At 45.9% G+C, this 60,948-nt stretch overlaps 1 protein-coding gene and 2 long non-coding RNA genes across 3 annotated transcripts; 2 read left to right on the top strand and 1 right to left on the bottom strand.

The window, feature by feature from the left end:
• The first annotated feature begins 10,993 nt into the window (after positions 1-10,993).
• On the top strand, positions 10,994-17,992 carry LOC129484214 (uncharacterized). Its single transcript, XR_008658372.2, has 4 exons — positions 10,994-11,239; positions 14,949-15,119; positions 15,524-15,627; positions 15,762-17,992. It is a non-coding gene; the product is annotated as an uncharacterized lncRNA (long non-coding RNA).
• Positions 17,993-32,008: 14,016 nt separating this feature from the next.
• Positions 32,009-33,198, top strand: LOC134736983 (uncharacterized). Its single transcript, XR_010121486.1, has 2 exons — positions 32,009-32,376; positions 32,570-33,198. It is a non-coding gene; the product is annotated as an uncharacterized lncRNA (long non-coding RNA).
• Positions 33,199-39,420: 6,222 nt separating this feature from the next.
• Positions 39,421-44,339, bottom strand: LOC129484121 (proline-rich protein 36). Its single transcript, XM_055281511.2, has 3 exons — positions 43,794-44,339; positions 42,174-42,802; positions 39,421-40,051 (listed from the first exon to the last, which is right to left on the bottom strand). Exons 1-3 carry the CDS (start codon positions 44,337-44,339, stop codon positions 39,421-39,423), a joined length of 1,806 nt encoding a protein of 601 aa, XP_055137486.1.
• Positions 44,340-60,948: the final 16,609 nt, after the last annotated feature.

Genomic DNA, 60,948 nt, shown 5'->3' with positions numbered 1-60,948 from the left:
CTCCATTCCCCAGGCATCTCCCTAGGGCCCAAACTACGCAATCCCATGGGATCCTGCCTCTCAGGGAAGTAGGCCCACACAATTCTTGCTCTTGCTTTGAGGAGCAGGCCCCCTCATGCAGGAAAGGATACCCTCATGCATTTCTCCATCTCTGGGATTCTGAGGTTCAATTAGCTCTGTCTCCTTATCTCCATCTCATTTACCTGGCTCCCTGATACCATACTCAGGCACCACCTCACCTTTCTCTCACATGACCTTAATGCTCAGTGCTTTTTGCTTCAGACCAACCACTTTGATGTGGAGCCTACTGGCTATGGTACATTCTGACCCATATGGCCATAGGCTGAATGTGCCCGCTCTCTCCAAGTTCTAATATATATAATTTCTTGTTATAAATATCTTATAAACAGCTGTCTAAGAAGTTCTCAATTGTTGCTGAATACCCCATACTACTTCTTCCCTCATTTCTCAAACCCGATCTCCTCTGCCTTCCTCAGCGGCAGCTCCACGTCCTTTTTCTCACTTTCAGAGAGACTGTGTCCTCCTCCTTCGTGCCCTTCCCCAGTGGGTCAGCAGGGGAGGGAGGGATGCAGGGACTGGGATCTCCTTGCCTCCCAGCCCAGCAGATGCTCAGACTGTTGTACAGGAGAATGGTGCATCTTAAGGGAGCACCCATGGGTGATGGTCCCCATCACAGACTAGTGGGTGAGAACAGGTCTCCAAAGCAGGAAGCCCCATTGCCCAGGCTGCAGTGTTCAGGGCTCAGGAGAATGTAGGATGGGAGGGGGTCAGGTAAGGGTGGTTGCCCTGCTCTTCAGCTGAACAAGGGACGCTCAGGGCCCCTTTCCAGCACCCCTCCTTCAGGCCTGCTTGGTTTCCTGTGCTTTCACTAGGATGGATTTTTTTCTCCCCTCTAAATATATTAAACATTAAAAAGAACAAGCCAAATCCTGAAATCCAAACACAATAAAAAGCAAAGACATCAGGAAAAATAACAAGGGATAAAAGCTCTCAATCCAAGCCACAGACAAGAACCAGCTCTGACGTCCTTGGGTGCCCGAGGGGTTAACCCTCTGCTGCCCGCAGGAAGCCACCTCCTGCGCTCTGCCTCTCTCCTCGTCCTCTTCCCCTGCTCACTTTCAGAGGAGAGAGGGATGGTTGTTTGCCTTCAGTCGGGCTATAGATAGATGGATTTAGTTCTCTATTTTTGCCAGACCTGCATACGCTCACCTCCACCCCACCTCACCACCCTCAAACCTTTTGTCTCAGCGCTTCCTTCCTAAACCAGAGTCAAAGACATTTCCCTGGTGAAGCTGAACCACAAGCCAGACTGCTCTGGGGGCAGAATGAGATGGACGCCTTGGGTGTGTTTCTCACCACCACCTGCCTTCTTTCTTACACAGACTCTCCCCATGAGACAGTCACAATGTCTTCTGCGTTCCATCTTTGTGCCATTATTGACAGCTTTTGTTGTTATGTAGACACGAAGCAGTGGACAAAGGACCCCAGATGATGTAAGCCACACCTCCTTACCTCCTCTGAGAGCCGAAGCAAGGCTCCTCCAAGGAAAAGAGGGCAGGGACTCCTTTTAGAGCCCCCATTTTCTAAACCAGATGCTAAGGCAGGAGTGCAGCTTACCAAAGGCAGTATTTTCACCACTCCATTAAAATTTCATTTGTCTCCATTTTGAAACAAGAGGGAATTTGGGTTGAGGCTCCCAATCCCCCACACCACAGCACCGTGGGATAAGGGGGGCAGCAATCAAGCAGCACACTAGACGCTTCTGGACAAAATCTGGATAAAGACACTCAAATCCCCTCCATGCCAGAGGCACCCCCAGTAGATTTGTTACACCAGCCAGGAGCCAGGTGATCCCTGAATTTCTGTGAGTTCCGGGATGAAGCCTGAATGAAACCATACACTAGATGGAGAATAAGACGTCACTCCTGGGACCGTGAACAGAAGCACTTTGAAAAGAGACTTTTCTCAGGCCTGAAGTGGTTATCACTGAAGATATGGTTCAGGATCAGCTTGTCTGCCCAAGTCCCATGGGTGGGGGTGTCTCATAAATAGAGAAAGCGGATGTGAAAAAGGAGAGGAATACAGACACCAGTAGTTTCTTCAAAAGCCTCTGTTAGAATGTAAAGCACAAAAAACATTCATTTATGCTTTTAAAACATATCAACTGCATTCTAGTCACTTGTCCTTGGAGATGCATCAGTGACAGCAACAGACACAACCCTTGTCCGTAGGGATGTTACAGCCTGGTCTGAAAGACCATGCACCAAGGACCTAGCTTCCAGCTCGTTTCCTTCGCAGAACTGCTAACTTAGTTTCTGCATCTATAAAATGGAAGTGCCAGGTCCTCTTTATTGCCTTATAGAGCTTTGAGAAGAAAAAAAGATGGAAATTTATTGGTTAATTTGAATTAAAATATAACAGGAGATATATACCCCCAAAGAATTGAAGGCAGGACTCAAATAAATACTGGTACACATGTTCATAGCAGTATTTTTCACAATAGCTAAACAGTGGAAACAACTTAAGTGTTCATGGAAAAATGGATGGATAAGCTAAAACATGGTATATCCATTCAGTGAAACATTAGTCAGCCTTAAACAGGAAGGAAATTCTGACATATACTAGGACATGGATGAGTCTTGAAGAAATCATGCTAAACAAAATAAGTCAGACACGAAAGGACAAATATTGTATGATTCTTCTTAGATGAGGTTCCTAGAATAGGCAAATTCATAGAAACAAAAAATAGAATGGGGGTTACCAGGAGTAGAGGGGAAGGGGAAACAGAGAATTATTGTTTAATGGGTAGAGTTTGTTTGGGATGAAGAGTTCTGGAAATGATAGTGGTGATGGCTGTACAATATTGTGAATGTGCTTAATACCACTGGATTGTACATTTTAAAATGATAGATATTGTTATGTATATTTTACACACACATTGTATTTATGTACATACATATATACATATATATAACCACTTAAAGCCCAGCTTAGTATTCTAGAGTTTCTAGTATGAATAACAAGGCTTAGCAAGGAGTAGGTGTGCAGGGACTGTTTAGTGAATGGCTCTGTACCAGGAGTCAGATCTCTATCCCAGAACACAAGTCCAGGCTCTCAGAATAAGGAAGGACCAGATTGGATCAGATTATCCTAGAAATAATGTCATCTGATCAAGCCTCCCAGCCACTGTTCAAATCTTAGGCAGTGCTACAAATTTAAAACCACAGAGGCGCCACTTGAGTCCTATAAGAGAGAGAAGAGACCCTAGAAGAGGGCATAAGACATAGCTCCATGTAAAATGAGTTCTATCTTCAAAGAGTGGCCACAGCTGAGCTCCATTATTGATATAATGTAGGTTCAGTGTGGCCAGATCTTCAAATTCTGCAAAAACAAACAAACCCCAAATCTAGAATTTTAAAGCAAAAAATCTAATCTGTTGGTGACTTTAAAAAATACATTGCAGTCCAACCGGCCAGGCGCAGTGGCTCACACCTGTAATCCCAGCACTTTGGGAGGCCTAGGCGGGCGGATCACCAGGTCAAGAGATCAAGACCAGCCTGGCTAACATGGTGAAACTCCATCTCTACTAAAAATACAAAAAAAAAAAAAAAAAATAGCTGGGTGTGGTGGCACGCGCCTGTAGTCCCAGCTACTCGGGAAGCTGAAGCAGGAAAATCGTTTGAACCCGGGAGGTGGAGGTTGCAGTGAGTCAAGATTGAGCCACTGCACTCCAGCCCAGGCAACACAGCGAGACTCTGCCTCAAAACAAATTAAAAAAATATATATATATTGCAGTCCAAACCAAACACCTTCGCAGGGGACAACCAATCCATAGACCACCTCTTTATAAACTCTGTTCTTCTAGATATGTGAGTGTTCAGGGTTTGCCTGAATGCTTCTGATGACAGAGGAACTCATTACTTACTAATATTTTGATAAATGCTACTTCTTTTTTTTTTTGAGACAGTGTCTCGTAGAGTCTTACTCTGTCGCCCAGGCTGGAGTGCAGTGGTATGATCACAGCTCACTACAGCCTTGACCTCCTGCTGGGCTCAAGCGATCCTCTCACCTCAGCCTCCAAAATAGCTGGGACCACAGGCAGATGCCACCACACCCAGCTAATTTTTGAGTTTTTTGTAGAGACAAGGTTTCACCATGTTGCCCACGCTGGTCTCAAACTCCTGAGCTCAAATGATCTGCCAGCTTTGGCCTCCCAAAGGGCTGAGATTACAGGCATTAGCCACCACACCTGGCCAATAAACACTAATTCATAGGAAGATCTTGTCGTAAATAAAAAATCTACCTTCTTGCAACTTCCTCTCACTGTGTTCCTTTACCCCCCAACATCCACTTGTCATCCTAAACAAGACAGCAGTTACATCCCTGTGTGGTAAGTGCCATTTTCCTCCCTGGAGTCTGAGTTATTTGAGGAAAGTGGTTAGTCTTTCATCTCAAAGTAAGGATAATAATAGCCAACATTTATTGAGCACCTATGTGCCAGACACTATTCTAAGCACTTTATAAGCATTAACTCATTTACCCCTTATGAGAGCCCTATGAGAGAGGTCCTATTATAACATATTCATAGACAAGAGGATGATGGACAAGAGATGCTAAATAGGTTGTTCAAGGTCACACACCTAGTAAGCAGCAGAGCCAGAATTGGAACATAGACAGCCTGGCTCAATGGTGATGCTCATAACACTGCAGTACTTATGGCGACTGTCACACTCATTCAGTAATTGTCTGTTGATGTGAAATTGAGGAAACAATACCAGTTCTTTCTGCTGGAACCACAAAATGAACAGGTTTTCACACCGCCAACATTAGAGATGGATTCCACCATACGAAAAGATATAAAAATGAGAAAGGAGAAAGGATGGCCTTTAACAGTAGTCATGAAGCATCAAGTTAGACACTAAGCAGAGTGTCCTGATGTTGACGGCTTTGAGCCACTGGAATAGAGAATATAAAGTTGTTCTTTCTTACTTTGGAGATCCATTTACCTGAAGCTGTCCAGAGGCACGCATTACAAAGAAATGTGGGGCTGGGCATGGTGGCTCCCACTTGTAATCCCAGAGCTTTGGATGGCAGAGGCAGGAAGATCACTTGAGGCCAGAAGTTCAAAAACAGCCTGGGCAACATAACAAGACCCCTGTCTCTACAAAAAAAAATTAAAAATTAGCCAGCTGTGGTGACACATGCCTGCAGGCCTAGCTACTCAGAAGGCTGAGGTAGGAGGATGGCTTCAGCCCAGGAGTTCAAGGCCACAGTGAGCTATGATCACATCACTGCATTCCAGCCTGGGTGAGAGAGCAAGACCCTGTCTCTAAGAAAAAAAAGAAAGAAAAAGAAGAAAAAGAAAAATAAAGCAATGTGACTCCTGAGAAGCTGGCCTTCTAATTCCGTGGTTCCCCCACGGAGCCTAGAACAGTGGTCTTCTGAGCATATGCACTCACTGGTCTCATGCCGTGTTGTATCACAGATCAAGGTAATTGGGGGCAAAGAGACCAGATTCACAGGTAAAACCCTGTATTCTAAAATATAACTACATATGGGCTGGGTATGCTGGCTCATGTCTGCAATCCCAGCACTTTGGGAGACCAAGGCGGGAGGACTGCTTGAGGCCAGGGGTTCAAGGCTGCAGTGAGCTGTGATCATGCCACTGCACTTCAGCCTGAGCGACAAAGAAAGACTCTGCATCAAAAAACAAAACAAAACAAAACAAAAACACTACATATGGTCAGAATTTGACATAGGATATCCAGACTCAGAACATCTTAGAGTGGGAAGGAGCTCAAGAAGTAATCTCATGTTATCCAATCTCCCATATACAGGAAGAATGCCTTCCAATACATTCTAGACAGGTAGACTTTCACTTCTTATCAACACCCACCAACCACAGGTCTTGAACCAGCCTGCACAGCTTCAAAGAGAAGTGAATCACAGAGAGCTGGTGCACAGAGGAAGCCTGAAGGCTGGGGTCAGTGTAGGGGGAAATTAGGGCGGACAAAAGAACTTGATATGCGATTTACTCAGCAGAGCGTTTTTATGCATGTCTACATGGACAATTGTGAATAAAGCCAGAGGCAGGCAGAGTTTGAGAAATTTGTATCAGCCCATTCCAATCATTTGCTGGTCTCACTTTTAGTGACACTGTGATAAACTGGATTATTTTTCAGTACATTTCTCAGCTCCATGGGTGTTGGGTTTGCCCATGCGACTTGTTCGGGCCAAAGGAATGTGGCCAGAGCTAACTGTGTAACAGTTCTGAGTCTAGGCTCTCAGACATCTGGTGTGTTTCTGCTCCCTCCTGTGTGCTCATGCCATTCATGCCATCCCCAGGTGGCCTCATTTTTAAGGAGGATGAGAGAAAATGAACTAGACCTGAACCCGGCCCACATCTTGGGACCAAGTTTACCTAACATGCCTCCTGAAGCAGAGATGCCCAAACCATCCCCACAAACACAGAAGTGAGAAAATAATTGATGCTTATTATTGTAAGCCACTGAGCCTTGGGGCAATTTGTTATGTAGCGTTACTGTAGCAACAGCTGACTAGCGCAGACTTGTCCATGAATTGGACATCTGCTGTTTTTGTCTCTTATCTTCCATGCACCTTTCCTCTCTTCGCCACCACTGGATACCCTCTGGAAACCACCTCCTGTCAATCTCTTGGTCCCTTACTTTGGGTAGGGCTCCACCCCAGGCTCAGGGCCTTAGAACTAAGTTTATGCACCACAGTTCCCTGACCAACATAACTGGTTCAGGAGACACCCATGTCCAAAGAAATTGTTGCCAGGGATGCTGGAAGAGGCAAAGACTCTCCTAGTGGACTTGAATCCAGGAGGGTGTAAGATTGGAAGTTCTGCAACTATCTTACAACCAGACAGAAGGAGTCTACCTGGGAACGGAGCCTGCCAAGAAGAAAGCAGAGCCTAGATATAGAGAGAAAGAGAAAAACCAGGTGTCTATTTTAAGCCCCTATATGAAGCCATGCCTGAAGCTAACTCTGCCCCATCAATTTCACAGTTGTGTGACCTGAAGAAAAAAAAAATTTACCTTAACTTAAGCCAGTTAGACTGGACTTTTAGTCACTTAAGGCTGAAAGATCCACGACTCTCTGAAAATGCTTGCCTTTCAACTAACCAACCCATTAAGAAATATTTCTGGGGCAACTCTGGTACCCAGAGAACCAGGGTATACAAAATGGGCAAAAGTACACACCTGGCCCTTAAAATATAATAGAGGAAAAGCCTAACAACTATAAAAAGGCTTAATAGTCCAGGAATCAATAACATGTATTTGTTCTCACTTAGCAGCACTTGAGGGGATGGTCTGCCACCAAGGTTTCTGATATGGTTTGGCTGTGTCCCCATCCAAATCTCATCTTGAATTGTAGTTCCCATAACCCCCATAGTCGTGGGAGGGACTCACTGAGAGGTAATTGAATCATGGGGGTGATTACCTCCACACTGTTCTCATGATAGTGAGTGAGTTCTCACAAGATCTGATGGCTTTATAAGGGGTTTTCACCGCCTTTGCTCTGAGCTTCTTGTTGCTGCCATGTGAAGAAGGACATGCTTACTTCCCCTTCGGCCACGGTTGTAAATTTCTTGAATCCTCCCTGGGCCTGCAGAACTGTCAGTCAATTTAACCTCTTTTCTTTATAAATTACCCAGTCTTGGATAGTTCTTCATATCAGTGTGAGAATGGACTAATACAACATCTTGGCCAAGCGGTGCCCCTCTTTTGATACCTAAGGCAGGACAAAGTGAAGAGGGTAGGAATGAGGTCTTTCTTGACAAGGCTCACCAGGAGAGACAGGTTGGATTGCTGAGACCCAGGCAGCCATCAGAACCTTCCGGAGACATCCCCTCAAAGTTCCCCATGAAGATGGGTTGACATCTTAGAATATCTGACACCTGCTGCAGTCACTCACATATTCCCCAGTCCCTACACGAAGCCATCCAAACCTTAGAGGCAAGTCTCTAAGGCCTCAAGGATTAGAATATCATGGGAATCTGTTATTTTGTCCTTTAAAAAATTATCTCCACCACAGATATTCCAGTATTCATGGAGGACAAACCTTTTGGGGCAACTTGGGTCCATTTTCTCTGGGAAGAAGTACAACAACCAGCATCCTCTCCCTGTGACAACTCTTGAAACAGGGCCAAAGGCAAGCTCTTAAAAAGGGATTCAAACATGGCAAGGGAGGGTGGATAAAGAACGTTTCCCTACACTATATGGACTTAGGGAGATGACTGGCTTGTCTTGAATGTACCAGGCAGTTTTATGCCTCCATGATGTGGCCCATAAGGTTCCCTCTGCAGGAATATCCTCCCTGCCTCGTCTGCTTTTCTGCTCCAGTTCTAATCCGCTTTTGCAACCAGCCCAAGCATCACTTCCTCTGGGACTCTGGGGCATGCTGTATTATGGGCCAACATATTCGCCACCCCTTCCCACTGGCCTGACCCTGTGGAAGGATTATACTTCTTGCTCCATTTACGGCAGACCTAATCACATGACTTGCTTAGCCAATGAAACCCGAGAGGAGTGACACATGCCACTTTGCAGCAGAAGCCATTGCTTGGCTCTACCATTTTCATTTTCCCTCTGCCAAGAGACCATGGAGGAACTACATCTTTACCCTTGGTTCCAGAATGAAGAGAGTTTAAGGCAGAACCTCAGGAGACATCTGGTGGACATGAATGTCAGAAAGATAAAAGCTTTATTGGTTTTTAGCCACTGAGATGTTAGAGTCATTTGTTACTGCAGCATCCTGTAGCCCACGCTGACTGATAGACTAACCTGGGTGGATTTCAGTAGCTTCTTCCCTTATGTTCTCATTGCACCTCATGTGCAATCCAGTTATACCAATTACCTCACTGTGATGTAATCATTTACTGTCTTCTCCCCCACATCAGAGTCCAGGTCATCTCTGCTATGTTCCCCCAGTGCTTTGCACAAGGCATGGAATACAGGAGGCCCTCAAAAACGGGAATGAATAAATGGCCAGAGAATCCTAAAGCTCTGTCCCGTCCTTTCTTCCCCAAGGAGTGTAGCCCTCTCCTGAGGCTCTTTGCACATAAATCCCTGTCTTCAGGGTGGCATTAGGTGACAAAATCAACTCAAGTCAAAAAACAAGTTGCTAACCTGTATGAAACAGCTGTCCTAACAGGAATTCTGAGATGACAGTGTGGCGTGGAGGGTGCTACAGGGCTTTCTGAAGGACGTCCTGAAATTTCTAATGTTGCAGGCAACCAGATTCAACACATCCATTAGGAGGGACCTGGGGAACGCAGCTATCTGCCCAGACTTCTCCTTAGGGGCTGATGGATCTTGTCTGCAAGGCAGTTTTGAAGCTTCCCCAGGTCATGCTCCTACATAGCCTCTACTGCTGGAGCCTAGCGTTCAGAAGTCCAGCCCTGCAGCCTCTCTCCTGGTGAGACCTCAGCCCAGGCGACTGCCGCCTGGAAGAGGGCCACAGGTCTGTCTCCCAACCCCAGGCTGGAGGAGGGACGAAGTGCCTCTCACCCAGTCCCTCCATCAGAGGAGTGAGAAGATACCCTCTAGGGCAGTGTGGAATCACCACGAGGGCACTCCGTGGCTGAGTAGTCTTGCTTTTCATAATGTTTGTTTTCTCACCCTACCTCTCTCTCCATGTGTGTTCAACACACACTGCCTTATCTCGGACCCTGCGTCAGGAGCACTGCATCCCAGGGGAGGGAGCCCCAGGGCCAAGCCTTGCTGCCCAGTTACCAGGGACAGCGAGTGCGTCTTCTGGGTGCTAAGTGAAAGCAAACCACAATATTTACCCCGGGGGACGGACACGTGCTGGGTGATCTACACGGGAAGGGTGGAAATGAGCTGGTGTTTGGGCTCCATCTCCTCCTGCACAGTTCCTGTTTGTTTTTCCACTGCCCTGTTCCAAGAAGGGGTACAGGATGGGGCCGTGTGGACAGTCTGTCTGCAGCTCCACTAGGGCCCTCCATGTCAGCACCCAGGTGGACTCCGGAGGCGTGGGTGTCAAGGCCCAGGGGAAGATGGGCGCTTTCCATGCCTCGAGAACAACCAGGTGCAGGATGGAGACACAGGACTGAATCGCGGAGCGGAGAGGGGCATCGCAGGGCACAGCGACTGGGCCGGGAGCGACCTGGCTCTCAGAAGCCGGGCAGGGTGGGGGAGGGGGCAGGTAAGTGGGTTGCCTGGCAACCCGGCAGACCCGCGGATGGACAAGCTCAAGGGGCAGCCAGGTGCCACCCGCCCCACCCCCGGGCACACGCTGCGGAATTCTGACGGCACGAAGCAGAGTCACGAGCGCAGCCGGAGCAGTCGAGCGGGCAGGGCACTGTCAGCGCCGGGAGAACACGCGCGCGTGGGTGGATGGCGGGAGGGTCCTCACAGCCAGCCGCACCACACCCCCCCATCCCGCAACCTGGCTTCTCCTCGCTCTAAATCTAGGGGAACAAAAACCCGGGGTGTCTGGGACAGCCTCTAGAGAGACTGGGGAGGGGGCTTCCCCGGGCGGGGGGCATCGCGCAGCCCCGGGCGCCCGCTCCTCTGGCCTAAGGCGGCTTCCTCCCCACCTTCCTTCTCCTTGCCGCCCCCCTTCCCGCGCCCTTCTCTTCCCCCAGCTCGGGCTCCAAGGGCTCCGAGGCTCCGCCCCCGCGCGGGAGCTCTCGGGGCGAGGGCGGCGCGCAGCGGCGCGGGGGCAGCTGCGGAGCTGGGCGGGGTGGGGCGGCGCTGGGCCACACGGGGAGGGAGCGGGTGGGGCGGGGCCGCACGGGGAGGGAGCGGGTGGGGCGGGGCCGCGCTGCTACGTAAGCAGCCGCGAGAGGGGATCCTGGGTGCAGGCCCCGCCCCCTCACGTGCCCTGGGCGCAGGGCCTCGTGCCGCCCGCGTGACCTGCAGGCCCGGCGCTGCCACCGCCTCCGCCTCTGCTCGGCTTCCACGCGTGGGAGGGAGGCCGTGGCGCCGAGGGCGGCTGGCTTGTGGAGGCTGCGGTAAAGTCTTCCTCGGCGGCCGCGTCCCTGTCCCAGGCCTTGGTACCCTGGCCGTTCTCCGCCCGGGACTTGGGGGTGCTGAGCGGGGATGCGGGTGTGCAGAGCTCTGTGTCCGCCTGGATTTGAGAAAAGGAGGTCTCCTTTCCCTACCCCCTCTGCCCCTGCATTCCACGCATGGGAGGAGGAGGCAGAGTAAGGGGGCTCTTCCCCAAGGTATGAGGCGGTTCAAATTTAAACCTAAGCTTGGGAGGGAGGTGCGGAAGAGCTTTTGAAGTTGGAGGGTGGAGTCCCCACAGCGGTCCGGTCCGTTCAGCCTCCATTACTGTGCCTGTGACCTTTGGGTCAGGAGCCCTGTTTTACGGCAACCTGGGCCCAGCTCAGCACCCAGCTGAGGGCATGAGCATGAATCCAGCGTCCTTTGTGGTTCCTTGGTGGGTGCCTTACTGATTCCCTCAGCCATTTCCCCTTCTAGAAATGGCAGGCAGAGCATTTGGAAAGAAGCAGTGAGGGATGGAGACCACGGGACGGGACAAGCACCAAATTGGGTGTCCCCAGCAACAGAATATGAACCCCATTATCTGTGCCTTTGCAATGTGTCCTTAAGCGACCCATTTGCCTGCAAGGTGTCAGGTGCTGAGGTAGTCCACAAAGCCTGTTGCTGTCTGCAAACTTGGGCCTCTGCTAGTTGTTATTTCCAATAGCTGGCGAGATCGAAACCGCCTTTGCAAAAATTATAACAAAATTATTACAGTGAAGGGCATCTGACCTAACTGACTCTATCTTGCTTGTAACCTCCAAGCTGTCCCTTGTTCATTCCTGGGCGTAGGCTGAACTAACTTTGGGAGGAACTTACAGTTTCACTTTGAAACAAAGATGGTAACAGCCCTTTCACAATACAAGCCCCCGTCTTGCCTGGGGACCAGACTGCCTTTGTAGTATTAACAAATTAGTCATAGGATTAGAAATTATGGTTTAGGAGTCATGTAGCTGGAAGCCACAAGATTCTAAGCCTCCCCAGTTGCTCCTAGGGATAACATCACTATTGGAAAACCTGAGATTGGTGCTCAAGATATTTTTCAGACCCTGAAGTTGATGGATCAGCTGGCATGACCCAGATTGAGAAAATGGCTGTCTGGTCCTATGGCCCTTACCCAGGAACCTGCTTAGCGCAAGAGGACAACTTGGAGGCCCTGTGATTTTGTCTCTGACCAAACCTATCAGCACTCTCCATTCCCTGGCCTTCTACCCATCAAATTATCCTTTAAAAACCCTAGTCTGGAATTTTCAGGGAGACTAATTTGAGTAATAATAAAACTCTCTTCTCCCGATCAGCCAGCTCTGCGTGAATTACATTTTCTCTATTGCAATTCCCCCGTTGATAAATCTGTTCTATCTGGGAAGTGGGTAAAATGAAACTATTGGGCAGTTACAAAATGGGGGTGGAGGGCTGCCTGGGGCAAGCACTCCAGAGTAGAAGCCCCTAAAGTAAACCCTCTCCATGAAAAGCCATATATGATGTGGCAGACAGCCTGGATTAGGGAGCTGGGGAAGCCACCCGCCAACCAAATACGGAGCACTGGGGTAGGGGCAAGGTGCGAGGCAGACTGGGGAGGACATGGAATCCGATGGAATCTGACCCAGGCCATTCCCTGTCCCCCTGAGGGAAATCAGAGGCTTGGTGCTTTTACTTTTACAGGGATCCTATTCCCAAGGCAAGGGTTATTCCCCTTAGGATAGTTCTAAGGAAGGCAAAACCTACGTGTGTTCATTGCTGGGATGGCCGGGAAGTGGAGTAATAGGAAGAGAGCTGGAGGCAGGAAGTGGGTCCTTTTTGCCTTTGTGTCTGGATTTCAGTGTATCTGGACAAGTGCCTTTCTACCCTTGGCTTTCCAAACTCACTTATGAGGAATGGGAATGGTCAGTTTAATGGCTATTGAGTGCCTGACACTGGAGAGAACAAAGGGAGTGCCAGGTGATGTCCCTGACCGACAGGAATTTCTGTCTCATGGGAGAAGGCCTATGTTCTGGAAATACTTAACAAAATGTCAGTGGGCCTGTGAGGTTAAGAGCCAACATGAGAAGTGTAGACGTGCTTTGATAGGAGAGAGCAATAGAGGCCAAGGAGCCAAAGAAGGGCGAAGATCTGGATAAATGGAGAGGAGCTTTGGGTGCTGAGAACTGCATGAGCAAAGGCAGAGAGGAAGGAGTGTTTCTGGCCAGCCCACTGGTCAGGAAGAAAGCTGGTTTGGCTGGAACAAAGGGTGCAGGATCGGAGAAGGCCAAAGGTCTGCTTGACGAATGAGTCTACTGAGGCCCAAAGCAGAGGCTTCCAGGTTCCCCTTCAGCCCCAGTTACACAGAACTTTGTAAAGCTCAGCACTGATCACATAAAACCATCCTCAGAAACATGCAGTGGCTCTCCGTTGCCCAAATGCTGTCATGGCACAAGAGGCCCATAATGACTTACCCTAAACCTACCTGGTCAGCTTTATTCCTGTTCTACGCTTTCAGGCCCACCATATCCACCGAATTACCTCTGGGCCCTGAATGTGCCCTCTACTTTCCCTCTTTTTTGCCTTCAATTGCATGCTTTTCCCTTTTATTGGAAAGTTCTCTCCTCCCTCACCATTTCTGCCCACTCATCCTTGAAAACACAGCTCAAGTGCCAGCTCATCCCCCAGCCAGATGTAATTTTCATCTGAGTTTCCACAACATCGTGTACTCTATCTTGGCACCTCACGTTCCACGTTGTATTATAGATATGCAGAGACATCACCCTTCAAAGTAGATACTGCTAATTGGACCACTTCTCACCACCTCCCATCACTGTCAGCCTATTCCAAGCCACCATCATCTCTTGTCTGGACTGCTGGGGTGGCCTCCTGATCAGCCCCATTGCTTCCTTCTCGCCCCCTTTAGTCACTTCTCTCCAGAGCAGCAGAGTGATCCTTTTAAAACATGGATCACGTCACTCTCCTGCTCAAAACTCTACCATGGTTTCTCATCACATTCAGATGTTATTCAAGACTTAAGTATGAAGGTCAAGACCTATGTTATCTGGCCCTGTCTACCTCTCAGACACCTACCACCCTCTGCTTTGCTCACTAAGCTCTGGTCACTCTGTCCTTCTTCCTGTTTCCACACTATTTCTTCCTCAGAGTCTATGCACTTGCTGGTCTCTATAAATGGAGTGCATTTCTTTTAGAATTTACACGGCTCACTCCCTCGCTTCATTCCTGTCTCGGGTCAAATATTTTCTCAGAGAAGCATTCCCTGACTACCTTATCTAGAATATGTCTTCTACCAGACAGTCTCCACTCCCCTTTTCTATAGAGCCATTACCACTGTCTGAACCATATTATGCTTATTTGGTTATTTATTTGCTTATTGCCTGTCGCTACCATAAGAAGTTAAGCTTTGTGATGTCAGGAACTCCTGTCTTGTTCACTGATGTAGAACGTTCCTCACACATACTAGTACTCAGTTTTATAAAGGAGTGAATGAATCTAAGCTCTGCTACTAAACTGTAAGTTCATTGAAGGCAAGCACCATGTTTTATACATTTGAGTCCCCTTCTCCAAGTCCTAGTTTCTTATACCTAAGTCCACTCAAATGCTTGTCTGAATTTCAGATTCTGCAGAGAACACCCCCAGTTGCTTTTCTCCCCTTAATGTAACTATACCTGTTTAAAAGACATCAGGAAATGGTCTTTACCTATCCTGTCACCTCCAGAAATGACTCAGTCTTCATCACATTGATCCCTAGCAAGTGTACCAGATCACAGCTTCTCCAGTTGTGGATCTCAGGCCATTAAGGGGTTGTGACCTACATTTTTTGATGACATAGAACAAATGAGAAAATAGCAGAGTGCATTGCAGGTTTTAAGGATAACTATTACTTTTTTCTGTTGTGTGTATCGTCAGGTCATGATATAAAATGAACATCTGGCGAGGTGCGGTGGCTCACGCCTGTAATCCCAGCATTTTGCGAGGCCGAGGACGGTGGATCACCTGAGGTCAGGAGTTCAAGACCAGCCTGGCCAGCATGGTGAAACTCCATCTCTACTAAAAATACAAAATTAGCCAGGCATCATGGTGAGTACCTGTAATCCCAGCTACTTGGGAGGCTGAGGCAAGAGAATCACTTGAACCCGGGAGGCAGAGGTTGCAGTGAGCCAAGATCGCACCACTGCACTCAGCGTGGGTGATAAGAGTGAGACTCCGTCTCAAAAAACATAATAATAAAAATAAAAAATAAAATGAACATCTTATTGTTGGCCGTTGTCTAAAAACTTTGAAAGTTTTAGATGTCCCATAAATAGTTATTTTATAGAATACATGCTTATACTCTTAATATCAATATTCAAATAGCTAGCATTTATTGCAGGTTATTTTTGTGCTACACTGTTACACTGTTTCACATACATTATCTTATATAGTCCTCATTACAGTTCTGAGAGGAGGGTCTTATTATAATTCTTATTATTTTCATTTTACAGAGGAGAAAACTGAGGCTTAGAGAAATTAAGTAATTTGCCCATGATCACAAAGCTGGTAAACAGCTAAGTGGAAGGCCCACTTCCAGAGCTTTCCTTACCTGCTAGTAAGTAATCTCTCCAGCAGCATCTATTCTTTAATTTCATGGTCTGAACTGAAAAAGCCCCCACAGCCTTGTTTTATGTCAATAAACACTACTTACCCAGCATTCTGATGGGAGATTTTTTTTTTTTTTTTTAGGTTGCCGGTAGGCACCACTGAGGCAAATGGACTGTTGTCCTGTTAAGAGTTCCACAGACCTAGAGAGTCTGGGAATCACGGGTCTCGATGTATTCACACTAGTCCAGAACGTGGAGAGACCTGGAACTGCAGCTGCTCGGGGGCCACCTGACAGGAGCTGAGGTTTTCACAGAAGGACACAGCCACAGACAGCCCATAGCTTGGCAGGGAGGAAGGTGGGGAATAAATACCCCACCATGCCTTCCTCCCATCTTTGGACTTCCCTCTCAGGGCCCCCATTGGCTGAACCAGGGATCAGGAGAGCCTGTTAATGCAGTCCCTAGAGGTCAAACCTCTCAGAACAGAGTGGAGTGAGTGCAGAGTGGATCTGGAGGGCAAATGCACAGCCTCCCCGCTTACCATCCTCAGCACCAGTGCAGGTTAACACGAATTCCCAAGGCCTTCGAATGCCAAGCCTTGGCTGCCGCAGTACCTCACAGCTCACCACAACTCTCACCTCTCCCTTCAGGACAACATCTGAACGGGCCAGGTGGGGCATTGTGCAGGCTTGGGCCACACTGCAAGCCCCTCCTTTGGCCCTGTCTTTACTTACTGGGCTGCCAAGTGAGGAAAACCAGGCCAGAAAAAGAACCAGCCCCCCTCCTCCACCTAGGCATTTGCAGCTCTGCCAGCACTTGGGCATCTTGTCCGTGATCTAATCATGCACGAGGTCAGGGGGTTTTTATGCAGTCTAGGGATTTGACTGTGAATGACAGAAATTTCTTCCTACCAGGATTTTGCATGCTTCCGAGCTGAAACCTCCTGGAGCAAGGAAGCAGGGCAGAGTGTGTGTGTGTGTGTGTGTGTGTGTGTGTGTGTGTGTGTGTGTCAGGGGAGAGGGGCAGAATGAAGGCGTGTTCTAAAGGCATGTTCCCGCTCTTCATACTTACCCAGGCTTTATAGGCGCATGTGTGGCTGCAGTTGTGGCTAAAATATGAATGAATGTGGTGGTGTGCAGGTGCATGAATGACTGTAAGTTTCTGTGAATGAATGTGTTTGTGATGAAGAGTGCATGGGAGCCCTTGCAAGCCGGGATAGTGGTTTGCAGGTGCCTGGCTGGCTGGCTGGAAGCATCCACTGATCAGCATCTTTACCAAAGTCTATGAGTGTTGGGTTGAGGAGGGAGGAGGGGAATACTCTGTTTTCTCATAGCACCTCCCTTTTGCTGCTGCCACTGCTGCATAGCAGCATGAACCATTGGCAATTGCCTTGTCCTCCCTGAAGCCCCAGAGAAGAAAGTCAGGGGAAAGACAAGCAAAAACGTGGTCAGTCTGTCGTCAGTTGACGGCTCCTCCAGGCACCAAGAATTGTCCTTAGATAAACTCTAGTCTCAGAGCCTCCTGACTAGCCCATGGGGCTGAACAAGGGGCAGATGAGTGGTAGCTCAGGTTAGATTTTCTCTGACCTCTACTCCCCTGACCTACTAGCCTGGTCAGGCAGAATTATTCATATTCTGCCCTTATCTGAAATGTTGAGATTAATAAGACCGTCTTCCCTTCTGTCTCCCAGCCAGATTTGGGGGAATGAAAGGAGGGGCCACATTCGTTTAGGAAGTAGTGATAAGCAAAAATGATTGGGTAGTTACCAATTAAAAACCTGACTTCATGAGCATATCAAAAAAAAAAAGTTAAGGGCCACTTAATTTTAAATCATATGATTTAAATCCATTTTGGGTTCCTCTTCTCCTCCACTTGAGGTCCCCCATAGTTTTTGTCATCCACGTGGCCTCTGTGAGGGCCCCTGCACATCATGGCCCCAAATAGTCCCCTCATTAACAGTCTCAGCAGAGGCCAAAGACTGAATAGGTCAGAGAAACCAAATTCTTGTATCATCCGGAGGCCCAAGTGAACCTATCTGTGGAGGGCAAGTGAGGGAGAGAGGGCTGAGAAGCAAGAAATGTGGGAAATGAAGACTTTGCAAAACTATGGTAAACTGCCTCCTCTGAAAATAGAAAAATCCAACATTCCCCAACCACCCCCTCTCCCACAAATACTTTGAAGTGGCAAATCTCACCCACTTTGCTTCCATGGGGAGGCACTCTGTATTCACATATATAATCCATAGGTATTTATAAAAATGTATAATTGTGAAATGGACTAATGAAAACTATTGTTAGCTAAGTGAAGAGGGCAGTTGTCTCCCCCTCCCATAAAAGGCAGATGTTTAAATAAATGCAGATTTTAATAATACAATATCATTATCAGATTGCATACTTAGGTCCCCCCCGATGAAACCTAAGCCTGTTTTGGTGGGCTGCTGTGCCTTTCCTGCCAAGCAGCTATGAGAAGGAAGGAACATCCCAGAACCCTTGCTTATGAATGCACTGTCTTTGCTGAGTTTGAATGTACCAGTGCCTCATGTTTGTATGAATGAGGGTTGCATGTGCTGGTCAGAAGCCACGTGAGACACATGGTGGTGGTGGGGGGAATTATGTCTTTAAAAAATGAATTGGAAAAAATGAAACGGAATGTGTGAATGGCATAAATGGAGCCCATGGCACCTTCTCTTTTTTATTACCCACCACCACAATAGGGCCCACCTGTTTCATTAAAATTAATTCCTGGCTTTGCAAATATCAATAGATCAATACCTGTACTTGTGTTCCACCCTTCACTGGGACCAGACTGCTAAAAACAGAGAGCTGCAACACAAAAGATACCGCAGTCAGCTCAAGCAGGGGGTTATTTTTAGATCAGAAAAAAGAAGGGAAAGAAAAAAAACAGAGGCAGTTCTGGGTTTTGCAGTCTAATTTGGTCCCTTTTCTTAAGGAAAAAAAAAATCCCATCAATGGCATTTTCCATACAATCTGATTTCCATTTGGCTCCTAGAAAAAGAAGAAGAGATCTAGGGCTGAAAATTCTGGAGTTTTATGGCTGATTCCAGCTAGTATCCTTTCTTCACCAGGCTCCAACTGAATTAATTTGATACTATTTTTGAAAGTCAGTGTTTCTAAGGGAGACCTAATGACGCACTGACGTCAATGCAGGTCAATAGCACACACTGCTGGAACTGGGCGTGCTACACCGAGCCAGGGCTGGAGCCTTTTCAAACAGCCCCAACTCTGCAAATATCCCAGCTTTGCAGGGGGAAAAAAAGCCAGGGTTTTGTAAGCATTGAGACCCCCACCATTTTTCCCGAACACCTTCAAGATTGATGCATGCTTTCTAGATGCAAAAAAAAAAGAAAGAAGAAAATCCAAACAGATATAATCAGACGCACTGCAGTGCAAAAAAAAAAAAAAAAAAAAAAAACATACCTGTCAAAGGAACCATATGTAATCCACGCACACACACACATTTCACATTTACGTTCAGAATGCAATACGTATCATTAGGGTCTATCTATAAATAGATTCGAGCGTGTGTGCGTCGGGACTTAGTCCCAAACGGGGTTTTCAAACGTGGGTGATGAGTTCTTTGCTCTGATCAGTTACTCAGAAGGTGCCTGAATGTGTGGGGGTGGGAGCGTGGGAGGGGGCTGCCTCCTCTTTCTCCTCCTTCCCTTTGGCTCTCCCCCTCCTTTCTTCTCCCTCCCTCCCTCCCTCTCCCCTCACCTCCCCTCTCCTCTCCCTCTATCCCTCTCTCATTTCCTCTTTCTTTCTCTTCTTCTCCTCTCTCCTTCAGCATCCCCCCACCCTCTTTTTCTCTCTCCCCCTCCCTCTCTTTCCTCCCTCTCACCCCCTCCCTCTCTCCCCCACCCTCTCTCTTCTCCCTCTCCCTCCAAGTCTGGCACTGAACGCGAACTGTTTTGCTTTGCTCCGGGAAGAGTGCAGACACATAACGTGAAATCCCGAGCTTTTTGCGTGGTGCATTTAAAATGCTTCCTTATTTATATTACCCTCATTCCCTCACCTCCCCCACCCCCTCACCAGTCCTTCCAAATTTCCCTAGAAATCTATGTAAAGCATGCGGAGGGGAAAACATTTGCACAAAAAGTGAAGGAGCTCGCCAAGGTAGGTTATACCATGCACTGTCTTGTGTTTGGCTTTTGCAAAGTTTATGATGTCAGTTGGTGAATGTTTGGAGGAGTAGATTTGTATGACTGACCATGATTACTGTCTTTTTCATTGAACAATTATCTTTGTACAAATTGCCTAGACTTCTTGGGCAGGCTTTCCTGGGGTCTTGCGTGTGTGGTTTTTGCAGGAGTCATGCCAGCTGGAAGACAGTCCTCTGTTGTTAAGCTGGGGAGGGGACGCCGTCTTGGCTTCCCCCACCCTAGTGTTCTGTGGTCTGGGGGTGGAGGGTGGAGAAGTATTCTGTAGTGGGCATGTGCTTCTGCCACTTGGCCGTATCTTGGATTGATTCTCATTCACTGAATGTCTTAATTCTTGTAATTATTTTGCACATGAAAATTTAGTTCCAAAAAGGCTTCATGAAGTCAGAGCAAAGTGGGGAGGGTCGGGGAGATAAAGAATCAGGGTATGGTGGTGGTGATGGGAGTGGTAACATGTCTTGCATAGATAACTTAATGTTCTCCCCACTATTTGGAGAAAATGCTAAGTCTTTAGTGGGTGTAAGCAAAATAATTTTTGTTTAAAACCTTATTCGTGGGTAAAATGAAATTTAAAATAAATGTTTCCATTGCAAGAGCAGAAACTGCTACAGCTCACAACCACCTGTAGAGGGAAATCTTTATGCATGATATCTTAAGGGCTGGTTGTGTAGAGGAAAACCACCTGAAAAGGCTCCTGACAAAGTTTGCAGCAGGAAAGACAAGAGGGGCTGGGCCCTGCAGGGTGAAGGGTTAAAACTCGGGGGCGGCAGAGAAGGAGGGAACGGCTGGAGCTCAGCCAGGGTCTGTCAGCCTGGGGACCTACAGGGTTGGCCTTCCTGCTTTGAGGGGCTGGTGCTGTCACGGGGAGCTTGAGGTGGAGAAGCTAAATGGGGCAGGGGCTTGCAGAATATTTGTGTGTCGTGGAAGGAGGGGCGTTCTATGAGGTCAGGGATTGTATGGTGCTTGGCGCCATGTGACGATAGGGAGGTCACAGGCCAGTTTTTCCGTTGGGTTCTGGTCCTCCCAGCTCATCCCTGCTGCTGCACAAAGCGAGGTAGTTATCAACAAGTGTTTCTCCTGAGAAGATTAGTTTTGACAGGGACTTCAAGGGGTTTTTTAATCTGGGTAAATCCACCAGGGCTTTATTGTGTGTAGCAAAGAGAGTCATTCTTTGTTAGGAAGGAGCTTGGGGAAGAGAGGTGGAGGGGTGGAGAGAGGGGGCTTTTGAACATCAGCCATTTGACCTTGGGGGCCAGAGTTCAAATCCCCCAGAGGACTGAAAAGGTTGAAAAGGTATCCTTATCCCTTCTCCCGCCCCCGCATCTTTCACCCTGAGCTTTATGTTTCATGGGGAAAATCCAGCGCCTGGTGTTGGCCAAACCTCATCAATGGGAATTCCATGTGTCTGAGAGCAGGATTTTTTTTTCATCAAGGGAAGCAGGCAGCACTCTCAGCTGTAGTACTGTACATTTTTTTTCCCCTGCAAATGATCTTCTAGGAAAGCTGAATCACCTCCACTCTGAAGAGCAGCCACTTCTGGGAGGTGGAACACAGGGGGAGGAGGGGATACCCCCTCCTCCATGGTCCTTAAATATCCGTGTGGGGGCACTACTTGAATGTCTGGTTCAGATGAACCTGGAAATATGACGAGGGTTCTTTGGACTGGGCTGGTAGTTGAGAAGACCATCTGAGCGGGGATGTAATTCTGAAGGAGTAAGGTAGTGGCTTTTTCTTTTGTGCTGGGGGTGCGGGGGCGGAGGGGTGCAGCTGGCTGGGTCATCAAATTAACATGAGAAGGGAATCGTTTTCAGCAGGGAAGTAGGAGATTTGGGGAGGGTGCTTGGAAGATAGAATCAGCATGCTATTGCCACCCCCCACCCCAAATAACCAAAAGGCAAGGAGTACAGACATAGAAATGGGAAGTGAAATGTGGGTACAGACTGTGATTAAGCCTGCTGTTGGTATGAAGTGCTGTCTCACTAAATAAAGCAGAGTGGATGGTGGCTCCATCCCTGGATCTGCCGGTGTGAAGTAAAACCAGGTCAGCTGGCCTGACACCCACTGTCCATATCACTGAAGGTCCTGCTCCAAGAAGGGGGATGGAGAGTCTTCCACAGCCCAGAAGGCATCAGGTTTCTTTGTGTTGCACTTCTCAGAAGGAAATTGTTTCTGTTTATTGCTTAAGTCAACAAGTATTTGTCTCCCTTTGATGTAAATGCTGTGGGGGAAGTGGTTACAAGAAAAAAAATATCTGGTCCTGGAATTATAGCCATCTGCTCTCCACAGTCCTCCAAGACTGTCAGTATCTCTCTTTACTCTGAGCTGTGGTTTTCTGGGGACCAAGTTCCAGAAGAATAGCACCTAAAAAGTATTTCATGTCCATCAGCCTTCCCCGGAGATCCATGGAAAGACCACCTCTCTCAGGTTCTACCAGGTGCCTAAGCACTTGTCACATGCGGACATGTATGTGCAGTGTACATGCACATATATGTGCAAAAACCACAACAATATGCATGTGGGTACCCAGAGTTATCTCCACATGAGAACCCATGAGAGCCCACGTCAGCTCATGAGCCACACACACAAGGAAACAGACCTTCTTCCTCTCTGTCAAGTCCGAAGATGCCAGTTGAGACATGCCTCATCCAGCTTAGGGGTGGACCTGATGTCCCTGAATGTATGTGGTGAACCTGAATTTGCCTTGGGTTTCCTCATATTCATTCAGGAGTGTCAGTTGCCCCTTCATGCGACGTTGGAGAGCATTACAGCAAGCAGGTGTCTACTCATTTATGGCAAGAATGAAGTCCGACTTTTATCTTCATCACTTTGGATGAGCCCTGGTGCTTGCCCTGTTTCTCAGAAGAAACCTAAGGGCAGGGGCAGAGCCAGTTATAGAATTCATGGAACCTGGCACAAAATGAACATGTAGGGCCCCTTTTTCAAAAAGCAGGAAGAAAGTGCCTAAATATAATGCCTTTGTCTTTCTTCCACAATCTCTCTCTAGAGTCGTCATGGTGGTTATTTGCTGTTTTTCATGTGGTGCTAAATAAAAATAAAAATTTTAAATTTTTAGCATGAATTTTACTGTTCATCTTTATATTGTGTGATGCCGGTTGTAAATGTAAACACAAGAGCATTTAACTCGTTTGTAGAATCACTGAAATTACACAATTCACATTTCATACGTCGCATATGCATAGGTATTTCATTCTTACCAGAACAATGGAGATGCGGACAAAATGAACTCCAGTGTTTTTATTCCACTTCTTGATACAAGCGCTTTGTACCAACACTCTCCACCTTCAGCTTGCTGTTGAGGAGAAATAGCTAGATTGCTCTGTCTTCATCTTTCCTTCTGTGTCATCATTTTCAGCATAGGTGTTTGGCAAATACAGGGAAGGAACATCAGTAAAAAATGCTACTCTAGGGTCTCTTAGTCATTAGTGTTTCTTAGAACTCCATTGCCTTCCCTCTGCATCTGAAGCATCTGGTTCAAACAGAAAGCATGACCTCTGGGCATTGTCTGTGTCCCCATCTGCGTAGTCATAGGCTTACTTTCCATTCTACTTGCCCTGAGTCTCACTGAGCTCCCACTGGAATTCTGTACTCATGGGCTACTGCCAACATTGTGGGGCAGGAACGATGGATGGGCACACACATTCTCTATTATCCCATAGACTTCACTTACAAAACACAGGTTCAAAGACAAAATTTTTAAGAATTTCAAGACAATAACAGTAGAATCTTAAACCAAGCATGGAGCCCTTCTGAGCCAAGGGCCCTGCAACTACACCAGTTGCACGCTCCTGAAGTCAATCCAGGTGGGGGGAAGTAAGAAGTAACCTAGACTTCAGGCTGAGAACCCTATTACTCATCGTCCTTTATCAAGCGAATAATTGCATCTGCAGCAAAAAAAAACTTCAACGGCCTCCATTTTTGACCCATTGGGACTTTCTTCTCCTCTAACCAAGTCCCATTCTGTGAAAATCCACCACTTCCTGGTGACGCTATCACAGCTTTGAGGGGAGAATTCATCTGCTGATCTCTTCACTGAGGCCGTGGCTTACAGCCCAAGCCTTGCAGATGAAGCATTGGTTCCAATCCCCACCCACCACTTTCAAGCTTGGTTCCATCCAGGAGATACCCTGACTAATCTGTACTTAGGTTTCACCACCTAAAAGTAATAAAATATATTTGGTTTGATTCATGAATAATTGTGCTAATTATTTAGTGCTGCTTCTTGTTTATCTCACAACTGCTCTGAGGTCTGCCCAGGGGTCTCCTGGCCCAGGATGACAAGTTCTCAGAAAATTACTTTGGCAGTAAATTCAATTGATGTTGTTGTGGAAGAAGCAGGGCTTGATGCTTAAAGGGTCAAGAGGAAGACGGGCCTACATTCCTGATGGACCCAATAAAAAGAGTATTTTTCCTGCCTTCATCAACTGCCTTTTGCTCCTCACCTACTAGGGAGCAAAGCTAGAGGGCATCTTAGAGATGCAAGGTGGACTAGTTTGTAAATAAAATAGCATTAAAAACACATCCAACCTAGAGAATGAAGTCTATTGACCCTCCATCGTTGGTTGAGGGACTTTGAGAGTTTTTGAGAGTTGTGTTTTTCAAGCTTGATATAGCTTTCCTTTCTAGCCTGTTCCTTCAGGTGACAACAACACCCTTTTGAGAAATATTTAGCTTGGTCTAGGCTACTGAGAGTACCTAGAAAGAAAAAGAAAAAGAATTATTCTTGTTTATTATTTTATAAAACCTTTACTAGACTTGGAGACTGCCGCAGCGACAGTCCAGTTAGTGGACTGGAAGACCAATCAATGAATAATTATTGACTGTTTACAAATGAGCCTAGCACGGTGCTTGACCCATGGTGGGTGTTTAATAAATGTTAGCTGACTCAGAGTATGTCTCATTATTGTGGCACTATGTTATAGTGAAAGAGCTATGAATTTGGCATCAAACCACACAGGTTCAAGCAACCATGTGGATGTATGCTCTTGGGCAAATTATTTAGCTTCTTTGTAAACTGCTTATACCTAAACAATGGGAGTATTCACATTATAATAGCTACCTCACACAGTTATTTTGAGAATGAAATCAGAAGTGAGTTGGCTCATTTTAAAGCACTCTAGATATGTAAGTGATACGTATGTTTGTGTATATGTGTGTGCACAAAGGCAGATATTAAAAATTTTTTTAAATCCTGCCTTCTTCTCTTTCCCATCTCACTCAGCAATAGAAGTAAGCATAGGTCTCTGATAGGCTGGATGGCATCCTGAGTACAGTGTAACTGTGGATAGTTTAGGCTTTGCAGCCAAGAAGGCCTGCATTCAAATCTTGGCTCCTATATTTGGTTGGTTATGTGACTTTTGATAAGTTATTTAAACTCTCTAAGCCTCAGTTTCTTGACACTTAAAATGGGGACCTACCTCAAAAAGTTATTGTGACGATTCATTGAGTTGATATTTGCAAGGCTTGGCTCAGTGCCTGGCACATACCAAATGTCTATCACTTTTATTTTTTATTATTATTTTAGCTATTATACCTCTGGACCAGGGAAGCATCAGAAAAATGACTTGGGAACATCTTATGAGGCATGGTGTGGGATGGCATTTCTACCATATGCTTTTTCTTGCTTGGGTAGATTCTTCCTTTTCTGAAATTAGCAGAGACCTCTTAGACTCTTCCACATACACAAGGTAAAGTCTATCTTCCCTATACTTTACGGAAAGCCATTGGCCCTACCAAGCAAAGGACAGGCCTAGGCAACTTCCCTGGAGCTTTCACTTCAACTAGGAACTCAACTCTTTTGTCCCAGAAGTTCCCAACCCTGAAAGAGAGGGCATTCAGGTAAGGAGAAAGGGACTCAGTCAATGCTTAGCATAGGTCTAGACCTCAAGTGTAGGTGGGAGAAGATCATCTGCATTTGACTCACAGAAGCCTAGAGGCAAGACCTGAGTCTTCCCTCAGCTGAAGTAGATGTTCCAAGTCCTCCTTGAATGCTGTGAGAGCCCCTCAGTGATTCTCTGGAGGCAGGTATCACTATCTACTCCTCACCCAGGTCTTGTGTTGCAATGACCTCATCTCCTAGTGGAGGACAGAAGAAAGTAATCCCTTACCTAGTCCCTACGGACTTATTAAAATTGGGAACTCAACACAAACTTCTGTATGACCCATTATGGAAGGCCATACACTAGATTCTCAGGATCCAGTGATAACTAAAACATGGATGCTGCTTGTCATTGTAGCACTCGTAGTCCAGAGATGAGAGAGGCTTTTAAAAGTCCACATTCTCCTTTTGGTAGGACCCTTACCAATCCTAGGTTGTTATGCAATGATAAAGCCCTCACCTAAACAGTAAGCCACCATAGGCTTCTGTTTCCTATTCCAAATTTATCTGCCCAATGTCCCATTCTGTTAAGAATCCTTTCACCCATGAGTTGATGTGAGTGTGTTAATTGGTGTGGAAGTACCAGTTGTGAAAGAACAAGTTACATCTATTAAGATCCAGATTTTGGCCAGATGCAGTGGCTCACCACTGTAATCCTAGCACCTTGGGAGGCCAAGGTGGGAGGATCGCTTGAGCCCAGGAGTTCGAGACCAGCCTGGGCAACAAGGCAATAACTCATCTCTACTAATTTTTTTTTTTTTTTTCTAATTAGCCAGGCATGGTGGTGCATGCCTGTAGACCCCGCTGCTCCAGAGGCTGAGGCAGGAGGATGGCTTGAGCCTGGGAATTCGAGCTTGCAGTGAGCTATGATCGTGCCACTGCACTCCAACATGGGTGACGGAGCAAGACCCTGTCTTTAAAAAATAAGATCCAGAGAGTTTTAGTCCCAGTGGTCATTAGTAATATTTAGTGAGAAGAACAGCCTTCTTTTATGTTTTACTGCAATTCATTCTTTTTTTTTCTTTTTTTTTAGAGATGGGGTCTTGCTCTGTCACCCAGGCTGGCATGCAATGGCACAATCATCGCTCACTACAACCTCGAAAGACAGGTGTGCGCCACCATGCCTTGCTATTTTTATTTTTTGCTATGTTGTCCAGGCTATTCTCAAGCTCCTAGACTGAAGTGATCCTCCTGCCTTGGCCTCCCAAAGTGCTGGGATTACAAGTGTGCACCACCGTGCCTGGCCCAATTCATTCCATTAGGAGCCCATGGGCTGATTATGTTAGAGTGTATGGGTCCTAGAACTATAGGACTTACCCTGACCGCCACATCTTGAGTATTAAGAACCAGTGAGCCAGAGAAGACCTGCTCTGCAGGGAGTAGGCTTATCCTAGCCTCAGGCCTGGGGCAGGAGTGAGGATCCCAATTCACTGCAAAGGTTATTTGCTTCTACATACTTCTCTATATTTGCATAGATTTGGAAAATAACAGTGGTTTTGGGAAATTATATAAGGGACAAGGGAAGATCAAAATAGCCACTTCATTCCCTGAAAACTCCTAGTTTAGCCACTTCCCCAAAGCTAGAGAGTTTTTCCTACTCTGCATTAACTTGCTAGTTTATAAGCTCTCAGATTTTTTAAAGCTTAATCACCTATATCATGTAAGTTGCAGCATGATGAAGGTGGTCACTGCTGAGGGGTTGATGTGTTCCTACCAGGGCTTGGAAGCAAATTGGACCACAAATCCCTAACCAGAATGAACCTTTCATATGCATGGGCCCCAGATCTTATCAAAACATTAACAATTCTCTTGAGTTACAATCCAGACCAAAGTTGTGTTTGACTTGTAATTTAATATACTATTTTAAACCAACTGGAATCCATATATTTGCTAATACTGGTGGCCCAGAGCAGCAAGTTATTCCATGAATGAAAACATTTGGTAATAGCTCTAGAGATGAGGGATGAGGATTAGAGGACAGGCAGAATGGGTTGAGTCTTTCTTCTTCTTCTTTTTTTTTTTTTTGAGACAGATTCTCACTCTGTCGCCAAGGCTGGAGTACAGTGGCACTGCGTCGGCTGACTGCAACCTCCGTCTCCTGGGTTCAAGCAATTCTCCTGCCTCAGCCTCCCGAGTAGCTAGGATTACAGGTGCCCACCATCACACCTGGCTAGTTTTTATATTTTTAGTAGAGATGGGGTTTCACCATGTTGGCCAGGTTGGTCTTGAACTCCTGACCTCAAGTGATCCACCCGTGTTGGCCTCCCAAACTGCTGGGATTACAGGCATGAGCCACCATGCCAAGCGAGTCTTTCTTCTTATAGTCAGTGGTCCTCAGGCCCTTCGAGGAAGTGGCGCCTTCATGTTTTCTCCTCCATGTAATCAGAAGTCCACCTTCTCACTGGACACCTTCCCTCCACTGACCTCAGGAAGTGGAGGATGAATAGGAGCAGCCAAGCTAATTAGAGGATTGAAGGCAGGGTCTTTGTCATCTATAATTAAGCAGAGGTGCGTCCTGTGATGTGAGCTATACAGACTCTGCCTCCCCTAGCTGGTCCAAACCCCAGTGAGTCAACACTGACCCTTAACCAGAGGCGGGTGAACAGAGCCTAGCACAGTTACAATAAGGGTAGATGGAGTGATGGCTTATAGCTACTGAGAAAAATCCATTACTTACCCTCAGATTATTCTTAATGGCAGCTCCTGAAAACTGTCTTTTCCTTTAAGGTATAGGACCTAAAGAATTCTACTCTTAAATTAGCTGTCCCAGCTGTCAGTCTTATAGCTCATTCCCAAATTATGACAGTCCAATGCATTTTCCAAATACGTAATGACTCCCTTTTGTTCTGCGTGGCTTCGCAAGGTATCTGAGAGATCATCTTAGAAAATGAAAAAGAGGTAAAATGCTTCATCCTAGAGGTAATTTTTTTCCTCCTCAGACAGGTTGCACTTGCCCTGTGGAAATGAGACAATGAATGAGAAGGAACACCAGATACTTCTTCTATCGGTCCTGATTGGGACTTAATAAGGTGTGCCCCATTGCTCAGTTTCCCCTGACCCTTTGAAACTTCTCTCAATGTTGAATGGAACTCCACTTCTGTCTGTTCTGGAGGACCCAGCCAGGGCCCAAAGAGGGGATGCTCTGTATTTCCGAATACCAGCTTCTACACTTAACAGCTATGTTTGACTTTGGACAAGTTATTTAACCTCTCTAAGCCTCAGTTTTTCAACTTGAATGTGGAAATTGTAACAGGGACTGTTTCACTGAGTTGTCATTAGGATTGAGTGGGATGATGTATACATACCTCTTTGCACAGTACCTGAGGTTAATAAATATGGGGCTCATTAAATATTAGCTATTGTTACTCTTGATATCTTGCCAGCAGAAAAGGGGTGAGGAGGTCTCATCAAATATTTTTAACGTTCCTGAATGGCAAGTCTTTGTCTTATTCTGGGTTTCTTCTGAACTGTGTATCATCCTGTAAGTAGGTGAACACAGAGCCTCTTGGATACCTAACAAGAAGCCAGGCCACTGCTAATCAAAATCAGGCAGTGAGCAAATGTTAATTGTAAGAAAGACCAGGAAGATCTCCCGTCATCTCTTGGGGCTCCTACTATTGCACTGATTAACTGTGAGCCAGAACTTTTTTTTTTTTTTTTTAGATGGATTCTTGCTCTGTCGCCCAGGCTGGAGTGCAGTGGCGCAATCTCGGCTCACTGCAACCTCCTCCTCCCAGGTTCAAGCAATTCTCCTGCCTCAGCCTCCCGAGTAGCTGTGACTACAGGTGCACGCCGCCACGCCCGGCTAATTTTTGTATTTTTATTAGAGATGGGGTTTCACCATATTGGCCAGGCTGGTCTCGAACTCCTGACCTCATGGTCCACCTGCCTTGGCCTCCCAAAGTGCTGGGATTACAGGAGTGAGCCACCACGCCCAGCCCCCAGAACATTTAAAATAATAATTATAAGATCTGTGCCCCGATAGGTTAGCCAACTAGTTAACCTGAGGAATTTCAGCAGGGAAAAGGCTGCAGAAAAACTTGGTTCAGAGCTTCAGTAGAATCTGTCTTGCTCCCTTCTTGACAGTCATATTAGGTCTTTTGTGTGAGAAGGATTCCGTGTCCATCACTTAGTTTATCAGAGAATGTATTCTTAAAGGCTCCTGAGAGCAGGCAAGAACGATTTCCCTCATCCTGTTGCTGTTAAGTGGGATATACAACCATCCTGATGCAAATCTTTTTTGGGAGAGGAAGGTTATCCGGGCTCCATGACTCTTCTATAAAAAGTTTATAATAAGGTCCTTTAATGGCTGTCACTCTAGATATTTGTGGGCAGAGAATGACTGGAAAGCTAGAACACATTCAAAATCCAAGGGCCAGAAAAATTTTAAGCTCCAGCCTCAGCCTCAGGTCTGCTGGGACCAGCCCCATAAGAACCATCCATTCTAGTCCAACTTGCAAAGGGAGCCCAAGAGTTGAACCTCGTCATGGGACTCAAGATGTCTCTAAAGTTCAAAAACACCTGGATTATCTGAAAGCAGAACCGGGTCCAGGTCCTGTGCTGAGGTCTCCAGTTTTCTCTAAGTAAAAGGTTTCTAGTGGAGAAAAAGCCTGTGGCCTCTGGGCAGAGATTTGTTCTATAGAGAAATGAAGGAAATGTGCAACAGAGAACAGTTTTACTCTGGAGCTCCCTCTACTGGCTCTTTGATAGAAATCCATCGTAGTTATTCCGCCCTGCCTTGTGGGTATCAATTTAAAGCATCCGAGTATCCTGGCACCTTGAAGCAAGGAGAAAAGGTGTCCTCAGGTGCCAAGGAAGACGAAACTGCAGATACTGGTTTCTTCTGCCTCCTTTACAATTTAATCTAATGTTTTAGGGGTGCCAAGATAGTGCTAAGCATTTTGTGTGCATTATTTCATTTAATACTCACCATAAACCAGCATTTTACAAATGAGGCAGCTGAGACCTCATTTGGGATTAAATAAGTTCCTGGCATCACCGTAGACTAATAGACCCCCTTAGTGACCCTCATTATTCTTATGATTCTCCTGAGTGACAACTCAAGAGAAGCAAGAGTCAACAGACAATGTGAGGTTGGAAGTGGCACTTGTTCTCATCACCTAATATAAAGAGGCTCTGAGATTGCACCATAAACTTCCTAGGTCCTAGAGAATTTCAGCCCTGTTTGTTTTTTATTCTTTTAATTTTATTTATTTATTTATTTAAGACAAAGTCTCACTCTGTTGCCCGGGATGGAGTGTGCAGTGGTGCGATCTTGGCTCACTGCAACCTCCACCTCCTGGTTTCAAGCAATCTTCCCACCTCATCCTCCCGAGTAGCTAGAATTACAGGCATGCACCATCACACCTGGTTAATTTTTTCTGTATTTTTAGTAGAGAACAGGTTTCACCATGTTGGCCAGGCTGGTCTTGATCTCCTGACCTCAAGTGATCCACCCGCCTCAGCCTCCCAAAGTGCTAGGATTACAGGCATGAGCTACTGCACCCAGCCTCCTATTTGTTTGTTTTTTTTTTTAATTCAGCCTTCGAGGCAATTAATTACATGGCAAGGCTTTGTCCAATCTGCACTCTCACTGTGATGCCCAGGTTGAGGAAAGCAGGGAACTATCATAGTGACTAAGAAGAGTTTCCATGACAGAAGTGAGGCCTTTTAAAATTTGTGGAACATGTTCACACCTACTTTTAAAATAAAATTCCATGAGATAAGTAGGGCAGATAGTAGCCTACACATTTTATAGGCTGGGAACTTAAGATACTGAGTGCCTGGTTCCAGATTTTGTTTAGGGGCAAATGGCAGAATCAAGACCAGAACTGTCACTCTCAGCTTAAGTTCTGACTTTTTGGTTGGTGTTGGTTGGAACTGAGAGTCTAGCGTGGGTTTTTTAATTACATAAAATAAAGACTGTGAAGCTACCTTTTTGTTTTACATCCAGATCCTTTCCTGAGTCTCTCTGTTTTCGGCTGGTTCATAATTGAGCTTCCTTGATATTGAGTCATTTGGGAATTGGGAATGACATAAGCCACTCATCTTATTACTGTTGGTCTCTCACCAGTCCACATTTTAGAGATATCTAGGTCCTTGAGAGAATCCCAAATATTATTTCAGTTCTCCTGTAGCTCATGAAGCCGTAAATATTTCACCTCACCCAGGAGAATCAAAGCATTTTCACATTGGTTCTTACTGGGGAGTTGAGATATGGGTAAGTAATAGGAGTCCCTTTCCTGCTTTGGCTGGGGTTCAGGTCTCCAATTTCACTGCCAGTGTGTCTCTAAATCTACACAGTGTGACAGTGGCTACACCAGACATTACTCAGCTCCCCACCCCTGACTTGAGACCTTCCACTAGCTGCCCCTTCCCCTAAAAACAGAGTGATGTCATAATGGTATCAGAATGGCACCTGCTGACAACAACACAGAGATAACAAGAGCAGACTTTCTGCAGTGCCTCCTGAGCAATTGGTTGTCATTGTCCTAAACAGAGCAGCTAGGTTAAAAAGATTTATCCATAATGTAACCTCCTGGCCCTCAGCTATGGGTGGAAGCAGCACTTTCTGGTTTGACTTCCTAATACCACAGACTCCACTTTGCCAGAAAAGTGACTTCTTGATGAATAGTCTGTTCAGATAGGCCAATTTGGAGTATATTCACATTTGGCCACCTGCCGGTAAGATTGATCATCCCCTTGCCCAGCTGTAGCTTTGAGCATCTGCCCCCGTGTTGCCCCCATCCCCAGGAAAGCCAAAATGGTCCCACTGAAGGAGGGGAGGGGAGAGCCTGGAAATGAACACTCACAGGGAATTGCGAGTGATGGAATGTGGATTGCTGACACCATGTCCCTTTCCTCTTGCTTGTTGTAGGAGCGTCAACGACCAAGAGGAGACCAGATGAGTTTTCAAAGCAGTCCTCAAACACCCAGGACACACCTCATCCTTTGCCTCATGCTTTCTGCAATGTTGCTGTTCATGTTCATCTTCCTATTAACATTTGCCATAATAACCCCTCATTGACCACCATCATTCCTCCATCCACCAGCCACTCAGCTCCTTCTCTAAAGTGCCCTCTAATGGGCAGTGGCTTTGGTCTCTGTTTGGCAAATTATGTCCAGAGGGTTAACATTAATTTCTCTTTCTCCTATTCCTCCCTCATGCTAGACTCAGTCCAACACTCGGCCCCCTGTCAGGAAAGCCATAGCAAATCCTACTTTCTGCTAAAATGAAGTTACAAGACACTTTTCCAGAGTAGTCACACTCAATGAAGGGACCCAGGGAGTATCGGAGTGTGATGTAATTGAAACCACATGGAAAGACTAGAAATACCTTGCTCCCAGTCAGATATAGTGAAACAGCTTACTCAAGACTGGACTAAGATTTAGAATATAGGGGGGTTAGGGAGGAGAAAGAGAAAGATCCTCAGAAGTGGATTGTCCCTGAATACAGGATGAAATCATCTAGATTTTTTTCTCCAATTAAATTTGCATTTCATTCAACCACATTGCAATGGCTTCATACTGGGCATTTTCATTTGAGACCCAAGGCTTTTCTTCATGGGTCCTGAGCCACAGGTTCCTGGATGGTGAGGTAAGTGGCATTTGCCCACACTGTCTAGGGTGGTTTGTAGTGCTTTGATAAACCCTGTGCTGATGAGTCATATCCACCCTGTTAGGCCCTAAAATTTGTCCTCTATTGGTCCCTCTTTACCCAAATGCTCTTCAGGGATCCTAGCGCAGACATAGATGTTAGTCCAGCCTCACAATGTTAATTTAGACCTCTATAAAACCAAAACAGATCCTGAGGATTGACCAAACCAGAATTTGTTGTCTCTTTCTCAAAGACAATCACTACTACAAAAAGTGCAGCTCTCTGAAAACCCACCAGACCTAGAAAGTGTATTTTCTCCCCTCCCTTTTTCTTTCTACTTTTATAGGTAAGCTAGCACTGATGGAAGATACCAGGTTTTCAAATGTGAGCTGAAGGTTTCTCTTCTCATGACAAGAGTCAGATCCAATTCACTATTTAACTAATAGCTTTCCAATAAGTACAAAAAAATCTTGCCTATCTAGCAGACATGTTAGTCCATTATTCCTCTTTGTCCCCCAGCGTATACTTATTGGACTAGGAATTAAAGAAATACAATCCCCATTCTTTACTCTTGGCCTACCAGATATAGTGATCCAAGCTTAGTAGATCAGCAGCTAATTGCAAGGCTGCTTTAATAGTGAATGAATAAAAAGTTCTGCTAATTCAGACCTACCCAACACCCACGAATTTGTGATTGAGCTATCTCTCTGCCTGCTGAATTCAGGTAGATAAACAACTGTCCTTCAACCACAAGGTTAAGGCTAAACTTATGCAGGTATCTCTAAGCATGCTGCAGATTGTTCTTTTCTCTCTGTGGCCATGCTTTCCAATCCCTGACACCTTTCTATTTAGCCTCTGCTAAGCTCAAGTGTGCTGGAATCTTGATCCCTGCCCCAGCCTCAGCCCCCTATCATGTGCTTGCTTCGGCTCCCCTGTCTTTGCTGAGATCCTCACCATGAAACCAACTCTAGATATTCCTGAGTGACTCTCTAGGTTCTCATTCTCCCAAATATGCCTTTTATCAGCAAGGCATGGGAAAACCTATCATCTGGTTCTCCAAGGTGTCCAGCAGTTAGAATGGCTGAGAGGAGGGCATTTGAGTTTGCCCATCGATAATCGGGTTGTGCGAAAAGCAGATATTGTCTAAACTGTTCTGAAGTTGAACAATGTAACTACTTTCAGGTGAATAGACTTGAGACTATTTTGAGTTGTCGATAGCAACCAAAAAAAGGGGCTGAAGGGGTGGAATTACAGTCACTTTCCTCCAGCATCCAGTGGTCCTTAAAACTTTCACCCTCAAATCTCCAAATATGCTGGCTTCTAAGTAGTGCTTCCCAAGACCGAATATACCTCTTGATCAGGGTAAGTGATGAAAATGTGTATTTAGCAAGGGGAGGGGATCTTGAAATAGTCAGAATTATGCATGCTGTGGCCTATCTACCCCCACCGTGCTAATGGCTTAGCCTATGAAGTTTTCAGAATCAGAAAAATAATCAGAGATGCTAGTTTCTAAAGGAGTAACGGAGGACTAGGATGACTAGCTAACTCAAGGTGCATGTAGACTTTCTGCTGTTCTTACTTTAGGACAGCTTTCTTGGAAGACTGGACCAGGGAGTTCCTAATTCTTCCCTAGCACCATCTCAGGGGCATCCTTGGTGCGAGTGGAAACATGCTTGGATGCAGCAGCCTGATTGAATGTCAAGTTCACTGCATCTCCACCACAAACTGGTTGCTTTCAGGCAAATCCCTTGAGATTTGGATGAGGCTGAACCAGCTAGGGCTTTCCTTGAAATAGGATGGAGGGGTCTCCCCTCACAGGCAGATAGCCTTGTTCAGGGGGCATCTATTGGCTAACAGGCATCTTAGGAGGAATAGATCAGTCTCGTTATTCAGAAAATGTCTGAGAAAGCCCCAGACACTTCCAACTCCACATGATGGGGGATAGACCTGGAATATTAAAGACCAGAGGTTGGAATCGAGGCAACACGATGGAGTGGTGTGGCATGAGTGTTGGAGCCATACAGATATGAATTTGATCTGATCCTTAGTTTTGTAACTTCAAGCTCTAAGACTTTTAGACAAGCTGCTTAAACGTTATGGTCTCCATTTCCTTAGCTTTCAAGTAGGAAAAATAATAACTGTTTTGGGAGTGATTTCTATGCTCAACAAGCCTAAGGGGCTTGTTAATGACACCTAGAAAATTGCCTTAAGGATTAAATAAAGTTTCTTATGTAAAAGTGTCCGGCACAGTGTCTGGCATATAGTTGAAGCTGAAAAACTATTGGTTTCTTCTCTCTCCCTCTTTTCCTTAGACCAAAATAGTTCTGCTCCCTGATGAAGACACCTTTAGGAAAAGAGGAATCCTTTTCCTAGACTTCCTCCCTGAGGGACTTCCCTTGGTTGATATCATGGGAACTGGACTGTTTCTCCTTCTCCAAATCCAGTACTTTACCTACTGGCATTTTTCGTGGTGCTTGGGGAGGAGACAGTCGACGCAGGCAGGACGTTTCTGGGCTTCGCTCACCCTGAAAGAGAGCAGACTCAGTTCTTTTCAAGCGCTTCGTGATAAGCAGCCCTACTCCCACAAGCCCTCTGGGGGAGCATTAGGGGGAACGAGACCTCTTCACGCTTGGGATGCCCTGGAATGAGTTGGCAATGCAGAAGGCGGTTTTCACTTTGGACAGGTTCCACATCAGTCTATTCATTCGCAGGGTCTTTAGCTTGACTGCTCAGACAGGAATTGGGCACCACATCCCTTAGTATAGGATGATGAGACAGCTCGGGAAGCCAAGGTCACCAGCTCCAGCCCAGACGTCCTCCAAAGGACCTGACTGAGGAGTAGGGGAAATGGAGATGCTAGCTATGGAGGTCTAACTTTCTGCAGATGTTTCTGTGGAGCTTCCAAGCCCCTCTCACTCTGTCTTGTTTACTGGAGCAAGACAGAAACAAGGCAGAGAGGCGCCCTCTTCTGGGAGGGAGGAGCAAAGACATTGAATCCACCAGGAAGCCGGCGTTACACCAGCATAATTTTGGCTGCTGCCCTTAAAGTTCTGATGTGCATTTCTTCCATTTCCAACGCTACCTTACTTGTTAGGACTAGATTCTGGGTTTGCTTAAAAGTTGTTAGTGATTTTAAATGAATCTGTCTTGATCTCAACATCAGGCACAATAACACTCAGCCACTATATACAGCATGGAAAGCAGTTAAATTCTAAAGTGCCCTGCTCTGTATAGTTTCAATAGTCCAAACAGAAACCATGTGGCTTCTGTGAATGTGCCCACACACATGAATTTATGCTTACACATACCTAATCTCATATCTAAAAACATACCTACTCTGTGCTTTTAAAAACATGTTTAGCCTGATATTTTCATTAATCCAAGGAGACTTTATTGAAACACTGCCGGCGTCTCCTGTCCGTCTGGCCACATTTGATGACCCCATGTGATAAGTCATCTTCAGTGCAAGAACCAGGGCCGCCTCCCTCTCATTGATATTTCTCCTGACTGCACACCTCCCCACTGCAGCAACATTCTCACATGCATACATGCATGCAATCGTGAGCTAAAAATAAACAGCTGCTGATGGGCTGCCAGAGGGTGTCCTCCATACACAGCAGACGTCCTCTGTCTCCCTTTAGTAGGCACAGCTAAAGCCACAGACAGGAATTGAGGGTACTGGATGGGCTAAGTTTAACCCCAAATCTCTCAGGCAAGTTACAAAGAGTAGGAGAGCCTGAAAAGGGAGATGACACAGCTGAGGCCCGTGATCATTCTCTCCCAGGCCTTGTGCCCCAAATCCAAGTGATAACCTCTGGCAAAGTGTTTACTGGCATCAAAGGAAACCATTGCAGGGAAGGTTGATAATTAGGGTTAAGAAAGATCAGCCATTCCTCCAGCCATGATTGTAAATAGCTCTCTGCTTTTTGGTTTTCCCCCTCTCAGGGCAGAAGTTATCCAGGTGGATCTAGGATATGTGTGCATTTAAGGAGGGTGATTTGTGTGCATGTGGTTTTGTTCAGATCTTCCAGTCTGCAAGAATTCTCCCCACCTCCATCACTCATCAATCAAGAAACCCTTTGTCATGCTGAGGTGTGGCATTTCTTCTGCTGAAAACCTCAGATGCAGACACACCCCACACACCCTGAGACACACACATCCACACACACATGCACACCCTTCCTCACCCTTACGAAGCAAGCTCCATTCAGATTGGTTTAAAAATAGCACTAATCCATTGAGCTCATTTTTCAGGGACATTATTTTAAGTAGAAAAAAGATATCCTGGTCTTTGAGAGGGAGAAAGGGTAAACGTCACCTCGCCTTAAAAAGTCCTGATAATGTCGCTGGAGACTAAGCATTTGCAGTCTTTGTTGAATTTTCTCCTCCTCCTACCATTCAACAAAAGTTGTTTATTCCAGAATACCCTGCCATCTGGGTATTTATAGAGGTGAGTTTCCTCTTCGGGTGGAGAGCAGAGGGGAAAGCCGCAGTAGCAAGCCGGACACTCCTCTCTGGGCGCTCCCCACCGCCAGAACTGACGCCTTCGAGGGCGGTGGATTTGTGAATCAGCTCCCCCTTCCCCCACACAGGGGAGCCCCTAAATGGCTGCTGGCCATTTGCAAAGGGTTGTGTGCATGTGTGTATTTAATTGCAGGCTTATTTATTTCTGCTCTGGGAGTCTGTCCGTCTCTCTGTAACTCGGATCATTGCTCTCTGGGAAGCTGTATAGCTGGCTGATTCCGTGGGAGGACAGGCAGGATGCGTGGGCGCAGGAAACAGAAGAGGGAAAAGGAGGGAGAAAAAGAGAGCAGGAGAGAGAGAGCGGGAGCCTTAGAATCTGTTACTTGCGTCACTCGAGGAGCCGGGGCTATCTGCCCGACAAACACACAGAATTAATCCGAGTTATAGCCATAGCTGTCTATGCTACAGTGACCAGATGAGAAAGGGCGGGGAAAGGACGCGCGCCGGAGCCTGTGCACGGCCGAGTTTGCACTGGGCGTCTAGGGAGAGTTTGGGGAGGGGGCTGTCCTGCTGGGCACGCCCCTCGGGGCCCCGCTCGCCCGGTGCAGACTAGGCTGCAGCCTGCTCTGCAGCTGCCCAGCCCAAGCCTGGGGTGGCGCCCGCCTCGGCCGCCTCGCCTGCTCAGTGGCTGCGCCGAACACAAAGCGCTATCTCCGAGCAGAAGCGTCTTCTCAGCTGAACCAGACCCACCAAAGAGGAGAATCTGCACGTGACGTCAGTAGCTGATGACTGACGCAGGCTGGCAAAGGAGACTCAAGGCGGCTGCTCCGCGCTGCCTTCATGAGTCTATTTTCTCCAGCCCCCTCGTAGTGAATTACTAGAACGCAAAACACACACAGAGACACACATATGCAGCTTTCAAAATATACATTTCCAAAGGCGGTGTGTTGCAAACACAACGCGATTTTGCAGAGCGTGGGTGGGAAACGTGGGAAGGGTATGGATGATTTTTTTTTTCCTCATCTGGGAATCTCCATCGTGGATAGCAATCGCTTCTAGAGCTCTCCTGGGAAGCTCCTCTGGGGAAGGGGCTATGCCCCTCCACCCCTACTTTCCACAGCATGTAGGGAATCTGATCAATGGAGACATTCAGCTCTAAGAATACAACCACTCCAACGCCTTCTGCTCGGGGAGACTGCGAGGAGCTTGCAACAGGCAGAGACAGATGGGAGTTAACGGGAGGGAGGGAGAATATAAGAAATATTTGGGTATTTTTCTGATTTGAAAAACATTTTCTGCAGTTATGCAAGTGAGTCTGGTGGTGCAGGAAAAAAAAAGTGAGGAGGGGGCGTTTAATGCACATTTAATGTTTTGGAAGTAAGGTTCCAGCGAAATGCCTTTGTGTGTGGAGGTTTTTTCAGTACTTGCTAAAAATAGCATCAGGGTTTGATCGTGTTCCAGAAATAAACCGAGGGCTGTACTGGGATAAAAAGCCAGCGCGGGTGGAAGAAAACCTGGACATCACCGCATTCCTCCCCCCACAACTATGTCTGGAAATTAATTGTTGGATTTTTCCTCTCCTCTCTCCTCTTTCCATCCACTTTCTCTTTCCTGCCCCTATGTTTCTCTTTCTCTCTCTTAAGGAGTTCCCGTTTGGGTAAGTAATATTATGTCATGTGCATGCCGCAGACTGTGAGTATGAGCTGACGCTTACTTTGTGCATGCTCCGGGGTTCTTTTTTGGCTGCCTTTTTTGCCCCTTCTAAAGAGGACAGTGGGACTGAGTAGGGGGCAAGGGGTGTAGCTGTGTGCGTGTGTATGTGTATAATGAATTTGGGGCTGCATGCAAAGAAACCGAGAGAGGGAATTCTTGCAGAGCCGGGAATCACCCTGACGAATCTCTGAATCAATAGCTGCTGCAACTCTCTCTCGCGTTATGGGTCGGCGCTGTTGAGCTCGGTTTTCTCGATGGCCCCCTCCCCTCCCCATTTTCTCTGTCTTAAAGGATGGCCAGACACGACTTAATGGGCCATATCTGTGAGAGATTAATGGAGACTGTGCAATATAGATCAAAATTGCATGGATGGGGTTGGGTAAAGAGAGGGAAAAATCTCTACTCCTTTGACAAACCTCCCCTTTGGCTCCGGTCCGGGAACTGAGGACCGCGACCCTGGTTCGGGCTGGCCCAGGACTCGGTTGCTGTCCACGGAAGATAGGTGCTGAAAATGCCTTGGTCCTCAGAGAGTTCAGTTCCGAGCGCCAGGGGGCGGGGTTGGCGCCAGCCGCGGTTAGCCCCGCCCTGGATGCAGGAGAGGGATACGGGGACAAGAGGGTTAAGGATGTTCAAAGGGGATAGTCGTGACTTCGGTGAGAGCTTTGGGGGAAAGGAGGGGTGAGTGGGAAGGAAAGGAAAAAAAATTTAAAGGAGGGGGAGCGAAGTGTTAGATTCGAGGATGAGCCAAGGCCCGGCGTTTCAGGAATGGAAGGCCAGTGGCTCACCGGCTTTCCCTGCAGAGGCCAGGCACTATCCGGGTCTCCATTCCCAGGATCCCGCACCTTCCCGCCAGTGGGTTTGAAAGATTTCTCCTCGGTGATGGTGACTCAAAATTAAGAGGCTATAGGTTGCTTTATTCGGACCCTCGTCCCCTCCCACTTCATGCCCCCCATACCCCCGTATTCTGTAATTCCCAGGAGGTGTGTAAAGTAGTGTGGTGTGGCATTTTTCTTATTATTCCCCCTTTTCGCATGCGAGTCATAGAAGCCCCTAGTGAGTTGGTGGAATGAGTGAATTAGAAGCCAAAGCACAGGAGTTGCTGGTGCGATGCGCAGAGAATCCAAGCCAGGGAACATCGCGGGGCGCCTTAAAGCCAGAAGCTGAAGGAGCCTAAATCAGCCTGAAGGGAAATTGGGGGGGAGGTGTTCTCTAAGTTGCCAAATGTTATTGGGAATACCACCAACTCTCTGGGGCTGTGGGCTGGACCCAGACTGAGATTCACTGCAATCAGCTCCAGACACTTTGGCCGAATCTGTGGCCAGACAGGTGAGGAGGGAGGAAGGTTATCAGAGGCAGAGGGGGAATGAATATCACTCGCACACAAAGACATTCATGCTGATTACCTCCAGGAGAGGGATAATAAAAGTACATCCTCAAGCTGGCCTGTGAGGATGGGCTGTAGACTGTGGGAGAAATGAAGCACTCTTGCAGGTCTGCAGTAAGCTTTGTGTGCGTGCAGGAATATTTTATATGTTTATTAAAAAATATAAACTCGGGACGGTGAGGTAAGTATTTGTGGGGGCTAGCCTTCAGGACAGAGAAGAGACCAGGTCTCTCTGCTTCATTCACCCCTTGCCTTCTGTCAACAGCCTCGGGCTTTAGTGACCTGACCCCGATGCAGGGTAACAGGGGTGCAGCCCCGGCCGGGGGATGAGACGGTGGGTGAGTTATGTTTAGCTCAGAAGCCGTCCCTCTCTCCGAAGGTTCCCTGGCCGAGACTGAGTATTCAACTCGTAATAGTAACAAGGGCTGTTACCGATGTGCAGAATAACACAAATAACGCTGCAACCCACACTTTGTCTTGACAATTCAGTTCAAACCAAAGCTGCTCACAGCCTCTCGGCCCACCCCTCGGCCTCCTCGTCATTCACTGGGACCTACTCGTTCCCTTTCCCAAGCCTCGCCCCTCTCAGCCCTGCAAGTTGCGTGGTTGTGTTTACAAATTCTGCCACAATTGCAAAGGAAATATGGGTGGGGGGAGCGGTTGGGGCGGGAGTGGTGGTAGCGCAATAAAGCACTTGCAACACGTGGAGCGGTGGTTGGGGGGAGGTGTCCAAGAGTCAAGAAGGGGGCGGAGGGACACCCCATGTCCTCATTTCCCCCCCCCCGTTCTTCCCCACCCCTTCCCATTGCTTGGCACAATGCACAAGTTTACCCCCCGAACTGGATCCTATTAAATAATTCAATGGTAGCGGTGTAATTTTGGTTGGAACCAGCACGGATTCCCAAGTCGTGACTGCAAAAAGTGAGTAATGCGCGCTGGCTGCGTCATGGCTCTAGTCACAGTTCATTCCGAACTGAGAAGGAATCGTGACTTCGCCTGGAGACGTCCCCTACATGGGAGATGGGGGGTGGGGGGACACCAAATCAGTGGGGACGGCGGTGGGGGGGAAGACCTATCCAATGAAAACCGTTGCCAGGGGGGCATTTGAACTCCGCCGCTTGCTGTCTCGCTGTCCCTCTCTGCCCCGCGCACCTCGCTCCCCGCTCCCGGCCAGCGCTCGCAGTGGCGCGCCTGCTCCCTCTCCCGCTACCCGACGAGTCCTCAACAAGTTGGAGGAAGGCAGGCACGCAGGGGTTAAGCTCGGAAAGCCGCAATTACCAAGATCGTGACCCTCCCACACAGTACAGTAACTTATATACTTACCTGGAAGAGCCCGCTTTGCCGCCGGGCAAACACCCGTGGGGGGCGGGGAGGGGCCGGAGGGAGCCGGCCCGCAGGAGTGGGGCTCCTTCCAGCTGGCTGCAGTGCGGACGGGACCGGCGCGCTCCCGTGGCCCCCAGACCGAGGTAAGGAGCAGGGAGTCGGCGTCCGGGTCGGCTGGTGGTCGGTCGGCTCACTGGTAGTCGGTCAGCTCTCTGGTAGTCTGAGCAGAACTTTTTTTTCCCAGTTGCCCCGCGCCGCGGCGGCGGCGGGCGCAGACCGCGGAGCCCCTCTGGCGCGGCGGGCGCGCAGACGCTCGGAGGGTGTGTGCTTGCGTCTGTCCGTCGCGGAGCTGAGGGGATGCCGTGGGAGGGTGAGTGGGTCGCGGAGCTGCAGGAGGGTGATGGATGGGCGAAGGGGGTGGGTCGACAGGGACTTGAAGACAGTGCCTCCACCGTCGAGAGACGTTTTCTCCGGGCGTGCTGGGCGAGGGTGGGAGTGTGTGTGTGCGCGCGCGCGCCCGACCGCACGTCGATTCCAGGGTGCCAAAGAACAAATATGGCAACTTTCCCCTCAAGTTCTTGCAATGTTTGCAGGAACCCATCTTGGGTGAGGTTTCCCCCACTGGGGGACTATACTGCTAGGGAGGGAGATAGTCAGGATGTCCCTTAGCCCACACCCGGCTTGGGTACTAATGGGGGGGAGGGGCAGGAGAGGACGTGGGAAGGGTGGCGCTGCATTGCGAAGAAGGGCAACCCCTCAAAGTTTGGATGGATGGGATGGGGGGAGGGGGCCGAGCGGGAGGGAGGGAGAGTGAGGGAAGGAGATCTCCTTTCTCCCCATCTCTAGTCTTCCCTCCCCTCGTTTCTTCCTCCCGCAGAAGGTGGAATCTCCCGTCGTTGTGGGGTCCGGCAGTCAATGACGGGTTCGCCCCTTGTTGTTCCCCCTAGCATTCTGCAGAATGGGTAGAGAGTTGGGGGCGGGGGGGGGCTGCAATGTTGAAAGGGCACCTGGGGCGAATGGGCCATAAGACACCCAATATTGAGACGGTTTCGCGGAGGATGCAGAGGGAGGAGCTTCACCTTTCTAGTTGAGCATTCAGAACTTTGAGTGGGGAAGGGGGTGTTGAGACATTCTCATTTTTTCTAGAAATAGGATGACTAGTGTGGAGTTTGGGTTTATTTTATGTTCATCTTTGTCATTCTTCGTCTGGATCTTCTGGCTTGGGTCCCGTTGGGAGAGGTCACTCTCTTAAACCTCTCTTTCCCAATACATCGCGCTACCCCCTCACTTGGGCTGGAATGAGGAGGGGGTCCTGAACCCCTTTTTTTTTTTGGCAACAACAGTATTTTAACATGTTCCAGTCTAGGTTTTGTTGAATAATTAGAAATGGAAATATTTTTTTCTCCCTCCCCCTTCTGAAAAAAAAGGGGGAAATGTGAGCTCTCTTCTGATTGGTGGGTGACGATTTTAGTCCGCACCAATGAGCTGGCGGCCTCGTCTGTATTTATTTAGTGCTCTGGGGGAGTTTTTCTCTTTACGCAGCGCCTGTAGTCACGGCTGGAACCTTGGCTGGGGGACTCTGAGGGATAAGAGGGGATTCGGGGGGAATCCGAACTGTACCTGTTCAGAGATCCGCGACCTTGCAGCCGGGGCTGGCGGAACTCTGATAGGGGGATAGAGGGATAGGACAGGCAGGCGGGGAGGCTCCGGGTGCTGGGGCGACAGGAAAGGGGTGGAGGCTGGGCTCCGGGATCCGGGTGCCCCTTCGCGGTCCCCTTCTCGCCCTCCACACACTTCTCTCGGGGCTGAGTTGGGGGATCGCGGACGGTCTGGAGAAATGGAGACACGGGTCCAGGGGCGCGGAGGGGCGGGCAGCGCGCGGAGTGGTGAGGCTGAGCCGCGATGGAACGCGCTGGGGAGACCCAGCCTGTTCGGCTCCGGGGTTCGGAGACATCCTGGGCTGAAGGCGGCGGCGGCGGCGGCGGCGAACCGAAGAAGCCGGCATATTCTGCCCTTCGCGAATCTTTTTGCGGTCTGGGCTTGCTGTACATAACTCAATAGCCGGAAGCCCTTACCCCAAAAAGCATTTGCGGAGGGCGCACTCGTCGAGAAGACGGCAGCCATCCAGCGATCGCCGAAGCCCTCACCTTCCCGAAGCTGCTCCATCCGAGCCTTACCCGGCCCTTTCCCTGTTTTCCACGGAAGATGCGGCCCTTTCCCCCCGTCCTTTCTGCGCTCCCCGAGGCTTTGGTCACCTGTCTTCCCTCCGAGCGAGTCCCCCGCCCCCAACTTTTTAACAGACTTTGTATCACAGGGGGAACTGGAGCAGGTGGGGTGTGTGTGTTTTCGGAGAAGTGAGAAGAAGCTAAAATGCAATAAAAGTTTACAGAAGTTGTGTCTTCCCCCCAACCCCCGCCCACACCACGAATAACCCCATTCACTCAATGCAAAAAAAGGATCTGAGCTTAGGGCCAATTCAGAACCTGGAATATGAATCAGTTTAGGACATTTTGTGGTCATTTTTGACCCTAATGATCCGATTCTGCAATATGGGGGTGGGGAAGCCCTTGAGGGAGGGGCTGGAGGCCCTTAGTATCTTCTGTCCTGGTGCGGGGGACCCGGAGGTGAGGCGAGCCGCGGTGAATTGGGTAGCTCCGAAAAAGAGGGAAAACACCCAGGCACCGCCCGATCCCCGGAGTCTCTTCCTCCCGCGCCTGCTTCCAACCTAATTTGGGGCGTTTTGCAGCCTCGGGTCTCCCCCAACTCCTCTTTTTCAAAACTAAGTAGCACGGAAGGGGGTAAAACAGGCGAGAACCGGGGAAGCCCCCGCAGAGAAGGAGCTTTGGAGAGATGCGGTTGTGCCCGACTCAGACGCTTAGCAAGAGCAGAAGCAGCAGCAGCAGCAGCAACCCCATCCCGGCCTCTCCAGGCGCCGGTCCTGGGGAGGGGGGCAAAGCTGCAGGAGAGAGGAGAGTCTGTGAGTCCCCCTCCTCCCCCTCCACTCATTGCAGTCCTGACCACTTCGGTCACAAGTGGCACAAATCAGGCCTTCACTACGCTTCCCGCGCCCTTCGCCTCCTAGGAACACTGCTAGACGCCCTTAGGGACTGGGCCAGAAGGACACACATACACACATGAATGCCCACAGGGACGGAAATGGGTAGAAGATGGGTCTAGAGACACCGGAGTTCAAGACCCGAGGGCTGCGAACCTTCACGTTTTCAGGGAGGGCCTGAATTTCCCCCGTATCACAACCACCGTTCTTCCAACAAACTAAACGCCCACCGTCATTACCCTGTCCGCTGGTTGAACACCCGGACTCTACCCTCTTCAGAATTAGGAAAGGGCTGCAGAGTCCGAGAGTGCTGGACAGAGTCAATCTTTTGTGGCTAAGACTGTGAGAAGGCACGGAAGGCGAGCACTCCAAGCTCTAAGGCTAAATCAGAGCTTTCCTCCCCAGATAAAGGAAATTTTCCCTCCCTGAATGCGTTTTCTAAAAGAGTAAAAAGGTTCCTAAGATCTGCAAAGGAGATGGAGCAAAAAGCAAAAGCTCCGGGGATTTTCCTCCCTGCCTCTCACCTGGGGCCGTCTGTGGAGCGATAGCTTTGCGGAGGGAGAGGCATAAGAACCACGTTAGATTAAAAATAGCTTCACCCTGTGTCCCTTCAGCTCCTCTTTTGTCTTTTGCTTCTTACATACCCCTCCTCTTCCCAGCCAGAAAGCCCTCCTCTCTCCCAAAGCCTGAACCTTCACCAGATTTGGGAGAGAGGTGGCCCAAGAGAAGTGAACTTGCACAGAAGAGGTTGAGCCACCGCAGCGCAGGCGGCTCAGGGTTATTGCGACCCTAGCCCCCTCACTTCTCCCTCCGAGGCTAAGTGTGGGGCTAGGGCTCCAGGGCCCAAGGAGCAACGGCCGAACCCGGCGTCGTGCGGCAGGGGAGCGAGTCCTCGCCTCGCCTCGCCTCGCCTCGCCTCGCCTCAGCCAGACAACTGTTGCTGCCTTGGAGAAGCTCCTGCAGCTGCAGCTGCTGCTTGGGGCGGCTGCACGCCTGGGGCTGAGGCTGCTCACTTTTGATCGGGGCTGGGAGCTTGCGGAAAGGGGTCTCTCATTCCGGGTGGGATCAAAGGAAAGGACCCCTTCCCCCTTCCCTTCACAATAAGTGAAAATAGGTGGCTTTTTGTGGCTTTTGGTGTCTTTCCTTCCCTCCTTAGGGCGGTTAGGTCAGTCTGAGCCCAGTGGGAGCTGATCTCTCCCTCTCTACCCATTTTGCCTTTGCTAAGGAAGGAGGGCAAAGTGGGGGGGGTTGCCTCTATGTACCCTCAAACTGCCGGTGCACATCCCACTTAATAAAGCTACCTCGCCTTTTGAGCCAGGGGCCTGATGGAAACTTCCAGGCACTTGCATGTGATGCCAACCTCTGGAGGCCCTATAGGAGAGGGAGCAGCACCTCGGGAACCCTCGTCACCCCAGGCTACTCCATCCGGGGGTGCGAGAAGTGTTCGGGAGGCAGCTAGGGAAACTTTGTCCCCTGGGCCCGGACAACTAGCTTAACTTTGCCTATGTTAAAAATCAAGACCAGGGGTTATCTGTGGAGCCAGGGAAGGGTTTCAGGGGCCACAGAGTCCCCTCAAAGTCACCTGCCCCCAGTGGGGAGAGGCAGGTGGCTGGGCCAGGCAAAGCAGTTTTGCATGCCGTCTTTCTCAGGCTCACTGTGACCACACCCTGGGTGATCTGCTCTCCTGCCTCTTCCCCACTCCTGGAGTCTGGAGCCAGATTTCCTCCCTTTGCCGGCCCTCTTGTCTCTTCTATCCTCTTTCCCGGACCTGTGGTTGCTTTCAGTCCCTCTGCCTTGCCTGTCTCAGGTTGGAGGCAAAGGCAGAAGCATAGGTTGATTCAGATGTGCTTGGAAGGCTTGCTGTGATCTCAGACCAGGGCCATCTTGTCTGTCCTGCGGACTTCTCAACCTAGAAGGCTTTGTGGGCATCTCTGGAAAGCTCTGCTCTTGAATCAGCATCCATGCCTTGGTAGCTCTTGGCCCAGATGTGCCCCCTACCCTTTTCCTTTCCTTCAGCCTTCCCACTGCTTGATTTCCTGTGAAATGACCCAGCTGCCAATCACTCCCATTCTCCTTCTGAGCCAGCAGAGTAACCCTGCCTATCTTTTGGCCTTTTCAGGTGGTCAAACCTGTCCTGACACCCAGAGGTCTGCATGAGGGGTGGCCACTGAAGGAGGAGTTCTCAAAGGCCACAGGTGATGAAGAGCTTGGATGAATGAACTTAGAAGTCCCAGGTGAGTACCAAGATGTCAGCCCATGGTTTCTTTGCCTGAGCAGACCCAAGGGGCCTCCACACATACTTCCCACTTGATGACGAGATACAGGGAAGCCACAGATCCAGTGGTTGGAGACTGTCCTCAAAGGCTTAGTCCTTGGCAAAGGAAGGCAGCCATCACAGAGGTTACAAGGAAGGACAGAGTACCTACCGCATGAGGCATAGGACTTCATAGGACGGCACAGGACTTCCTGTCCTATCCCCTAAGCAGGACTTGGGCCAGTGTGTTCAGGAGCCTCCAAACCCTCAGTACTGAGGGGTGTAGGCCCTATTCAATGAGGCCCACTGTTCCTTCTCCACCTCCACTTCCTGGACCATCTGAGGCCTCTCAGGGGCCCAAGGGATGTGCAGAGTTGAAGGGTCATTTGCCATGCGAAGTTTCTCTGAGGACACCAAACATTGTTATGTCTCCTTAACTGGATTTTGGCCTAGGATGCATGGGAGAAATTTTAGGCTCTGGATATTTTTTTTGAAGGGTAAGGCATTAAACTCTAAATGCATTTACTTTTCCTATTAACCAGCAAAATCTCTTGCTATAGAGCTTTTGTTTAGCTGCCTTTATGAGCTTCAAAGTCATACTGTGATTCTTATTGGGGATTTCGGTTCAGAGCTTGGCAGAGAATTTTGAAACCCCAGGGCTGTCAGATTTGCAAGGAAAGGAGAAACCAAGCTACCTGCCTAATCCTTGGAGGTCATGTGAGCCAAATGTGGGAAGCTGCCAGAAATTTTTAGAGGGAAACTCGAGGCTTATGGCAGAATAGAAGTACATTACATGGAAGATCTTCAGATCATTATACAGCAGATCTATTTGCTATATTAATTAAATGACCGCTACATGGATTTTTGGAAATTTTTACATTTTAAGAGTAGAACTTAAATAATAGGTAAATTGACTGGAATCGTCTGTAATTTCCACCATGTAAAGTATGGATGAGGCCATTAAATTGTTAAATGAGCCTAACTTCTTTTAAGTTCCCCTTTTGAATATCAGGACCTGAAGATTGCAACGTCTATCTTTGGGCAATAGGGTTGTTGTTAATGCCAAGAGGTTCACATCTTCCTTCTTCCTCCTTAACCAATAGTTCAGTTGCACTGTGAGAAAATCTAAGAAAATAACATGGAGTGGGGGGGGTGTGGGGGTTGGGTGGTGATTTTCTTGCCTGAAAGCTAATCTGTTCTAATTATGTTTGAAAAAATCCATGGATAGACTAAACCTCAAATTTAGATAGAATATGTAGCATGCCAAAACTGGAAAGAACTATAGAGTATATTCAGAGAGACTAATCTCTTCATTTTATAAATTAAACAGGTTCAGAGAGGTTAAGTGATTTTACCAAGGTCACACAGCTGGGGCTCAACCCCAAGTTGTTTATTGTGTTCTCTGCATATTTTTTTTTTCCACTAAGCATTTGCTATCACTACCACATAATACAGATAATCCATAAACATAATCCAGGACAACAGAACAGATTCCCTTTGAAAAGACTGGCATTTAGAATGCCAGGTTCAAAGAAGAGTTTACAGAAAGTTTCTTCTGCTTGCAATTAGCATTCCGGGGGCATCATTAGAAGGTTAGGTATGGCTCTTATCTCTTGTCTCTGACATGGCCTAGACCTCAGAGCCTCCATGTTGCCTTGGTCTGCTGAGGAAAGCTTCAGCACAAGAAAGTTGCTGTGTCATAGAATCCTAGTATTGGTCCCTTTCAAAACATTTGCTAGCATGAAGCAGTTCCCTAAGGCATGGGTCCCTGTCTTTTATTTCTCTCCTCTGCGTGGCAGCTGATTCTCATCCTTCTTGTCCTGTGGGGCTTGACCGAGAGCTGTTAAGAGGGTAGTTAGACCCAGGATCTCCTTTATAAGCAAGAAGGCCCCCATAAGGAGGTTTCAAACCAAGTGAAGATCTGTTTGATCCTTGTCCCCAAGATATTTTTTTAGAATGCTGCAGATCACCTGCTTGTAGGACAGCTGCTTGGCCCGGTCAGTTTTAAGCTCATGATTTACTGCCAAACCCTGGATTGAACTCCACTACTTCAGCTTTACGTATTTCTACCAATATCAGCCACTTCGAGGCCATATTAATCATGTCTTCAGAACATGGGAATAGTAGTCACGCTGTGTGTGCTATCACAAATAAATTATTCTGGTGGCCTTTTTACAGTCTCTCCCTGCTGTTTGCTCCCCCCACCTCCCCTTTCGGAGATACACTTTCTGACAACTTCTAACTAGGAAATAAGATTCATTTCTCTGCTTAAAAAGCAACAGATTGGGAGAAAGAAAAATGAGATGGGGTGAAAAATACAAATAGGTCAAACAGCAAAACAAAGCTGACAGGCAGAAGAAAGAATTAAAAGAGCAAATTCTATCTAGTCCCAACTACTCATGTTTATGAACTTAAAGAAGCAATAGTATCCTCTCTAGGCCTCAATATCTCCATCTATAAAATTAAGTGCTTTGGAGGTCAGACCCCTTCCATTCATGCATTCATTCAACAAATGTTTATTGAGTTTCTGCACTATGTATCAGGCCTTATTCTAGACATTGGAGATATAAATAAATTATTCTTCCTTTGATAATCTGTTGAAAGCTATGGACCTTGTCCCCAGCAAAAAGGAAAAAAAAACCCAGGCGTTTTATATGCAATTTCAGGGAGCTCAGGACATCCCTAGCTTCCATGGACCCCAGGTTAAAATTTTTTTCATTGAGTCTCTAAGGCCTACATTTTACAATATGAAGGTTTGAGCTTAGGTTGCACGGTCAAATCTTGGTTTTTAGTTGTTCTTTTTTTTCCCCCAGTAGCACTTTGTTGCATTTTTATTGTGATTTTGGGCCTCCGTTTTTGGAGAATAAGTATTTGGAACTTAGTTAATACTGCAAGTGGCTAGAATAAATGCTGAACAGCAGCTCGTAACTGAGAGGCAAGGCAGACGTGGAGCTGAGGACAGAAACAGATGAGAAGTTTTGATGACTAATCTCAGCGTGGTCCTGCAGAATTTCAAAGAGTCAATCTATCTTTTAGGCTAAGTATTCTTGGTAAAGTCGTTGGTTCCGTGGAGGGAAGGGAGGTTTGTGTTGGAGCTGGACAGTGTAAGATCACAATGCCAGGGCTCATAGCAAAGACGGATTTCCTCTGGTGCTTTTGACTACCAGGCACAATCATAGCTGGACAGGTCAGGGATTCATTGAGAAGGAAAGGCCCGTCCACTTCTGGCCCTGTTGGGTTGGTAGACTGGCTGCTTCCATGTAGCACAGCAAGGGGCTTTATAGCAGGCAGTTCTGTTGAGATCTTTAGTGAAGGAGAAATTGGGAGGCTGAAAGGCTCAAAACAGACATGGATAGATCTGTGTGCAAAGGTTTCACCCTAGTTCTGAGTCTTTCTGAGCATTTTTCTTCCCTGCTTTCAGCATCCTCAGAATTCTTACTTGCAGTGAGGAAGGCCAGAACTTTTTCATTTAGGGCAAAGGGGCATTTACTGATTTTAGAACTGATCAGCTACTAAAAAAAACTGGACTTTAGGTGGGGAGTTAGATGCTCTTATTTAGCACTCCCAGGTGAACAGCCAGTGGAAGTCACTGCTAGGGGAGGACCCTGGAAGTGATCCATCTTTGAAAGAGCCAGGTAGGAATCTGAGCTTGTAAAGTCTTTGTGTTAGATTGTGGGAGGACAGGATAAAGTGTGTGAATTTCTGCTTAAGCAAGAAAGTAGCAAGTTGCTGCTGCTGAGGCTAAAGTATAGGAAAATCCATCTAAATATAAACTTTTCATCTTCTCGATTTCCTCATCTGTAAAATGGGGATAATGATAACACCCTTCACCATAAGGCTTTGGTGAGGATTAAATGAGATTATGCACGTGTAAAGAGCCTAGTCAGTGTTCAAAAAATGTTAGCTATTATTATTATTAGCTATTGTTATTATTATTATGGTGTTCTCTTTCCTGTCTGACACACATAGCAATGTCATACAAGGCTTAAACCATAGCATCAGCAGCTATAGGACCAGAGCTATTCCTAGAGTGACAGATAAAAGATAATCTTTTCTGGAAGCATCTGTCCATTTGCTCCATAGCCTGCCAGTGCCCAGGATTACCCGCTGGGAGCAAATCAGAAGGGTGGATAGAAAAATCTTTTTCTCTACTTTATGTGTCCCTACATGAAGATGATCTCTTTCTTGTTTCATTCTCCTTTTAATTCCTTGCCTTCACGTTCCTTTTAAAATCAATTGAATTTAATTACAATTGTTTTTGCAAATCACTCTTTTTCGCCATTATTATTATTAATTATTATTATTATTATTATTATTATTTTGATTGGGGAGAAAAAGCAATTCACCTAGGATACTTTTATTTTCAGCATGTATCCAGTCCTAAATTTTCAATGTTTAGGCAATTTCCACCAAGGAAAGAAATAAAGAAAAATAGAAGGGCAAGAATATGTAACACTATTTGCTATCATAAATAATGTTTTCTTTTTCCTTTTCCTGCATATTTAATCTTCATTCTTTCCTTCTTCTGACTTTACTTTTAACATCTTATAAATCTTTTTGTCTCCTCCGAAAACACCCCTGCCTCAAAATCTTTGTTCTCCTCCTTTTGATCCACTGAACTTGTCCTATCAGGCGTTTCTTTTTAAGTCTTGGCTGCAAACTGCAGGGCTGATTATAGGAAGAATGTGATATGGTCCCTACATTTTCTGGGTAATGCCAGGAGAAAACACCAGGGCCACTGATTGTCCCCTGAACCTGTTGAACACATCTGAGGCCATTCTAAAGAGAAGGAAAAAGTATATTTGTTTTTGTTTATTATTTATTTATTGTATTTAGTTTTCATAGAAATTGGAGCCTTCCCCATGTACCTTTCTACATTTCCACTTTCCCACATTTAAACCCACAGCCTATGCATTGCTTCCACTTGGTGACTTTTCCTTTTTTCTGTCTTTTTTTAAAAAATTATAATAAAAGGTTCAGGGATATGTCAAATGTGGGCTAGATAGTGGTCTTGCTATCTCTCCTTTTAGCTGTTTAAGGCGAGGATGATGAAGGCAGCATTGGAAGGAAGCAGTGAAACCTGTTGGTCAAGGACAATGGGTTTTGAAGACCAGTGAGATTTAGGTTTTTTGCCTAGTTCTACCCTTATCAGCTGCATTCCCTTGAGCAAGTTATCAGCTGCACGCCCTTGAGCAACTCTGAGCCAGTTTCCTCATCTGTAAAATGGGGATATGAAAAGTATCTGTTTCATGAGATCGTTGGGAAGATGAAATGAGCTGTCAGTAAATACGTGTTCCAGTGCATCAGGCATGTAGTATGTACTCAAGTGAGATGAACTGTTATTATTGTTAAGACAAGTTCCTGCAGATCCAGGTCTAAATATAGTCTAGGAGTTGCTGGAGGAGTTGAACCTTGAATAAGGAAGCAGAAAAGTGAATGTAAAATGACTAGGAGTCATGAGATAAGAGTCTAAATAAACTCTTGGAATTTCACAAGTGCCCCAATCTTACCAAGATTTTCCAGATGTTGTGAATTGGGCTGGGGCTGAGTCTGGAGCTGAACCAATAATGACAGCATAAGGGGAGCTCGCTCAGGGGTTCCTGGCTTCTAAGTAGTAGACTGGTCAGTTAAATTGCAATGACATTGCACCTTAACATTTTAATACCTCAACTGGCAAATCATTAACATTAACCCAGTAGGGGAACCATGATCCCCAGGGTCAACTCATCTTCAAGGCCGAGATTTTGAGTTTAGTAAAAAAAAAAAAAAAAAAAAAATCAAGACAAGAAATAATTTTGCCATTTATTTTGTGGTGGAGTGAGTGTTTTTTTTTTTTTTTTTTTTTTTTGAGACAGAGTCTCACTCTGTCACCCAAGCCAGAGAGCTGCGATCTCGGCTCACTGCAACATCTGCCTCCCAGGTTCAAGCGATTCTCCTGACTTAGCCTCCTGAGTAGCTGGGGCTTCAGGCACATGCCACCACGCCCGGCTAATTTTTTGTATTTTTAGTAGAGGCGAGGTTTCACCATGTTAGCCAGGATGTTCTCAATCTCCTGACCTTGTGATCTGCCCACCTTGGCCTCCCAAAGTGCTGGGATTACAGGCCACCACACCCAGCTCGATTTTTTTTTTTTTTTTTTTTAATTTGTGGCCAAGAGCACTGGGCAAAGCATAAGAAAAAGAGGACAGAAAACATTCTTGCTACAGTTGGGTGTTCTATGAACCTAAATGAAATTATCAGGAAAATTCTGTACGTCTCAGCTAATTAAGGGTCAGTAGCTTATCAATTAATTTAAAACCAAGAGTGAATTAGATATAGCCCTCCAAATTTTATCTTTCAGATTTCTACCAGCTCTGAACCTCAAAACCACATTTAAATGAAATAATATTTAAATAAAAGAGGAAAACAGTTTCCCCCCAGTGAATTCTCTTATGCCTAATTAAAAAAATTTTTTAATAAATAGGTAATGAAGCACAGAAACTGTCATTTATAATACAAATATTAAAGAAATACATTTTTATTGATAGCATACTGAATTAAAATTTGCTCAGTGTTGTTTATAAAACAGACATTTAAGCAAACATTTTAGGCCATAATATAAATAGATGTCTAATCTAGTGTTTTCATATATTTGCAGGCTGTAAAACTCTAAATCGTAGATATTTTCCTTTCAAAGTTATCCTTTAGGAAGTTTCTCTTGAAAAAACCTGTCTTATATAGTTTTACACAAGAAATCTCTGCATTTAAATATGAAGCAATCATGAAAACAGTGGCTATCACTTTAAATAACAAACAAATGAGATTTTAAAAATACAAATGCAAGCTTATTGCTTTTTTGAGGCTTAGCTATTAGGTTTTGAGTTTATTTTTTAGTGATGCTTTAGAATTCTGAAAGGAAAATCTTTTTAAAAGAAGGAAAATCTGTTAAAATAAACTATATAGTTTTATTTTCATTTTATAATTTAAAATCTTGTTTCTTTGTGAACTACCTCTCAGCTAAACAGAGATTTAAAATGAAATTCTGTGTTTCTTTTTTTTTGTATTTGTTTTCTGTATAGTTAACTTGTAAACACTAAAGATAATTTACCCCAGTAAAGATCATCATATAATTAGAGCTCAAATGTCTAAGAAGGTATTTTATTTATGACTATAAAACATTAACTTTTCATATGACACAAAGAAAATACAACTTTCCACAGGGAGTTTTATGATAATTCATTAATATGTTTATTTGGGGGAGGTGCACCACTTTCTTCTGCTATTCATAAATTCATTCCTTAATTTGAAAATAAGAATATTTTCGAGTTAATATTTTTCGTTAGAAATATAGTTTTCAGTTAAAATATTTCTCCAGATACAATTTTAAACTGAGAGCATTTTTTAACTAATTTTATTTTTAACAGTTTATGTTTTAACACTAGGTTGATTTCATCTCAATTTTTTTCTGTATGTGCTCATAGGTTATCAAATTTATAGATCTTAATATAACACATCAAAACAGGTTGTTTTATTTATAGTATTTATACTTATGAAGGGATTATACATGACATTAAATAGTGACTGTTATTTATTTACTGCTTTGCTTTTTGGCAAAATTTTGTGTGTGTGTGTTTTTAATGCAGGAAGGCCTATAATAAATTAAAGTAGTAGATTCTGACATTTACTTGAGAATTAATAAAGTTTATGGAAATTTTCAGAAGTAATTCAAATTCACACCATCAAATATTAAAAAAAGACAGTATGAAAACCTGAGTCCCAGAATTACTCCAAATTAATTTTTTCCAAAAATTTCACTGAATATTTTTTCAAATACTTCATTGTTTCTCGTACCTTGCATTGTGACCACCCACCTGTTGTGTTTAAATATATTATGTGGGCATGGAAAAGAAGCTGAGACATGAAGTGATTACAAGAATGAGATTCACTGTACTATTGCATACTTCCTTTTCCCTGCCATTTTTCTGAGCAGACAGGCACAACCTGAGGTATAATCTTTTTGAATACATGGGTCTTTTTCCATCCTTCCTTTTGACTGTTAATATGCAAACTTATGGGTAAAATATGGCTTATAGAGCGTTTTTTTTTTAAATGGAGTTTTTCTGGTAGTCTGGAAGGGAAGTTGATGCTTGCTAATTTTTCTTTCTCTTAAAGGGGGTCAGGATCATTTTTTGATGTCACACACTCTTAGAGGCTAAGATACATTTACTGAGAAGAGAGGAGGGAGGCTGTGTTCTCAAAAGATCCTCACTGGTTGAGGGAGAAGTATGTTACCAGCTAGGAAGTAACTTGGAGAGGACAGGGTACAGAGAGACATAGGGAGCTTATTCCAACATCTTAGCTTAGTGATGTCATGAAAATGCTGAAATTGTATGCTCAACATTTGTCTACGTGCTGTTAATTTCATGGTCTTTCTTTTGTTTACATATTTGCACACACATGTGCACGTGCATACGCATGCACATATACTCACAACAAAGACCCTAGGCCATCTTTCTCACCTGGAAGGTAAAGCCATTTGTATCTGAAGCTACCCTAATGTTAGAACAGTCTCATGTGGCTCAGCCTGACCAGGGCATTAGAAGATATGATTTCCTCTAAGTTTCATTTCAAATCAAAGTGGAGTCTATCTGCCACATAAATAGACTAAATATTGACAATATTTTTTGACATGGAATAGTCTTTTAATCAAAAATAGGTTACCATCAAATCTGAACCAAATCTCAGAACGTTTTTTTCCCTCCTTAAAAAGATTGATTATGGAACTGTGCAATTATCTGTGTCTGACAATGCTAAATCAAAATACCTTTAAATAAAATTTTCATCTCCAGCCTTAAGTATAGGGAAATCCCAGCTAGAATGGTTTAGCATCAGTATCACATAAAAACAATGCAATTCTCAAGCTTCTAAATCCTGTGAAAAGAGAAAGAACTGATTTTATCTTCGTAAACTTCCTTGAGAGCTTTAGAAGAAAAGTAGTAAGAAATATAATTATAACCTTTAATGTTACTGTAACCATCATTATTTACTGATGATTTTGTGATTAAAAGGTATCCCTAGTGAGCAACAAAGAAAAAAAATCCAGCACAATTAAAGGAAAAATAATTAAAATATAAAAAGAAAAGGGAAAGAAAAAATCTGACTATGGGAAATTAAATTTAGAGGACTGTTTGACCTAAGTTTAAAACATATAGTATAAATATCACATGAATTTCTGTGCCACTCTCTTCTTGCAGGAAAACACACGCATAAACCCAAAATTTATACATAGGAAATATTTCTAATCAATATCAAGCTTATTTAAAAATTCACTGCTGTTAAATTTGCCACCATACTTGGATAAATATAGAAATTAATACTCTCTGAAAAATATTTATTTTTTTCCAGACTAGGAACAAGATTGAAAGGGGAAAAGGTCAATGCATCCTTCACCCTAATAATTGGATTAAGGATTTTCTGAGTCACAACGATGGTTAACTTTTTAAAATCTTAATTATTCCATAACTATAAAATCCTGGAAAAAGTACTAATAATTTAAAAATGTCCTGATTAAAGTATACAACTTTGGGGAAGGATCTTCTTTCAGGAAAAATATTATAGCAATTTCTGCAAAAACAAATAAGAAGTTTGAATCTATTTGAAAATATACAGATTTGGAGGGAAAGATTCTTTTAGGGAAAATTCTCAGCAAATAGAAAATGCATATTTGATTTTAGGAAAAGCATTCAATATGGAAAAAAAAGTACCCTAAAAGAATACTATGTATTTTATGAGGAAACTAAAATTTTAAAATATTCTATTAAATTTTTTGCTCAAAATTTTATAAACTGATTCGGTTTTCTTTTCTCTTTTTTTTTTTTCTTTCCTTTTAAAAATTGTATTGCTATAACAACATTGATCTCAAAGCTGTGCTGCTCCTTGTAGACTGGCTGCTAAGTTTGGCTTTCTAAGAGCTAATGATCTGACTACCTGGCTGGTCTCTTACTTCCAAAGAGCTCTCATGCTCCTCATATGTTTGCATTAAAAATGCGTTTTACCCTGTGGAGTGCATTAGTCATTTGTTTTTCATTTTCTTTTTCTTTCTGAATGTTTTCTTTCTCTTCAGAATGTCACATTCCCTTGCCCCCACCCTGCCAAAATGTACCCAACCAAAAAAAGATTTTTTTTTGTCTTCTTTCTTTTTCCTTTTTCTTATTTAAACATTTCTTTTTCCTGCAGAGCAAACACCTTTTACTTGTAGCAAACTTATAATCCCTATGTAGTCAGAGCCTTTTTATTGGGACCGCTGTGGTATTTCCACATTTGAGGCCCATTATTATGTGGCCTTGGGTAAAACGGTCTTGGTGAAATACCAGAGCTGTACAAATTTTCAAATATCTGAACTGCACAAATATTAACCATAAATAAAGGTGTGAGACTGACCCTGACACTAGCAGCACCAAAGCCCCTGTTTATTCTTGGTTTTCTATAACAGCAGAAGAGTCAAAGGGCTCCATGTATCCTGCAGATCTGAGGTAGGCTCCGCCGACCTCAAGCTGAAGGTTCTTGGGTTTTCATGGAGCTGTCTAAAGTGGAGTTTATGTTGCAATGTGTATATGCATGTGTCTTGTATATATGTTGCATCTTTTCACCTAAATCTGTCTGGGAAAGGGTTTAGCCCAGTCTGATAGATAGTTTTGAAAACAATAGTTGAATTCAGATCAGCTGTTAAGTGATATACTTTCATTGATTATCTGACTAAAATCAACTGTTACATGCACACCCTCTCCCCTGCAGAAGTTGATGCAACGCTGTTGATTTATTCGTTTATTTATCCAACAGAATATCCTCTGGACGATTAGTCAGTGTTAGATGTAAAGGAAGAGAGTGTACTTGTTAATGTTACTCATTAGATTCTATAGGTCTGTGGATTTTTCAAGTGATCTTCAGCTGTAAGATTAATGTATTTAAAATTAACCTTTGTTAATTTCTTATTAACACCAACAAAAAAAAATGGTAATCCCCGGTGGGGAGTAACCAAGCAATGGTTTTACTACTTATATATTTATCTGGATAAATGAAAAATAATTCTTGAACATATACGCTCATGGATTGACAGCTTTCCACCTCTCTCTCCATTTTACATGAAAACATTCACAGAACACACATACACACACAGAGCAAGAGAGACAGAGAAAGAGAGAGAGAGATTAACTGTCCTATTGCCATGTTTACATTATCTTCCATGTTTTGGTGTTTGCAAGTTGGCCTGAAGAATGAGTCCATTCTCAAGTCATTTTGATTACACTCATTCAACATAGAATCTTAGGATTTTGACAGCACTGATAGGGACCCTCAAGACCATCCAGCCCAAACTCCCCATTCTTTGTTTTGTGTTGTTTTGGTTTGTTTTTTATAGGGGAAAGGTCTCACTGTGCTGGCCAGGCTGGTCTGAAACTCCTGGCCTCAAGCCATCCTCTCACCTTAGCTTCCCGAAGTCCCAGCATTACAGGAGCGAACCACTGCAACCAGCCTCAGACCCCCCGTTTTACACAAGGAAAACTGAGGCAGCATGAGAGGCACCATCTTGCCTAAAATTTGGAGAGAATTGTGATTTAGTGGCTGGTCTGGGGTTAGAACTGTTCACCCTGATGAGACCTCACCCTAGAGATGGGTATTGAGTTCCTGGGTAGGGTAAAGAAAAACAAACAGAAAAAAAAAGATGGTGTGCTTTTCTGGCTAGGGCATTTTTCTTTTTCTTTTTTCTTCTTTTTTGTTTTTCGCTTTTGGTTTTGAGACAGGGTCTCGCTCTGTTGCCCAGGCTGGAGTGCAGTGGTGTGATCACAGTTTACTGCAGCCTCTATGTCCTGGGCTCAAGTGATCCTCCCACCTCAGCCTCCTGAGTGTCTAGGACTACAGCCATGCACCATGATACCTGGATAATTTTTTTTCTTCAGTTATTTGTAGAAAGAAGGTATCGCTGTTGCCCAGGCTGGTCTCGAACTCCTGAGCTGAAGCAATCCTCTTGCCTTGACTTCTCAAAGTGCTGGGATTACAGGCCTGAGCCACCATACCCCACTTAGGGTTTTTCTGAGACAGACTTATGAAAGACGAAATATCTGTCACCCTTTTCTCATGCTGTCCAACTGGGCTGATTAGTCTGACTCATTTTCTCATTTCTTTCATCAAGTCCCCCAAAGGAGACATAGTTTAGTGACTGCTCGTCTGAAGAAGTTCAGACATCAAACAGTCTCCCTCCTCCTCGTGGAATAACACAACAAACATTTATGAACACCTGAAATTTGTGAACACTTTGCCGCATATTAGCAACACAAGATAAATTAGATGATATCTGTGGAAGTACCTGGCACCTACAGTAGATGTTCAATAAACATTCATTCACTTACCACCTATTAGGACAGATTTAAGTCGAGACAGATTTAAACAGTACTGAATTCCAGGCAAAATGAATTAAGTGCTAACTAGAGGTCAAAACAGAGTGCTGTGGCACTGAAAGGAAGGAATGCTTCATTCCCATGGATGGTCAGGGGGTCAGGAGCATGTGAACCGTGCCTTGTAAGATGAGTAGGATTTTGATAGAAAGATCATAAATTAAGGGTATGTCTGGCTATGAGAACTCCACAGTAAAGGTCTAGAGTGGTGGGTGCATGGTATATTCTGGAAATGTTGGTGAATATATTGTGATTGGAACATTGGGTAAATGGGAAGGATAAGGAGGAAAAGGAAGCCACAAAGGTAGTTAGATGCCAGATTGTAGAGGAAGTTGAATGCTGAGCGAAGGACTTTGGACTAATTTTTGAAGGTACAGGAGAGCCACCGAAGGTTTTAGACTGAGGGAGTTGCTCTCTGGTGATGATATTAGAGTGGTTTGGAAGAGCAAGAAAAATGGAAATGGGGCTGGCAGGTGGCTCTGACTAGTCATGGTCATTAAGAAAGACCTCCTGCTTTTTCGTTTGTTTTGTTTTGTTTTGTTGTTTTTTGTTTTGAATGAAGTCTCGCTCTGTCACCCAGGCTGTAGTGCAGTGGTGCGATCTCGGCTCACTGCAACCTCCACCTCCCAGGTTCCTGCCTCAGCCTCCCAAGTAGCTGGAACTACAGGCACGTGCCACCACAACCAGCTAATTTTTGTATTTTTAGTAGAGACGGGGTTTCACTATGTTGGCCAGGCTGGTCTTGAACTCCTGACTTCAAGTGATCTGCCCACCTCGGCCTCCCAAAGTGCTGGGATTACAGGCATGAGCCACTGAGCCCAGCCCCCTCCTGCTTTTTTTTTCTATCACTGCAAGGGGAGTCAAGAGAGTCGTGACAGTGCTTGATAGAAATTCAAGTATGATGACACCATTCATATGACCAGGAGTGATCTACTCAGTTCCCTCTAGAACTCTGGGTACCAAGTACTGGTCAGTGCCCTCCAAAATGCAGCCAAGTTATTGCGCATCCTGGGGTGGAAAAGGCTCGTGGCTTGGGTG

Source organism: Symphalangus syndactylus, chromosome 6 (genome assembly GCF_028878055.3).
Source record: "Symphalangus syndactylus isolate Jambi chromosome 6, NHGRI_mSymSyn1-v2.1_pri, whole genome shotgun sequence".
In the NCBI taxonomy this organism is placed as follows: domain Eukaryota; kingdom Metazoa; phylum Chordata; class Mammalia; order Primates; family Hylobatidae; genus Symphalangus; species Symphalangus syndactylus.
The sequence above is the reverse complement of the archived record's forward strand: the minus strand, read 5'-3'. Positions and strand labels throughout refer to the sequence as shown.

What these genes read in the sequence shown, in the direction of transcription:
- LOC129484121 (XM_055281511.2), bottom strand. Translation starts at nt 44,339, where the DNA reads ATGGAGCAGCTTCGGGAAGGTGAGGGCTTCGGCGATCGCTGGATGGCT. An exon ending in GGTCGCGGATCTCTGAACAG is followed by an intron (nt 42,803 to 43,793) that starts GTACAGTTCGGA and finishes CTAGCAGTATAG; the next exon opens with TCCCCCAGTGGGGGAAACCT. An exon ending in GGCAAAGCGGGCTCTTCCAG is followed by an intron (nt 40,052 to 42,173) that starts GTAAGTATATAA and finishes TCCTGCATCCAG; the next exon opens with GGCGGGGCTAACCGCGGCTG.